This window comes from Anas acuta, chromosome 1, assembly GCF_963932015.1.
Source record: "Anas acuta chromosome 1, bAnaAcu1.1, whole genome shotgun sequence".
Taxonomy (NCBI): Eukaryota; Metazoa; Chordata; class Aves; order Anseriformes; family Anatidae; genus Anas; species Anas acuta.
The window spans coordinates 49,802,620-49,874,708 of record NC_088979.1 but is presented as its reverse complement, the minus strand read 5'-3'; positions in this window follow the sequence as shown (position 1 = coordinate 49,874,708).

The following is a 72,089-nucleotide window of genomic DNA, read 5'->3' as shown; positions in this document are numbered from 1 at the left end:
ATGGTGGTATCATTGTAAACAGAGTGTAGAGACTTTAAGTAGAACAACAGTACACTATTTGTATACTAAGAGTGTTTCTGCAGCTCTTGTTAAATTGCACAGACTATGTGGTCTGTTACTGTAGTAACAGATTGTGATTAGATGGATCTCTTAAGGTTGCTGACTGTATTGACTATATATCAATATCAACTATCTTGATTATGAAGCCATCTAGCTAACATATAGACACAAGTTAGTTGTATCAATCTGTAATTAAATGCCCTTAGCTTGTCCTTTAGTTGTGTTCAATAACCTATTGCCTGTACTGGGTTTCACTGTAGTTTTTTGTGTTAAAACCTGTAGCCCTTGAAGCATGGGACAAGACTCACCTTAAATTTGTGAGCATCTATAAATATTTCATCAAGATATCTCACTTGGTGTCCTATTTATCTTCAGGTCTCAAAGCAATTTTGGTTTTAGGCAGGTAATTATCTGTTTAGATGTCCACTTTTTCACATTAACTTGTGTTAAGGGTGACTAAAGGGCTAACTAGATGTTTCATTGTATAGCCTAAATTTAGATGGGTTAATATCAAGCCAGTAACAGTATATGTACATATTTGCTTTCCAATTAACATGTATCTTCTTATTTTAATTTGATATTGTATATGGTACTAGAGTGAATAAGATTGTTCTAATATTACCTGTGTGGACAAAACCTTGAGTTGAATTGAGAGTTGTTAATGTAACTTTACCATTACTTTCTAGGATTAATCCTCTGGTATAACACAAGCTAGTTATTAAATTGTACTCTATAAAGCAGTGGTGGATACAGTTTAAACATGCATTCATAGATTCAAATTTTACTGTAGTTCATTGTAGAAAATTGGTTCTGTCCTGGTTTTTAATTTAGAAATTTTAAAGCATGTAAGTTGCAGATTTACTTACAAAACAACCTTGCAAATATTTCCATGAAGAAAATCACTGAAACAAGCATGACAATTAACTACTCTGATTACCAGCCAGCACTTGGTCTGGCACACGCCACAGTACACGTGAAATTACTTTACACACTGGCAAAGACTCCATGTAAACTGCAGCTGTGCACACCACTGGTGATTATATAATAAAAGACAGAAAAGTTAATTCCACTGAAAAGCAAATAGATCAAAATAGTTGAAATTTTAGAAGAAATAATTAAATATTTCTTCATTAACTCAATGTTAATTTATGAATTAATTTTGATTAGACTAGGAGTTCCCAGAAGTGCCAAAACATAGAGACAATTCATTTTCTCCTTTTACAACTGGTGTCTATTTCATCAGATCATTAGTGCTCTATGTCTTGAAGAGTTTTTAGTAGAAATCAGTATATATGTTGAGTTCAGAAAGTAGACATTCGGTTTCTCATTTCCCTCCTTTTTAATACTATATATACATATATAACAGGTTGTGTAAGTTTAATGTGAGAATTGGAATTGCACAGAAATACTGTGCAATACATGCTTACTAACATTGTATGTAAAAAAGTTGTAGTACGGTACAAAAAAATTGATAAGAGTGAAACAACCCTCCTTTTTTTTTTTTTTTTTTTTTTTTATATCCATGGCATTTCTACAGTCTTGTTTTATGACCTCTGTATCATTCTGTCCCACTTTTCCTATCTGTACCATATGGATAATAATTCTAATATTTCCTTGTCTGTCAACATAATACATGAAGAATGACATGGGGGAGAAAGAGGGTTGGACAGCTGAACTAATTAAAACGTTTCAAATGCTGGCTGAGTGAAGTACTACAAATACATGCATCACCATCTGCTCGCTTATTGATCCTACTGGTATCACCACTATTGTGTTTTCTAAATCATTTGTTAACAAGTTATATTTATTTTTGTACATATTTGCACACATATGTCCCTACCATGACACAATACCTTTAACAAAACATGACAGTATTTCAGCAACTCTGCTGTGCTGGCATTTATCTAGGAAAACATTTCTGCAACTCCAAGTTTCATGCTGAAAATCATCAAAGGTTATTCTAAATATGAACTATATAAGGAAATTCCTATTTTCTTTTTCTGTTATTTTAGTCAACTGTATCTTCTTGATTGGCCCTTTTTACTTTTTATTTTGTTTTGTTTTGTTTTATTTATTTATTTTTTTAACCAGTGCTTGTTTGGTGGGCAGCTTTGCCCTTGGGCAAGGGTTTGATGAGCTACTTTATGGGCATGATGCCATCCAAACAGATGTGACAGAAACTAATCAGCCAACGGGACCTCTGTATTCATCAAATTTGTAAAATTTGTAAATGACAAGATTTTAACTTGGAAATATTCAAATATATGCTTAAACTATGCAATATTTGGACAAAGAATCTACCATTGCTGATATAGTTCTGAATGCTACTTAGACACAGCTTTCAGAGAAAATAAAAAATAGCGTTTGAAGTCATACCGAGATCAAATTTAATTTGTTAGTAACAAAAAGGGATTCACCTTCTTTGTTTCTGGATATGAAATTGCATACAATACACAAATCTGATTTTAAACCCTGGTTTCCAGTAATAATGAGTTACACGACTGTTTTAAGCGTAAAAATTGAATTGCATTTCACTTAAGTTTAGGCAACAAAAATCAATCTTTTTTTTTAGTTTAGTTATGCCTTTTTATATTAAGTAGGAAAAATAGATGTCTTCAGGTAGCCATTCTACCTGAATGTCTAATTCTACCTATATGTCTAATATGGAAATCGATACCTTCCTTTCTCTATTCAATGTTTAAATAGCCTTGATGAATAAAATGAGGCAAATCTTTGAGCCAACAGCACTCTCATTAAATAAATGCATATATAAATAAGTTTTGTTGGAACAATCATATGAAGTAAAACATGATATAATATGAAATGTCAATCAAATCTAAGTAATCTAATTAAAGGTATGAGGCAACACCAAGGATGGAGACTTCACAACTGCTCTGACCAACCTGATCCAGTGTTTGACCACCTTCACAGTACAAAAGTTATTTATTTTATGTTTAAGTTAAGTTCCTGTGTTTCATTTAATGCCTACTGCCTGCTGTCCTTTCATTGGGCACCAATGAGAAGAACCAGTTATCTGTTTATGTGTATTAATAAGATCCCCACAAGCCTTTTTCAGGCTAAAAAAACCCACAGCTCTCTCTGACTCTTCTCATATGTTCCAATCCCTTCATCATCCCTGTGGCACTTCTTTAGTCTCACTCCAATCTGCCCATGACTCTAAATGTATTTTCACCAGTGCTGAGCAGAGAGAGTCACATCCCTCAACCTGCTGAAGATTCTGTTTCTCGTGTAACCCAGGTTGTTGGTGGTCTTAATTGTCACAACAGAACATTGTTAAAAATGTTCAACTTTTTTGTCTACAGGCCCTTTCTTCACTGCAAAGTTGCTTTCTAGTCAGTCAGTCTAAAGCATGTCCTGGAACGTAGGGTTACTCCTTCCCAGTGGCAGGATTTTGCATTTACCTTTATTGGACTTCATGAGATTACTGTCATCTCATTTCCTTCATGTCAAGGTCCCTCTGAATAGCAGCACAAACATCCAACTACTCCCCCAAGTTTTGTATCAGCTGCTGACTTTCTGAGGATGCATTCTACCCCATTCTCCAGATCTTTAATGAAGCTATTGAACACTATTGGCCTAGTATTGACCCTTGGGGTATAGCATCATTGACTGATCTCCAGATGGATTTTCATGTTGCTGTTCTCTGTCAGTTTTCAAACAAGTTTCCACTCATACTGTATCTGTTTGTCAGTTAGAATGTTATGGGAGGTACTGCTGAAAGTTTTGCTAAAACTGAAAGTTAAAGTCTTTTTCCCTCCTTTCAGAATCCTGAACTTCACCATTTTAAATATATTTTTCATACAGGTGACTCACGGAATATACTGGGTTTCCATGGCAAGGGTTTGTTAGCAGTGGGGGCTGCAGGGTTGTCATTTGCAAAGAGTCCAAAAGCTGCCCCATGTCAGATAAGGGATAGTTTCAGCCAGCTCCAAAAATGGTTCCATTACTGGCCAGAGCTGAAACAATAAGCAAAACTAGTTGGTGCCTCTGTGAGAGCCAATTAAAGAAAGGGAAAACAAAACAAAACAAAACAACAACCAAAAAAAAAAACCAAAAACCTGCAGAACAGCAGTTGAGAGAGAGAGGAATAAGAAACAGCCCTGCAGACACCAAAATCAGTGAAAGAGGAAGTGCTCCAGGTGCCAGAGCAGAAGTTCCCCTGTGGCCTGGGGAGAGGCCCCTGGTGGAGCAGGCTATCCCCTTGCAGCCCATGGGTTCCACATGGAGCAGACCTCCATGCTGCAGCCCATGGAGGAGCCCCCAGTGGAGCAGGTGGATGTGGCTTGAAGTAGGCTGCAGTCCATAGAGAGCCCCCGCAGGAGCAGACTCTGGGCTGGAGCCGCAGCCTGTGGAGAAGAGCCCATACAGGAGCAGGTCATCTGGTGGGAGCTGCTGCCTGTGGTATAGACCCGTATTGGAGCAGTTCTTGAAGAGCTTTTGCCTGTGGGAAGCCCACTCAGGAGCAGTTTGGGAAGGATGGTATCCTGTGGGAGGGACCCCATGCTGGAGCAAGGGAAGAGAGCGATCATGAAGGAGTGGTGGAGATGAAGCATTAATTATTGACTGCAGACCCTATTCCCCATTCCCCTGTGCTTCTCAGGGAGAGGAGGTAGGAGAGGGTGAATGGGGAGGAAAGTGTTTTTTGCCTTTAGTTTCTCACTGTTAGTAATTAAAAATTAATTAAAAGTAATTAAATAAGTAAGACAATAAATTACATGTACGTTGATTTCCCTATGCTGAGTATGTTTTACCTGTGACAATAATTGTTGGGTGATTTCCCTGTCTTATCTTAATCCTTGAGCCCTTTTCATGATATTTTCTTCCTCTTTTCCTTTAAGGAGGGGGAATGAGAGAGCGGTTGTGGCAGAATTCAGCTGCTCATCAAGGTAAAGCTACCATACCCGGTCACTGCAGTCATGGCTGACTCTGAACCTTTGCATCCCAAACCAGGTTTTCTTTGTCTGTAAGTATAAGATCCCTCATCATCTCCTTGCTCACCTCTGCTGGGAAGTTGTCATCAACACATTTTAGTAACTCCTTGTATTGATTGTGCCATGCTTTGTGCACCTCCAGCAGAGTCTGGTCTGGTTCAAGTCTCTTCTGAGGATCAGAGCCTGTGAATCTGTGACTTCTTTCAGTTGTCTGAAAGCCTAATCATCCTTTTCTTCCCAATCAGGTGGTCTACATCAGAAACGCACACAGACTGTCTCACATATTGGTCTGCCTCCTAATCCTGATCGATATGCTCTCAGTTGGCTCATTGGCTATCTCTGAGCAGTGCTCCATGCATTCTCACTGCTTTCTCACAAATAGGTAGCTACTCCTCTTTGTTATCCTGACTATCATGGTATTCAAGTCATATGAATTATCCCTCCATTTATTAGTGATCTCAGTGAAACTGGGATCAACAGCTGTACGCAGCCCTATAACTCTAATTTGTTCCCTGTGTTGCATGTTACAGGCACTTCAGAGAAAAATTAAGTCATTATGATTTTCTAGAAAAAGTGTGAGAGCTTCCCCCTTAATACTGTCCTCTCATCTCAACACTTCCTTATTTTCATTCAGATGCTTAAGGTGGTCCCTCCTTCAGTCCTGTGTTTTTTTTTTTTTTTTTTTTTTTAATTCTCAGGATCTCTTTTGTCTATGCCATTCTGCAATCTCTGAATGCTAACCTGGTCCACTGCTTTATTACTTAACTGTGAGTCATCATCTGCCTTCCCTGATGTGCTTCATTCAAAGCTCTCATCACCAAATTGACCAGCCTTTTTTCTGCATGAGTAGACACAGCTGTACTGAAACATAATGATGGACTCATGTTCCAGACTACAGATATGTAAATGTAGACTCCCAAATTTACAAAACTACACAAAAGATTGTTGTTTAATCTCCTAGCAAATATCTACTTTGTATTAGAATGGGTAGTGTTCTAGCTTGATCTGTAACTGATTATTGAGTCACCATTAAATATAATAAGATTTGAGAGATCTAACTATCATATAATCATAGAACATCTTGGGTTGGAAGGGACCTTAAAGATCATCTAGTTCCAATCCTCCCTGCCATGGGATTCCCTACAGGGATGTCACCCACTAGATTAGACTGTAGAATCATGTAGAATCATGCAGAATCCTATACTCATTGTTCTCATTAAGTGTTCACTATGCATGCAGTGCCATCTGGAGTGTCCTCAATTATCCTCCTTGACCTCCAGCTACCGGCCCAGAAATACATTGTTTTCCTCTATATTCTGTGTTGAATCTTCTCTGATTTCTCAGATAGCCTTAATATATATTAGGTGTCTGCCTTAAGGTAACTGGTTTGAACTAGTTCTAGAGATCTAAATCCTATTCTAAAAATTTTCAAGTGTCAGAAAAATTAAACTGGAACATACAGATATTATTATTGCACTTAGAAAGGAATTAAGAGTAATTATTCTTTATATGTATATGTATATAATTTTTATTTTTACTTATATTTGCAAACAGAAGAATCAAAGTTCCAAAGCAGATACAGATCTGTAGTTGCTTGCTCAACCAGCTGAGAATCTTGAAAAAACTACGTGTATTCTGTAGCTAGAAGTGAGGGACATGGAAAAAAACAGCATTCTAGGTATAAGATCTTGTCATAGATTTGGCTGCAGCAGAACATGCAGGAAATAGAGAATGTAAATCCATAAGAAAATGGGCTTTATTAGTCATATGACATAGAGAACAATGTGTTTGCTCTTTCAATAGGGAAACTCTGCTAAAATATTATCAAACAATATAATAGTAACATATTCATACATTTTATTTTTGTTTTCTCAGTTAAAATATTAATATAATTCGTACCTCCATACTTTAACACCTGTCTAGCATTTTAAAACCTTAAATGTCTTTGCAGACGTATTTAAATATTTGACATTAAGTTATTAGCCAGTAAATCAGTAGCCGAACAGCTGTGATTATTCCCACCGTTGATGTTATATTAACACCTGAAGACATTTACTACTCTTAGCTTGCATTTTGCATGAAAAAGCAATAATGAAAAAATGCATTTACACTGATTCACAGATACTGCTGTCTGCTATTAATAAGGTAAATTAATTTAAAAAGTAAACCTTAATGGTCCATTCACTTTTTTGTGTGTGGAAGAAAAATGACCAGATAACTGTGGCTAATTATATTCTTAGCATCCCCAAAAATGTTATATGGAATGAGACATTTCCCCTATTGATATTTTACACAACATAAGTATTTCTGTAGTATTTCCACACTGCAATAATTAAGTGGACAGTGGTGTATGGATTCTGTTGACATTTTGTCAGTAAGAGGTTAACATATTTCATGTTTTTCTTCATTAAGCTTAATTGCAGAATCTTTTATTTATTTATTTATTTATTTTCCCCAAAATAGTTTGTCAAGGGTTGGATACTCAGAATAGGCTTCAATAAAAAGAAGGGAGTGAGAAACCTTACTTGAAACCGTCCCAAATGGGGCATTTCAGTGTAATGTTCTGTTTTTAGTAAAAACAGCTCCCAGTATGAAATATAAATCAGGTTTGAAACCTTAAATATTGTCATGAAGCTAAACTGTCATTCCTAAACTAAGTAGTGATGACTTCATCAAAAGTATTTCTTGTAAAAAAAAAAAAAAGTAAAAATCATAAAACAGTAACATTTATGAGAATATCCAGTTACAAAACAATTGTTTAATAGTCTATAAATGTTTTTAAGCCCATTTAGCCAATGAAGTTGTAATCCAGTTAAATTTTAGCCAGAAAAGAATTGTATAATTTCTGACAAACATAAATGGCTTAATCATATTTTATCATTTATTAACCCTTCTCAATTTTTTTTATATCCACATGCTTATCAACGGTCCTCACAACCTTTAACTACTTAAATACTGATAACGCTTAACTAGTTTTCCCTGTTTCAAAACTTTTACCTTTTTGACAAATCCCTTAGATGCTTTCTGTACGAAACATTTGTTTCAATTAATTCAATGATTCTATGATTCTATCATTTACTTTACCTGATTCTCTGCAAGCTTTTGTCCCTCAGAGGATTATCTTGTAAACCAAATGCAAAACAAAAAAAAAACAAAACAAAACAACAACAACAAAAAACTATCAAGGCCATTCAGTTATTATATTTCTTACTATAGATTTTAATACTTGACAAGAAGATAATCCTCCTTTAGCAAGAGATTCATGGCTGCTTAGACAGGTTTAGTATAAGCAGATGTATCTGCTATTTATTTTGTGTTACAACACAAAATCTACATGCATATTGCCTACATCTCACAGAGAACTCTTAAAATTGTTTTTTGTGCGTTTTAAGCCTATAGGTTTACAACTGTATATAATTCTGGCCAGGTTCACTGCAGGGTGCTGCTTCCTGTGTAGGTCTGCTATGATTAAAGTAGTCAGCCAAAATATAACCCTAGTCTGAAATGAATACAGGCATTGAAAAAGAAAGAGTAGAGAGGATATTGCAAAGAATACCAGCTTTTCCTTTCTCTTCTCAGTGACACTTCAGATTTCCAGGGTGGGGGCAAAAGTGCATTCCTAAAGTAAGTATGGAATGATGGACCCAGCACTTCACAAATATTTCTTTATCTCTCTCAGGTAAATGCCATTTTCTAAGCATCATCAGAAATGTTGGTCGGTATGATACTTCCAGTATAATATGAGAACAGCAGACCCCAAAGTGTCCCTTTCAACTATCCGTCACTGTCAATACAGTGAAAACGTTTAGAAGCACAGATCCTTTACTTCTTCATTATGTATGCTATCCATAGGGTTTCCCAGATTAAGTTGTGCCTCAGCAGAAGAAATGAAGGGAGAATGCGGGATTAACAGGGAAATAATGATCTGTAGAGGACCGAAAGATTCAAAATTAGAAATCAATCAAACAAAAAAATAACTATCAAATCTGAGGGCTGATGGTGTATCTGTTCTTTGCACTGTTCTTTCCAGTTTCTATTAATTCTGCAGTACTCTGTTTATCCCTGCTTTAGTGTCTTTTTGTTCCTTTTCACTCCAGAAGATCAGGTGGCATTCTCTTTCGAAAAGTGTCTACCTAGAATACATCAGCTAGCACGTGGATAGAAAGCAACCTTCTCTCTGCCACCCAGACGCATCCTTTGAGCAAGTATACATTAAATAGTAAATAAACAAAAGAATTATCATTTGTCAGCGTGGTAATTTCGTAAAAGAAGCAAGCAAACAAAAGCACTTATTTTAGTTAGCAAAAGTAAAAAGGAAAGTTGTGTTAAAATCATCACAGGTAGAATAGGATGGATATAAGACATCAACACTGCAGAGTACAATGTTCTTAAGAATGAAATTATAATGGAATGGAATAGGAATAAGATAGGATATTTGAAAGGACTTAAAAATATCCTATTTTTATGTTTAGTCCCAGCAACTTCAGGGCTAACCAAATGTTAAAGCATGTTATTATGGCATTATTATTTAGCATTATTAGCAAACATGCTGAAGATATATTCCACTCCTGCATCCAGATCATGGATAAAATGTTGAACAGGACTGGACCTAGAATTGAGCCCTGGCATATAACACTACTGACTGGCTGTCAGCCAGATGCAGCCCTATTCATCATGAACCTTTGAGCTCTACTGTTAAGTCAGTTCATCACTCAGTGTAGAACAAATTTGTTTATCTCACAGTTGGAAAATTAGTCCAGAAAGATGTTGTGAGGGACAGTATCAAAGGCCTTACTAAAATTCAAAAATATTATGTCCTCCTCCTTCCCTTCATCCACCAAGCAGGTGACCTTCATATAGGTGGAGATCAAATTACTGAGGCAGGATTTTCCCTTCGTGAACACATATGAAGTACAAGAAATATGAAGTCTTTGTAATTTAACTGCCTTTAAATATCTCCCAGGATAATCTTCTCAGTAAGTTTTCCAGGGCCTGAGGCAGATCTGTCATTTCCTGTGTCCTGTCTTGTGCCCTTCTTGTAGATTACTATAACATTAGCTAGCTTCCAGTCATCAGGAAACTCCACAGACTCCCAAGACCTTTGGTAGAGAGCGGGTCCAGCTATAACATCTGCTAAATCCTTCAGTATGCAGAGGCCCCTTATGAACATTCAACTGATACAACTGATCCCTTACAATTTTGGTGGCCATAAGTGGAAAGTCACTGCTCCTCCAGTAATGGTCTTCCAACTCTGACTGGGACTGGGTAGCCCAAGATCTCGTTACTATTAAAAACTAAGGCATTAAATGCCTCCATCTTTTTTCCACCTTTACTTGTTGGTTAACCATCTGTATCAAGCCTAATGTTTCCTTCGATCTCCTTCTGCTGTTGACATACTTAAAAAGCCTGTCAAAAATAAAATAAAATAAAATAAAATAAAATAAAATAAAAAATAAAATAAAATAAAATAAAATAAAATAAAATAAAATAAAATAAAATAAAATACTGTTTTATTGTCTGAGATACAAATGCTACAAATGTTGTAGACAGTAATAGAGCAGAGAGACACAGGGAAATCTGACTTATGTGTTTAGGGTTTGACATTTTTAAAAAGTGCTGACATCTTTAGAGGAGGGAAAAGATGAGGAAATAAAAGGAACATACATGAAATACCTATTTCAGTGATGTAAAATGCGTTATTCTGACATGAATCGTTTCAGAGTCAGGGGCCATGTCAGAACAATAGGTGAGCAACAGCCCTCATGTCTCATAATTAACAGCTTTTATCCAATGCTGGCAACCCACAAAGTGTGAAGGAGACACTGATTCTCTGATGACTGATTTAGCAGAATCACTTGATTCTGCTAAAATACTGCAGCTATTATACCAACTGTCCAAAAGACAATAAAAAGAAACAATGGAGTAAACAAAAACAACTTATAAAGCCTCCTTTATTTGTAAAGGCTGTGAAAGAACACTATCTCTTCAGTCTTTTTTTTATGTAGTCTCCAGAAAAGATGGGGACTTCCAAAGGAAACAACTCTGATTACATATCATTGACAGTGTAAAACATCAATTTATCTGAGCTCTAAAGGTACTTACAAAGTCTGCTGTGTTCTTGAGAGTTAAACTCTTTCTAAAACTGTTATTTCCTACTTTATGTTCGTGGCATGTTTTTCTGTTTTAAAATTGGCTGTGTTTTTCATGCCAAATGTAATTGAAAGTATAACAAAAGTACCTTCAAAAAATTTGTATTAACCATACAGGAAGTGTGAATTTTATATCTAAATAATCTAACATAAAAAGTTAGACAAAACTTTGCTCTTACATTTTTGCCATTGATATGGTCAAACAGAAGGTCTATTTGTATATGAAACATTAAAAGTTTAAAGGAATTATTTTATTTTTCTTCAACAAACTTGGTCATTTCAGATAGATAGTTCTTATTAACATTTAATTGCAAAAAAAAAAAAAAAAAAAGATACAAAGGGGAGAAAAAAAATGTTTTTAGTGCCAACATTTGGGCATATTGGAACTTATCAGAAGTCCTTGTCTCTTACATATTCAAGAAACGTAATGGAGATCTAATGGAGCATGCCCTGGCTTGTACACTTTTTTAGGTGTACTTTTGAAGTTATTCTCTATTCACTATGGATTGTTGAGACCTCTGGTTCATGCATCATGACCTTCAAAGCCGAAGTGCTTCTGAATCTCATAATAAAAACCTAGCTAATTGCTTTCATATCTATGCCTTTCCTTTTGGTAACTGGAAGGACCTCTTCCTCCTGTATATTCCACCACACATCTAACTTAGACTGGCTCAGCTCTTTTTAATTCATTGCTTTATCTTGTTTTCAAGTGATTTCTGCAAGGCTTTAATCAGTTTGTCTTGTCATTCTCTATAGATAGTTGTTGTATGAAGTCAGTATCATTTGTACATCTAAGGTTTCTCCTTTGATTGTCTCACTGACTTCTTAAATACTATGAATTTTCCTATTTTGTCTTCTGGCACAAAAGCTTTGTTGTTGTTGTTGCTTTCAGCTGAACCACTACAAAAAACACATCTGATAACATTTTTGTCTTTCTTCTCTGCTTGCCTCTAATCATTTAGTCAGCTTCTTATCTGCTCTTACTGCTTTCACTAATTCTCTGAAGACATTTTCTGTCAACAAGGATATCTTCTTGGAAGATTCCCATTCTTAAGATGTTAGGCACTCTATATTTTCTTTTTTTTGAAATGAATTCCAAAACCCGAGTCCTGTGGAATTACTGTAGTGGGTTATCTCAGGTATTAAGTGATATTTTCCAGAATCTGGGTTATCTCAATTCTGATCTATATTATGCTTCACTCCTCTGGAATTACTGCTTCCAGTTTTTTCTTCTTTCTCCTCTGCAGCAATCTAGTGAATGCCAGTAGAATTGTTAAGTTAATTTTCAACAGATCTTTTACTTGTTCTTCTCTCCTTTCTTGTAGATTGGTTTTCTCATTTGCTTATACTTGCTCTTGCCTGGAATTGGTATTGAAAATCTTTTGGATGTTGTATTCCTTTCTTGCATGATTGAAAGAGTCTTATTGTACTCTGCTTTTACACTTAGCTAAATGTCAAAGTCTTCTCTGAGGTGCATATTGAAAAGGCAATAGGCAACAGGCACAAGTTACAGCAAGACAATTCCAAACAGATACAATGAAAAAAAAACAACTTCACAGTGACAGTCATCAAACAGTGGAACAGACTGCCCAGACAGGTTGTAGAGTCTCTATCCTTTCCATTTGAGCCCTGATCAATCTGATGTAACTGATATAACTGATAAATCTACACTCCCAAAGAGCACTCCCAAAAATACAACCGCAGCAGAAAGTTTCTTGAAACTAATCCTTTTTCTGAAAAAAATCGCATGTACCATACATGGGAATAGTATATTCCAGCCTGGATTGCCACACATAACCTCCATTCTGTATCTATTTCTGTGCTATATTGTATAGTAAATCCCTGACTTCATCCTAATCCACTGGGTCATTCTCCTCATACCCTTTCACTAAACACAGAAGTCACAGAATCACACAGAATCACAGAATCACAGAATTTCTAGGCTGGAAGAGACCTCGGTTGGACATCGAGTCCAACCTCTGACCTAATGTTAACAGTCCCTACTAAACCATATCCCTAAGCTCTACATCCAAACGTCTTTTAAAGACCTCCAGGGATGGTGACTCCACCACTTTCCTGGGCAGCCTGTTCCAGTGTCTAACAACCCTTTCAGTAAAGAAGTTCTTCCTAACATCTAACCTAAAACTCCCCTAGCACAACTTAATCCCATTCCCCCTCATTCTGTCACCAGGCACGTGGGAGAACAGACCAATCCCCACCTCACTACAGCCTCCTTTAAGGTATCTGTAAGTCTGTGAGACCTTGTTGATAATCAAATAGAAGATGTTGACTACCTGAGTCTCATCTGTCATCCATACCTACTGTCACTAACTCAACTGCCCTGTTCAGCATGGGACTTTTTCTTTGTTCAGCTTTAATCAGATATTCCTCTCTTTTTTATTTTTATTTTTTTTAATAGACAAAGAGCAGTATCAGAGGTCCCTTCTGTGCTGTACTAGCCACATTATGTTATATCAAAGAACATCTATAGATATTAAGTGTGAAGAAATCAATGTATTATTTATCTTTCCTTTTTTTTTTTTCCTTCAATGTGATGATTATTGTCCACAGACTGATGCCCATCATTGACTTTTTATATTTACTCCAAAAAGAACAAATATATTAATAGGAAATCAATACAAAACAAATAAGGATGTTGTCATGGTTTAACCTGGCCGGCAGCTAAACACCACGCAGCCGTTCGCTCACCCTCCCTCCTCCCTCTCTGGGACGGGGGAGAGAAATGGAAAGTGAAGCCCGTGAGTTGAGATAAAGACAGTTTAATAAGACAGGAAAATAATAATAATAATAATAATAATAATAATAATAATAATAATAATAATAATAATAATAATAATACAATGATGACAATAGTACTACCACTAATAATATGTACAAACAAGTGATGCACAATGCAATTGCTCACCACCCGCTGACTGATGCTCAACCTAACCCCGAGCAGTCCGGCCCCCTCTCCCGGCTAGCCACCCCTATATATTGTTTAGCATGACGTCAGATGGTATGGAATACCCCTTTGGCTAGTTTGGGTCACCTGTCCCGGGTCTGTCCCCTCCCAGCTTTTACTGCACCCCCAGCCTGCCTGTTGGCAGGACAGAGCAAGAAACTGAGATGTCCTTGGCTTGGTGTAAGCACTGCTCTGCAACAATTAAAACATCGGGGTGTTATCAGCACTCTTCTCATCCTAAGCCAAAACACAGCATTCCACCAGCTACTAGGAAGAAAATTAATTCTGTTCTAACTGAAACCAGGACAGATGTGAAACGGAAGTTTCTTAGATTGTTCATAAAACTATATTTATTAATATGCTGAAAGTGTTATTTCTGACCCAAATTAACATTTGTGCATTTTACAAAATGATCATTTTAGGACAGCATTTAAAAGAAGAGGTTGGTTTACTGATACACTGAGATGACTAGGGAGTTCTAGGTAGCATAGAAATAGAAATACAAAGAGAAGGATGGTAGCAGAGATAACTATGAGATAACACAGATGAGTGAGCACAAAGGAATCAAGAAAAGAATTGCATGGTAGCAGATACATGAGCAAGATTTAGGCAGTGCTCTTCAGAATATGCAACATCATTTGTGCAGTTAGGTACCATATATTTTAAGCTAGGGTTTATTTTCATTTATATAAACCATCTGCACTGTTCAAAAATAAGAACTGACAAAAATATTCCAATTTGTTGAAGTAGTAGTTTGCTCCAAAGAATCCATTCATTGCTTATGTGTGTAAAATACCAACACTTCAGACTACACAGTCTTCTTAAGCAGTGATTCAGAGGAATTCAACTGAAAGACATGGAGTGAATCCTCCAATGAAAGGTACTGCCAAAATGGGTACATGTCCACCTGCATGAGCACCATATTTGTATTGTGTAAAAAATTAATGATAAAACATTGTTGTAATCAATTCAATAATAGATTTTTAGCTTCTTGGAAATGTTTACATGATAATGTACATAACATTTTTAAAGGATAATTTTATTCTGCTTTACATACTTTAGAAACAGCAACCAAGTTATATTATCTCAAGAATGCAAAAGGAGTTTTACTGTCATCACGTGATGCAAATATATGAGATGTTTGTAAAGCTTTGCATTTTTAACTTACTTTCAAGCATCTGCCTGTGATTATATTTAGGATACCGTGGCTCTATATGGTGATGTAATTACTGTATGTTTTTTTTTTTTTGTTTGTTTGTTTTTTGAGTTATACAGAATTTTGTAACATTATTTGCTAAAAAATAGTAACAAAAACATTAAGAACACAGACACTTCTAAAACTGAAAACTTTAGCATATTATTATTAAAAAGAGTAACTGTAGATGTAAGATGTATCTCAAAACACTTAACAGAGAGAAGATAAAGAACTACCTTCTTTGCATTGTACACAGGTCTGTTAAAATATTGCACTTCATGCACATATGAAAAAAATATTTGAGAAGTTCCTGGTGGCCTCTCTCAAAATGTGAAATTTCAGATTCCATAATGTTCTGTGCTTCTAAAAGAAGGTTGATTGTACCCTGGTGAAATTCCCTGTGGAATTAATGGAAATTAGCTTTAAAAAAATCTGTGAATGACCAATTACAGGACCCTCTATGTATTTTATTATTGTCCCATGTGAAAACAGAGAGTTAACAATAACTCTTACAGTAAGAACCAAAGAGTTTTTTCCCTTTCTCCCATCTTATTCTCTCATGGATGTGCCCATTATTTTTCTTAGTTAATTGTTAGCAGATAGCTGATCATTTATTTTGTCAAGTGTTAAATCAGCTTATTTAATGAATGTTGCATATGTTGTGTTAAGTATGTTTTAGGTTTCTGACGATTTTCTATTGTACACATCCAAAAATAAATTTCTGATAGACATTTTAATCCACCTTAGTATACATGGAAGTTTACCTGACAAGTGTTATGGCTGAGAATGACAAGAATGACTGATTACCCTGTATATAGGATGTAAGTTCAGACAGCAAAGGGACAAACGTACTCGACCCATGCACATTTTGCAAACATTTATCAAAAACTGACTTGCTCACTCATTTTGTCAAAAAATTTCCTTTATTATGTACTTCTTTTCCCTCTCCTGTAAGTGTATGCTTTTGCTGTGATCACTTGTTTGAAATCACAATACATGGGTTACATACAAAGGTGATACAGCTGAATTATAGCTGACTAATGTGCACAAATGCATATACTATTAGTGTTGATCTGTTCTGTTAAACTTGGTAGTATGGATTTTACTGTGTTCCCAAAGAGCATACAATGGCATGGCATCAATTTTGGAGCTCAGAATTTGCATACAATATTTATTTATTTATTTATTGGTCTTGAGATAGGGTAAGACTGCATTTTTTGTAATGCAATGCTTGAAACATCTGATGATGTACTAAGTTTCATCAGAGAAAGACTTTTTTCATCTTTCTGATGAAATAAGTCCAGTGATAGATATAGAGATTCTGAGTGATGTTTTGAAATATAGAGATTACAGAAGTTTAGAATGTTCTTAGGAGGTTATGAAAAAGTCCTCACTTGTTGGGAAATGATGGAGGAAGAGGAAAGGGGAAAAAAAAAGGAAGAGGGAAGGAAAAAAAATATTAAGTTAAATTCAACATACGATTATAAGCTATTTTTCTTAATGCATCATGACCTGTAATGGCTAATGAATCATAGAATCATAGAATATCCTGAGTGGGAAGGGACCCCTAAGGATCATCAAGTCCAACTCTTGGCACTGCACAGGTCTACCCAAAATTTAGGCCATGTGACTAAGTGCACAGTCCAATAGCTTCTTAAATTCAGACAGGCTTGGTGCAGTGACTGGGGACTTGGTGCAGTGACTTCACTGGGGAGCCTGTTCCAGAGTGCAATCACCCTCTCGGTGAAGAACCTCTTCCTGATGTCCATCCTAAACTTCCCCTGCTTCAGCTTAACACAGTTCCCGCAGGTCCTACCACTGGTGTTTATGGAATAGGTCACCTGCCTCTCTACTCCCCTCTGAGAGGAAGTTTTAGACTGTGATGAGGTCCCTTCTCATCCTCCTATTCTCCAGGCTGAACAGGCCCAGTGACCTCAGCTGCTCCTCATGTCTTCCCCTCTGAAGACTAGACCCGAAGAACACTTAATTGCCAGGCAAAGCAAATTTGGGATGTTATATATATCTGTAATAGGGGCAGAGAGAAAAAGGGAAAGAGAAGAGAAGGGTAGGGACAGGGAGGAAAGGAATGGTGTTGAAATGGTGTTTGTATATCTTGCAGTGTTCCCTCAAGATAAATTGAAGATGAACAAGAGAATAAATGAAAAGTAGTATGTTGTGGAATCACAGCAAAAGGTATAAGGAAAATAAAGAAGGCCATCCAAAAACAAGACAAAGTTAAAAACAGGAAGTTAAAAAGAAATATACCTAGGAAAAATGAAGTAGGTTTAAAAACACCAAGGGATAACATGATTTTATTTATTTATTTATTCATTCTACTTTGGAATTGAAAGCTACTAATTGAAAACTTTGACATGAGATAGTGAGAAAACATAGATAAGAACTATCATTCTATATTTTCTGCTGAAGGAAAGCCAGGAAAATATGATAAATTAAATGGATACGATTCCCATTGGCAGTAAGGACATTAGCTATGGATAATAAGGGTTCCGATTTATCACAAAGCATACGCTGGTCTTGTTTTACAGTAATAACCAGTATATATCTGATTCTGCCAATTGTATAGGAAACATGAGAACAAGGAAAGTTAGAATATTTTAGTGGATCATATAGGCAATGGCATTGAGTAGGTTTAAAGTAACAGATATTTTTGTGATATGAGTTGGCAGGATTTCTCTTCAGCTTTCAGAGTGGTCTAAAGGCTTAAGTCTTTAACTACGTATGCAAAAGACAATTGCACTGGACCTTTTCCTATAAGAGTGTGATTAGAACTGTGTGTGAACCATTTCAGATTTGTAAGAGTGAGCTTCCAGTCTTTCAAATGGGATGCTAATCTGAGAACTTCTGATTCCTGTCTGTAAAAGAGTCCTTGAAGCTGCAGGAAGTCAGCCCTGTTTTATTCTAATTTTCAACCACAGTTAATGTAACTGGTGTTTTCAAAAATATAAATTCATCAAGACTAGATGAAACCTCTTTTCAAAACTGCATTTCAGTCAAGTGAGTTCACCATTATTTTTTTGTTCATTTGTTTTGTTATTGTTGATTTATTAATAAATTATTTGGCTGTTGTAAATTTGTATATCAGTTTGATTACTCTGACATATAATAGATAAACATATATTTATTAAGCTTTTTCTTTATTATTATTATTATTATTATTATTATTATTATTATTATTATTATTATTATTATTATTATTATTATTATTATTATTATTATTATTATTATTAACATAAAAATAATATTTTTTCTTTTATACACACTAATGCAAATGAATTGACCAAAAAATATTTTCATGTTTCACATCTCCCAAATCATAATTCAATCTCTTGATTAACCTCTTTGCAGGAAGAGAACATTCTTTATTTCTTCACACCTTTTCACATGTATGTATAAGCTTGTCTGCATACTTCATCTATATACACATACACGTTTATTTCTATTTGTCAGGAATTCCAATATTTTTGTTTTGTTTTTGGAAGACTTTATTTTCCCAAATTTATGATTATTTGCTTTCTTTCATTGACAGTGATTAAGTGAATCCCTTTGTCATCAGCTTATTGCCTATGTAGCTGTAGGATCAGTGCACGTCTTGGCTCAGAAACTGAAATCAATAAAAAGAAGTCAAGTAAGATGACCACTCTAAGCTTCCTGGATGTTAAATATTTGGGAAATCAATAATATTAATTCCTATAAGCTGTCCAATGCTGTTGTATGTAAAACAAACAAAGAAAAAAGCATACATAAACAGAAAACAATCTTTCCTGAATGATATTAATATATATATGTATATATACATATAGAATTATAGCTTTAGCTGGTTGTTCCTGTTTCCTGAGTGGATGGGCAGAAATTACAAATAAGCATTTGTTATTGTTTGCAAATAATACTACATCATGAGTGTAGAAAGATGCTTCAGGAGCACTCGTTCTCTTATGAACCTGAAATTACTGTTCACATCTTAGGTATAGGACTGTTCTGCTTCAGCTGAAGACTGTTAAAAGACAAAAAGCAGTACTCTGCATACTTGTATAACATATTTTAGATGCCACTGTTGGGTGGGATTGTATTATTTGATCTAATTAATGTCATATCCTTTGTGATTTTCCTTTTCTTTCTCTCTCTCTCTTTTTTTTTTTTTTTCCCTTTTTATTTTTTTTTTCTTTCTGAGCTTAATGTACTCTTTTAGACTCATATATGTCATCCTTAGCTTCTGATTCTAGGAGGATTCTTCTTTATAGATAGTTGTGAAAAACGGTGATGAACACTCCTTGACCAATGTTACTGCTTCTTCTTCTTAACATTTAGCTTGCATCCGCATTTCATTCTCTAATGCTATTTCAAAGTTCACATTCAGCACACAAAACTGACTATAGCAAAGACTTCAGAAGTGGACTTCTACGATGAGGGAGGGAATGAATGTCTACTTTATGTTTACCAATTACATGTCTAACTACAAAGAAAAATGCTCAGTGTATGCAAACTGAAAACCTTTAAGATGATTCATTAGTTTAGACAGCTCCAGTATTCCAAGTCAATAAATTCAGAAAAGGTAAATGATGTACATGTACAGTGTAACAACAGAAAATATTATGAACCCTGACATTGTCTATAACCATTCACTTTCTAAAAGTGTCAGGTAAATAAAAAGAAAGGAAAGTATGCAGAAGTATGCAGTCTTGCCATAAAACATGAGAAGGAAATTCTGAACTATATATTTTGAAGTCTGTGTTTAGTTCTTTAAAATGTCAAAGTTACATTGGTTTAATCATATAGAGAACTTTTTACCTTTCCCCATTATACTCATATTTGTTTAAGGTAGGACCATACCACCTAGTTTAGGCACTTAAACTGTGCACCTACTTAACAAGCCTAGTAAATTCTATGGCAGAATTCATCTGTCAGCTACACTTGAGTATCTTAATAAAAATGAAGACCATCCCATTGCAAATCTTCTGTCTCCCCTTCACTATCTATTGAGATTAACTGCAAAGACAAAAGAAAGTCTCTGTGTTTCATGTACATTTGGTAGAAATTTCTAGAGAAATACCATTATGGGATTTTTCTCACCTTTTTTCCCTAGATTTTCCCCATTGGTTAGTCTGTGAAGACTGAACTAGACAAACCTTTCCATTTAATCAGCATGGCTTTAGAAAGCTAATTTCAACAAGCATAATATTCTTCTGTCTTTAATTAATTTAGGTTGGGTATGCACAATACTACTTCCAGTAACAACAATATTCAGGAACAGCTGGAAGGACATCAACTGCTTATCTAAAAATGCAAATAAGTGGAAGTGAAGCATGAAATTACTTTCTGCATACTATACACCAGATTTGTAATAGATAAGTATGACAATGTTATTTATTTAGATATGTGTTCATTAGCCTTGATTCTTGTTTAACTTTTAATTCTTTTTAGAAAACATTACTTTGAGGTAAATCCATGATTATATTGAACATGTATTAATTAGGTTGTATCATTTATTGTTGCTAATAAAAGCCTTCTTCCACCCATCTGACATGAGCCAAACCCAATGGAAATCTCTTTAACTTATTGTTCTCCAAACTATTTTAGGAAGTCTCGTTCTCATGGTTCCTGCCTACTTTAGATTTTGGACAAAAGCATACATGTCTCACTGAAATCAGTGAGGTACTGTACAAATGCTTTTTTTTTTTTTTAAATCTCTTTTTTTTCCTCATATACTTTTTCAGAGTAACTGATTACTGTGATGAACAGAGATACATTCTTATCCCTAGAGTGATTTATATATCTTTGTGCCTCCCTATTTGTCAGAATTTCAGAACCTATAAATTGGATGTTTAAAAAATCTAAATTGATCCGTCATAGTACAGTGGACTTAGGCAAATGTCTAGTAAAACACAAATACAATAAAAATTGTGTTCATATAAAATATAAAGTTTACATTTAACATTAATGTATCCATTTTTATTCTAAGACATTCATATAACTACTGGATGTTTAGCAATGTTCCTGTTAAAATCTGATCAGTATGAAAGAAAACTGTCAAACAATTTATTTATTTATTTTTAAGTACATTTGCACATCTGCTAATACGACGCATTATGTAACATCTGTAACTAAAATGAGGTTTGAGACAGAAATTAAGTTCGTTATGCCATTTCATCATCTCAGCAGCTGGAAATTTTAACCTCAGGGTGTAAATAAGATGCTTAAAAATGTTCTATCTCTCATTCTTGAACTCTTGCTTCTTCCATGGGGCTCTGCTAAGTCATATCCTCTGTGACAATATTATATATTTAGGTTTGAAATAATGGCTCTAGATACTCAAGCATAGGCAATATAAATATTCTGTTATCTTCATAGTACCTTGAACTGTTTCAAGTGACTTCCAGTGTCTATAAAATATTTTTTATAAAATAAAATATTTTTTCTTTCTGCTGAGCCTTAGTAACAATGAAAACAAGAAAGGATAAAAAAAAGAAAAAAAATATTTCATATATATGGGACCAGTGCTTCTTACTATCTCTGTCAATGACATAGACAGCAGGACTGAGTGCACTCTCATCAAGTTTGCAGATGACACCAAGCTGAGTGGTGAAGTTGATACAGAAGAAGGAAGGGATGCCATCCAAAGGGACCTGGACAAGCTTGAGAAATGGGCCCATGTGAACATAATGAGGTTCAACAAGACTGCATGCAGGGTGCTGCACCTGTGTCGGGGCAATCCCAGATGTGAGTACAGAACAGGAGAACTCATTGATAGCAGCCCTGCAGGGAAGGACTTGGATGTTCTGGTGGACAAAAAGCTTGACATGAGCCAGCAGTGTACACTTGCAGTCCAGAAGGCCAACTGCATCCTGGGCTGCATCAAAAGAGATGTGACCAGCAGGTTGAAGGAGTTTATTGTCCCCCTCTGTTCTGCCCTGTGAGGCCCCAACTGGAGTACTGCATCCAGGTCTGGGGCACCCAGCACAAGAAGGATGTGGACCTGTTAGAATGGGTGCAGAGGAGGGCCACAAAGATGATCAGAAGGCTGGAACACTTCTGTGAAGAAAGGCTGAGAAAACTGGGGATGTTCAGCTGTACTGGTTTCAGTTAGAACAGAATTATTTTTCTTCCTAGTAGCTGGTGGAATGCTGTGTTTTGGCTTAGGATGAGAAGAGTGCTGATAACACCCCGATGTTTTAATTGTTGCAGAGCAGTGCTTATACCAAGCCAAGGACATTTCAGTTTCTTGCTCTGTCCTGCCAACGGGCAGGCTGGGGGTGCAGTAAGAGCTGGGAGGGGACAGACCCAGGACAGGTGACCCAAACTAGCCAAAGGGGTATTCCATACCATCTGACGTCATGCTAAACAATATATAGGGGTGGCTAGCCGGGGGAGGGGGCCGGACTGCTCGGGGTTAGGCTGAGCATCAGTCAGCGGGTGGTGAGCAATTGCATTGTGCATCACTTGTTTGTACATACTATTATTAGTAGTACTATTATCACCATTGTATTATTATTATTATTATTATTATTATTATTATTATTATTATTATTGTTGTTGTTGTTGTTGTTGTTGTTGTTGTTGTTGTTGTTGTTGTTGTTGTTGTTGTTATTATTTTCCCGTCTTATTAAACTGTCTTTATCTCAACTCACGGGCTTCACTTTCCATTTCTCTCCCCCGTCCCAGAGAGGGAGGGGGAGGGTGAATGAACGGCTGCGTGGTGTTTAGCTGCCGGCCGGGTTAAACCACGGCATCAGCCTACAGAAAAGAAGGCTCCATGGTGACCTCATTGTTATCTTTCAGTAGTTAAAGAGGAAAAAAGATGAAGAGCGACTCTTTGCTGAATCAGATAATGACAGGACAAGGGAGAACCGTTTTAAACTAAAAGAGGGGAGATTTAGAATAGATGGTAGGAGGAAATTCATCACTCAGAGGGGCGTGAGGCACTGGAACAGGTTACCTGTCGATGCCCCATCCCTAGAGGTGTTCAAGACCAGGTTAGATGAGGCTTTGGACAAGCTGATTTAGTGTGTGGCAACCCTGCCTGTGGCAGGGGGTTGGAACTAGATGATCTTTAAGGTCCCTTCCAAACTGAGTTATTCTTAATTCTATGATATCAGATTTGTTTATGTGTTTATGTATGTCTTCCTTGCATTCTTATAATTGCTATTACGTGTTTTCTATAAATATATTAAAATGCCAGAAGATTAAGTTGGATTTCCTCTCAGTGCCAATAAATGGGTACCTACTTCTCATTTATTCTCAGTATTTTCTACTTTGATATAAGCTTCTATATACTTGACAAGATGATTTCATTTGTAAGAAAACAGACATTCAAACCTCTTGTGAGAGAATAAAAATCTTTCTGAAAAATGTGGAGGGAGGATAAAAAATACAACACAAAAACAGACAAACAAAAACCACCAAAATTGGCAGAAGTCATATTCAAGCCTGTTTCTGTTTTTCTTAATCACTTTTCTTTCACTTTTCAAGGAAAATATTCTTGAAATGCAAAGTAGAAGAAATCAGAGAAACAAACAATAGTAAATGATTTAAGTAAAGGCTGAAACAAGTTCCAAAATTTAAGTGTGATTCATCACCTTGCTCATCAAACAGAATTAGCACCTGGAAGTGTGATGAAAGACATTACCAGTCTTTGATCAATAAATTTGACAGCTTTAAGAGAAACTACATAAAGTGTCCACAGTCAATCAGTAGCAAAATGAAAGGGAGCTGCATGAACGTGTATGTGAAGCATCATCAGAGCTGCTTTCACATCAGCACAACTTTCATTGTGTGATGAGCAACCAGGATTGCTTAGAGGACTGAATAATCCTTATTGAGGACAAGCAGTTCTGAACAGTACATTTCATGTCTGCCTCAGCATTCTCTTACACTATAGATAAATCAATTCTGATGTGATTGCAATTGGAAAGAATTGTGTGTGTTATTTTTAAAATGATTATTCTTGGTTTACGTCAAACTTATTTTAAAAAAAATGCTCTATGAAACACTGAATTTTGTTTTGGGCTTCTCTCTTCTGTAAGAAATATTGCAAAATAATCTTTTCAGCAAACTAAGGGAAAATCCATCTTGATTCAAGAGATAGGTTTGCTTAAGTGCTCTATTTTTCTACTCTACTAAAATCCATGTGCCAATGGCTATTGAATGGCACTCCTGAAACTTCTAATGTCACATTTACACATATACACTATTAACTGAAGCAATTATTTTTTTTCTGATCTTTTTGTGAGATAGATTTGAAAAATAGTAATATTATTCTTCTTTGACTTGTCTTTAACCTTTGTAACTATTAACTATCAGTCACATTCACCGGATTATGACAGTAGAGAAGTATTCAGAGTTTTTATGTTGGAAAAGACACTAATTCAGAAACGCTGAAAGAGCTCTTCGACAGTCACAGAAATTAAAAATTGTTAGCGCTGTATCTTTATAAAAGGGTGCAGTCTTGCCTATCATTCTCAGAAACAAACAGGAAGAAGAACAATAGCACTGTGGGCTTTAGTTGGAATAAATAAGCCTGTTGTTTTATTATTTTGCTCATTGTTAATATATATCCATACCAACTCTGAATCAAATATTTATTATGAGCTATTTTTAAAATTCTATCCTTGTAGACATTTAAAATGATAAAGTTCAAGACCTGATTTCAGCACGTTTTCCATTAGAATATTTAGATTTCAGGACATACTTTGATGACGATGATGAAGTTGCTTCTAGAATACAGAATAAATGGCAAAAAAAAGAAATAAGTATTTAAATATATAGAAGGATGTTGATGATTTTTGTATAGATGCATTGCATTCACTTATGTAATTATTATATATATAGTTATAATAGTTAAATATTAGTTATATAATATAATATATATTATATACTATATTATACAAAATATAATAGTTATATAATATAATTATTACTATTCAATAAATAAAATATAAAAGATGGCTGTTTGATTGTCTCTATCATTTCAGCAGGCCTGGATTACTTAATTATTTTAGACTAGTTTCCTTTAATTTTCTTCAACATAGAGGAACTTCTTTATGTCACAGATGAACCATGATTTATCTTGTTGCATTTGGTTATTACTGATATATTTTTTCCCTTTGAAGTATGAGAAATCCTCCTATTGTAAGACTTTTCTGCTTTGAATGTCATTTCCTATCTTTTTGTTAACATAATTTTATGATCATTTAATAGAAGACTAATAAAATGGCATCAGTCCACCTTAAATTTGCCCGTGGCAGGTTACTTCATTATCAAGGAAAGAAATAGATGTCTTTGTGGGTGCAATTCATAGAGTCTATTTTGATATCTGTATGAAGTCAAATTCTACATGTGCTCTAAAAAGATTATACTACAGACCACTGCAACAAACAAATAACCCATAAAACTTTTTCAAGACAATCAATTTCTTATAAAAGAAGACCAAAAATATAGATTCTATTAAGCATGATGCATGGTTACACACAAAAAAAAAAAAAAAAATCAGGTCGAGAAACAGTTGTTTTTAGCTCTGTTATGAAGCATCACATAATCACAGAATGGTTGAGGTTGGAAAGGACCTCTGGAGGATCTTGTCCAACTTCCCTGCTCAAGCAGGGTTATCTACAGAAGGATGCCTAGGCCTACATCCAGATGGCTTAAAGGATAGAGTCTCCACAACCTCTCTGGGAAACCTGTAGCAAACAGTTTTCCTCACTGTTAAGTAAGGTAAAGAACAATATGTGTGTCTGCCTCTTCCAGCCACTCTAGCCCAGGACCACTGCTGACTGGTTGCTGGGGCCTGGGACAACTGTCCACCCAGCACTCTCCAGCCAGATCCCAGGCCATCGTGCCTGCTTCATGGGTTGCCTACTTGCCAGCTAGTCCAGCTTCAAGTTCACTGGAAACATGCACACATTCATGCACACCACATCTGCAATTCTCTCTGGGTGTACTGACATGAACCCACCACCCACCTGGTATCTCAGATCAGACCTGAAGCCCTTGCTGTTTACCATTTAATCCAGTTTAAACTTTGCTAGTAAATATACACATACACCCAATACACACCAGGTCTGGGGAACATACAGACACCTGGTCCCTCCAGCAGCCAGCATCAGGCACATTGGCTGTGTCCTGCAGCCCCAGTCCATCTTCTAGTGCAGAGCCCTTCACTCATCTTACTCACACCAGTTTCCTTCCTTCCTTGTAGCAGCTTTGGGAACACATATGACTTGACACCAGTGTCTGGGAATAGAAGACCCCCTACTTGCTTCAGTAGGTGATGCTAAGACTCACTTGCTCCAGGAGCTAGCATCACAGTCTATGGGCCCACACCCCCAGTGTCACTCCTGTACCTGGCACCCAGTTCTCTCACACCAAATCTCCCAGCAGCTGGCACTCTGGAGCCCTCCCCTAAGTCCAGAGAGGAACCCTTCCAACTACTGGTACTAAGACCCTGACTTGCACCCCAGTCTGCAGGGCCTACACTGCTGGTCTGGTTCCAGCAGCTGGAACCAAGTTAACTCACTCTCGTCCCCTAGCAGGTGTTTTTCTGGATACAAAGTCTGTGGGACTGTACTAGATCCAGAGAGCTATGGCCCACCCAAGTACTGACACTAGAATCCTGACTCGCTCTAGTACCTGGCACCACAGTCCACGGGCCCATGCCTGACTTCAGGAGCTGGCACTAAATAAAATGCTCTCTCCCTCCCCTCCCCCTTACCATCGCTAGCATTTAATCCTTTCAAGTCACATATATGCATACATACAAACCCACAGTCACACCAGTCCTCCCCAAAATATCTGGTTTGGAAGCATAAACCAATCCCGCCCCAGTGTCTAGGAATAGCATACCCTATTCACTCCAGTAGCAAGCATTAAGGCCCCTCACTCACTCCAGCAGCTGTCACCAGAGATAGAGAGGCGTACACCCTCAGTCTGACTCTAGTAGCTGGCACTAAATTCCACTCACACCATTGCCCCAGTAGCTGGCACTCTGGGCAAAAAGTCTGTAGGACCCTTTCACATCTAGAGAACTATGACCTCTCCTACGACTGATGGGTGTGGTGCTTAGGGATGTGGTCAAGTGGGTAATATTGGTGGTAGGGGGGTGGTTGGACCAGGTGATCTTCAAGGTCTTTTCCAGCTTTAAAGATTCTATGATTCTATGGTTCTAGGATCCACACTCACTCCAGTAGCTGGCAGCACAATTCGTGGGCCTACACTCCTAGCCTAACTCCAATAGCTGGCACCATGGGCCAGGCATGCCTTCTTTCTGACCTCACTCCAGTAGCTGTCACCAGCCATGCACACAGACACAGGCCTTGCCAGAAACTGCCATGTATCCCTTTGTCGTGGTTTAACCCGGCTGGCAGCTAAACACCACACAGCCGTTTGCTCACCCTCCCCCCTCCCTCTCTGGGATGGGGGAAAGAAATGGGAAAGTGAAGACCATGAGTTGAGATAAAGACAGTTTATTAAGACAGGAAAATAATAATAATAATAACAATAATACTAATAATAACAATAATGTTGATAATACTACTACTACTAATAACGTGTACAAAACAAGTGATGCACAATGCAATTGCTCACCACCCACTGACCGATGCCCAACCTAACCCCAAGCAGTCCGGCCCTCCTCCGTCAGCTAGCCACCCCTGTATATTTAGCATGATGTCAGATGATACAGAATACCCCTTTGGCTAGTTTGGGTCAGCTGTCCTGGGTCTGTCCCCTCCCAGCTCTTGCTGCACCCCCAGCCTGCCTGTTGGCAGGACAGAGCAAAAGGCTGAGATGTCCTTGGCTTGATGTAAGCACTGCTCTGCAACAATTAAAACATCAGCGTATTATCAGTACTCTTCTTATCCTAAGCCAAAACATAGCATTCTACCAGTTGGTGACAGGACGAGGGGGAATGGGATTAAGTTGCACCAGGGGAGTTTTAGGTTGGATCTTAGGAAGAACTTCTTTACCGAAAGGGTTGTTAGACATTGGAACAGGCTGCCCAGGGAAGTGGTGGAGTCACCATCCCTGGAAGTCTTTAAAAGATGTTTAGATGTAGAGCTTAGGGATATTGTTTAGTGGGGACTGTTAGAGTTAGGTCAGAGGTTGGACTCGATGATCTTGAGGTCTCTTCCAACCTAGAAATTCTGTGATTCTGTGATTCTACTAGGAACAAAATTAACTCTGTCCTAACTGAAACCAGGACACCCTTGCAGCATGCATGTACATGGGAGAGGGAGTGTGAATACCCAGAAGGAGAGAAAGAGAGAGAATTAAGAAAATATTTAATGAGAGAAGTAAGAAGATTGGGCAGATTGCAGTGATCAGGTTCAGACTACAGAAGAGTACTGACTGACCCAGTATTACTTAAGACCAGAATTTTTATACCGTTTTCAACTTATTCCCCGCCTCAGTTCTTCCTGCTCCCCCTTTCCCTTCACACCCCCCAAGGGATCTGCAGAGTTCTGTAGTTTCTACACTCTCCCAGTCCTGTCCCTGCCCTGGTTCATAATCTTATCAGCTGCAACATCCAGGTTGCTCTTCCTGAAAGTGGTTCTGAAGCTTGATAACTCTTCAACTAGTGTGACAGGGAGGTTTGTCTCTTGTCACTGTCTCCATTTTTGCTTTGTCAGCTCTGTGTTGAAGCTTATTGGTACCACTTCTTTATTTCTTATTATCTTGATCCAGAGAACCTCACTCAGACAACTTTTCTAGAGTAAACATTCCATGATCATTTCCTTTCTCAGTTCCTTTCCTTATAAATTAGTACATCTGACTAGTGTTTTTTTTTTTGTTTTGTTTTTTTTTTGTTTGGTTTTTTTTTTTTTTTTTTTTTTGTTTTTTGTTTTTTGTTTTTTCTGGTCATTGACTCCCAATTTAGAAGTCCTCAATCAGATAACCTTGTTGGCATAAATATTCCCACATTCTCACATGCCCTTATCCAGCAGTGTGAATGACCAGACCTGGTTCCTACCACTTCCTCCTTTTTTTTCATATTATCCCTTGATGCATTTGAAAAGGTCCTTGACCAGACACCATTAAAGGAGCAGACGCTCTCTATCTACATACCCTAACACTCACAATAACGAACTTAATGTTTAGATAGATCCACTGAAAGATTACAGGTTATTACCTTGCAATATTTTTCACTTTAAGTAAATGCTTAAAAGTGGTTGCCTATAAAAATAAATAAACAAATAAAAGTATTTTAAAGTATTTCAAAAAGACAGAAAATTATATTATATATAATATAATATTCATTGACTTGTTGAACATTTTGAAAAACCCACACATCTTTCAGTGTATACATATATATATATAATTGTATACAATATACTATTTCTACTAGTATATATACTATAAATATACTTTAATTTACATAGTTTGTATACTTATATATTATATTTTATACTATATACTAGAAAATATATTATTTTCAACATTTTTTATACTTTTTTTTTTAATTTATCCTGACTTAATGTATTTAAGCATCTATTTAAAGCATGATGTATGGTTGAAGTAAAACACATACTTCAGGGATTTTCTGAACTTTTACCTTAATTTATAAAGAGAGTTGTGAAAGAGTACTTTAATACAGCTAGTTAAGAGTGTTAATTTTATTGTGTATTACTATTGAGTAATCTCCTTTACATATTATCCTCACTAATCTTTTCTTTGTTTAATGAATACAATTTTTTCATGTTATTAAAATTCAAAGCCTTCTTTATCACAAATTTTCCAAAATACAACAGCAGTCTTACATTTATAGATACTGATATGTACAGGTTTGTAATAAACTGAAAATGTATCCTAATATCATATTAGGAACAGTCTCTTTTAAGCCAATTAAGCTTTTCAAATGGGCACATAAAATAATAAAATTATTATTATTATTATTATTATTAGTATTAGTAGTAGTAGTAGTAGTATATATATATATAATATATATTATATATTATATATATAAATAATATAATTTATATTATTTATTAATAATAATAATAATAATAATAATAATAATAATAATAATAATAATAATAAAACATTGGGAGAGAAGAGCTCTGAAATATTTCAGATTTGTTTTTATGATTGTATAACCAAACATCACTGAAAATTAGCTTTGAAATTATTAATTTATTTGAAAGAAATTGAGAGAAATTCTGTCTAAAAAGTACATTTAACTAAATTTTCTTGGATTTGTAGCAGAGGCACCTGAGGCTTTGATTTATTTTCAGATATTCTTATATGAAAATTTATTCTCTGATTACCAAATAATGCAAATACAACATTACTTGATTAGTCTAGATTAATGATGAACTTAAGGAAAAAAACACAGTATCATATTCACAGTATATTACTATCAGCTGGAGACTCCACCAGAGGTCAGTGCTTTGTATTTTCTTGTTTAGGTGAAAAATAATTAAAAAAATAAATCAGTATCTATCTTAAAAAAAAATGTTTGTCTCGAGTCCTCTTCTGCACCAAATTAATGGGTTGTTGTTTGATTATTTGTTTGTTTAATTTTGAGGGACAAACAACAAAATGAGATGAGGAAGACATTATGAATTATTATGCTGAATCAATGCTGTCTCAAAAATGGGGAAGAAAATAAAGAAATCTAATTTTCTTAGGACCAGACTTTATTAATGTCTCATCCAGTGACGGCAATTACTTACTTATTTTGACTCAGAAGTTTTAATGGGAAGTTTGTGATGGTTTCTCTATGATAGAGGACTGTTGCTAGCGTACTTGATGGTTGATTGCCAGTCAATTGCCAGTAACCCAGTGACTTCCTTTTGTGAAGGGCTGATATTAAAAAAACCCTAGGGCTGTCTCCAGATATTATCAATGAGAGTCATCTGAACAAATAAAGGAGCCTATACTCCTTTAGGATTTCTACCTCTGAATTAGTCTCCTAGACTTCCTTTGCAGATGGTGAGGAAAAGCTTGTAGAGAACAAAACTAACTGAAGAGAATATGCATATGTAGGGAAGACAATTCCAATGTGTATTAGCCCAGTGATCAGAGGTATTTTATTTTATTTTATTTTATTTTATTTTATTTTATTTTATTTTATTTTATTTTATTTTATTTTATTTTATTTTATTTTATTTTGTTTTTTAGTTTTAGTTTTAGTTTTAGTTTTAGTTTTAGTTTGCTTTGCTTTTCTGTTTTCATATAGAAGGAAGGAAAAAAGCACTGTAGGATAAGGAAATAATCTGCTTCTTTTGAAAGTAATTTGACCACAGATTTACTAAAAACAACCATGAAGATAAAGCCTAAGTTAGAGGAAGTGATTTTTCAAGTTGTTTCCTACCTTCATCTTTTACATTTACAGTTGATCCATTTATTTCTTTGCAACACCACTTGCTGGAGATATAGTTCAAGGAATTCTATAAAGCAGGGTTCATAGATGATAATAGTAATGGAGGGCATGGATACACCTATTTTGTAGCAGCCTGCTTAACAAAACTAATGCAAACTTTAAAACTTTAATAAATTAACTCCCTCTGCTTCTGCAGTTTTACCTCTTGGCTTTTCTGCTATGTCTATCAAGAATCACTTCTCTTATTAGCTAGATAAAACAGAGAGCTAGTATTTTAATTAGAAATAGGAATAGTAAAATAATCTGTAAAAACATTAAAGATATTTTTGAAGTATTCGATAATTAAGCATCATTGTCAATGCTTTTTTTGATTTATTTATTTATTTATTTATTTTAATTCACTTGGAAATACAGTAATTGATTTGACAGAACTGTGACATGTTACAGTGTATGAAAACCACGTATTACTTTTTGCTCATCAGAGATATTTTTCTTGACAATAAGTTTACTTAAAATAGAAAGTATATTCACCAGACTTGAAACGAAAGTTGCATTTTTTTATACTTCCATCATCTGGGTACCATTATGGCATTCTGGGTTTCCCAACACAAGAGAGCAATGGATCTATTGGAGCGGATCCAGAGGAAGGCCACAAAAATGATTAGAGGATTGGAACACCTCTAATATGAAGAGAGGCTGAGAGAATTGGGTGTTGTTTAGCCTTGAGAAGATAAGGCTTCAGGAAGACCTTATTGTGGCCTTCCAATACATAAAGGGGGCCTACAAGAAAGATAAGGAAGGGCTCTTTGCCCAGATGTGTATTGATAAGACAAGAGGTAAGAGTTTTAAACAAAAAGTTCTGATTTAGATCAGACATAAGGAAAAAAATATTTACTATGAGGGTGGTGAGGAACTGGAACAGGCTGCCCAGAGAGGTTGTGGATGCCCACTCTATGGAATTGTTCAAACTCAGGTTGGATGAACAACCTGATCTACTGGCAGGGTGTTGGCAGGTGGGTTGCAACTCAATGGTCTTTAAAGATCCCATCCAACTCAAACCATTCTATGATTCTGTGATTCTATATACAATCTTTTACTTCCTTCTAGAAGAATTTTTAACCCTCAGACTTCAAAAATGTAATGACTTTTTGTTTGTTTGTTTGTTTGTTTTGTTTTGTGAGAGGGACTTTAAACATAATGTTCTGACCAGAAAGATAAAGGATCTTTTGGGGGTGTTACTGGAAACAATAATTTATTTCTTGAAAATTCTAGAGTTCATAATGAGGGGTGAATATGTTTTAAACCATACACAAAACCTCAAAATCTGTCTCTTTTCTCAAATTACTTTGAATATTTCTGAAAGTCAGTCTTCTAATCTGTTTAGGAAGGGTTCATCTCTTTCCTTTCTTCATCTCTTTGGTCATCTACTGTATAGGTAGCCACTAATTTTCTTGCAGTGGTCAATAAAGATAATTATTTCTATAATTAATCCATAGTAAGATATGAATGCTACATAGGTAAAAGCCTTGTCACCTGAAATCACCTATATTGTACTTTACTCTGCAAGTGTCCAGACAACTAAAAGCTTTGGTAGTAGTAGAAAAGGTTAATGTGTCCTTCATCCCCTCAAAAAGAAGGATCAGTAGGAATAGAAATGAATAGAAATGAATAGAATAGAAATGAATAGAATAGAAATGAATAGAAATGAATAGAAATGAATAGAAATGAATAGAAATGAATAGAAATGAATAGAAATGAATAGAATAGAATAGAATAGAATAGAATAGAATAGAATAGAATAGAATAGAATAGAATAGAATAGAATAGAATAGAATAGAATAGAATAGAATAGGAGTTATAGAATGGCTTAGGTTGAAAGGGAACTTAAAGGTTTAACTCCAGCCACCCTGCCATAGACAGGCATGCCACCCACTAGATCAGGTTGGCCAAGGCCCCATCCACCATTGGCCCTGAACACCTCCAGGGATGGGGCACCCACAACTTCTCTGGGCAACCTGTTCCAGTGTCTCACTACCCTTACAATGAAGAATTTCATCCTAATGTCTAGTCTAAATCTATCCTCTTTTAGTTTGAGACTATTCCCCCTTGTTCTGCCATTATCAACTTGTATAAAGAGTTTCTTTCTCTTATTTATAAGACACCTTTAGGTACTGAAAAGTTGCAATGAGGTCTCCCCGGAGCTTTCTCTTCTGTAGGCTGAACATCCCCAGCTCTCTCAGCCTTTCTTCATAGGAGAAATGCTCCAGCCCTCTGACCATCTTTGAGGCCTTCTTCTGGACTCGCTCTAAAAAGTCCACATCTTTCTTGTACTGGGGGCTCCAGACCTCGATGCAGTAGTTCAGGTGAGTCCTCATGAGGGCAGAGAAGAAAGGGACAATCAGTAGAGAGTGTAGAGCAGAGTGGAGACACTGTGGCTAGGCTCTGTGGCAAGAGGGGGACTTGATTTTTCCTGTGCATACCGAGATGAATAAGCTGCACTTTTGCTATCCTTAGTCAAAGATTTGTCATGTTTTTGACAAAATGCTGTACTCTAGTGAACTTTTGCTCATTATAATATCATTATAATATCATTATAATACCAAAACACATCTCTATCCCAAAAGCTACCCATCTCTAAGGTGTGACCACCCCTCACTGAGGGGCTTTTCTGTTTCAAAAATCCCAATGCAACCAAATTGTTTAAGTAAATGATCACTTAACACCTTTGTACCCCAATGTGTTTGTGCATGCAAACGTCCCAATATTTGCTATATTTGCTTCGCATAAGCTTTTGGCAGTATCTCTCACCTGTCTGGCAGTGTCCATTTTCCTTGTTCTAATTTAGCCCCTATTTTCTCCAGTTTCATTTGTTTTGTTTTGTTTTCCATTGCATTTCAAAGTCGGTCCAAAAATTCCATTGGGGTTTCTTTTGGATCTTGTTGGAACAGATTCTCATTTCCCAATTTAACCAGATTTTGGTATTTACTGTTCATTATTTCCAGGGTGACTATAGTCTCAGTGTGGGGTCGGTCAGGCGAATGCAATTGTCAACAGTTCCCTGAGCGGTCCCATTGGCAATCTGAGCTCACTCATACACTCGGGTTGTTTTAAGAGTTAACTGCTTTTCTGTTTCCGTGACAACTCTCTGGGACCCATCATGGTCCCTCTGACCCAAAGGGCTCACATCAGTTATTTTGAGATCACAGCCTCCTGTTGAGGCAAAACTATTAACATTCCTACATCCTCTTTACCTGCTCATTCAACTTCAAACAGCTCTGTTAAATACTGCATGCCACACCTTTAACACCTTCAACAATTCTTTTAACCCTTCCTTTATCTTTCTCCAGCCTTTACTTTTCTCAAGCCAACACCAAAGGCTCAGTCAGGGGCCAACTTAATTCCACTCCTTTTCCCTCTAAGATGTTGAAACAGCATATCAGTATAATACATTTCATCCTATTTTCCTTCTCTCCTCAAAAACAGCATTAATTGAAAGATAGTGTTATAGTCTATTGATCCATAAAGTGTCCATTTAGTTTATATAGTGGCCACCATTTATTGCAATACTTAGTGAAAGTCTTGCTTTCTAAGCCCCCAGTTCTAACAATACCCTTCGAATGTGCCAATATGCACCCACGGAGGTGTTATAAAGGAGGTCTCAACTCAATCTGAATTTTGTAATATTTATAAAACAAATATTTCTAAAAGATATAAAAGGCAAGTAAACAGTGCTAGGTATGTGGGGAGTCTATGCTCCACCAACACGCACACACAAACATCAAACATTCTAAATATACAGAACATTGCTTTACATACTAAACCCTAGTATGCCTATACATACGTACAATCAGGAAAGGTAACAAACAATCCTTTAAGTTCCATGGCTTAACAGTCTCCATTTTCCATTCCTTTTCTTGATTACTAACAAGTCTCCATTTTCCATTCCTTTTGAACAATATGTCTCACTTTAAGTTGTCAAGCAACTCGGTCTTCAGGCCTTATGTATCCCATTCTTCCCAGATCGAAGAAAAGCATATCCATCTCCTTTTCAAGGCCAAGCAGCCTGGGTCAAAAGGCACATCCAAGTCAGCAGGGGGCATAACGGCTGTCGTGGTTCCGCTCGAGTGGGCAGCCGAGCTCCACCACAGCCGCTCTCTCACTCCCCCTCCTCAAAGAGGAATGGGGAGAAAATATGTGAAAAGGGCTCAAGGGTTGAGATAAGGACGAGAAAAATCACACAATAATTATTGTAAAGGGCAAAACAGACTCAGCATAAGAAGATAGATAGTAAGATTTATTGCTCATTACTAACCAGCTAGAGAAGTGAGAAACAAAGGAAAGAAACCAAAAGCACCTTCCCCCTCATCCACCCTCTTCCACCTCCTCCCCCCGAGCGGCGCAGGGGAATGGGGGAAATGGGGGTTATGGTCAGTCTACAGCACCTCTTCTCTGCTGCTCCTTCTCGGTCACTCTCGTCCCCTGTGCTGTGGGGTCCCACCCACGGGATGCAGTCCTTGATGAACTGATCCGGCGTGGGCTTCCCACAGGCAGCAGCTCTTCCAGAACTGCTCCAGATATGGGTCCGTACCACGGGGTCCATCCCTCAGGAGAAAACTGCTCCAACCTGGCTCCCCCATGGGCAGCAGCTCCTGCCAGGTCACCTACTCCTGCATGGTCTCCTCTCCACAGGCTACAGGTCCAGCCCGGAATCTGCTCCGGCAGGGGTCTTCCACAGGTGGCAGCCTCCGTCGGTGCAGGGCCACCTGCTCCACTGTGGTCTCCTCCACGGGCTGCAGCGTGGAACCCTGCTCCACCGTGGTCCTCCATGGGCTGCAGGGGGACATCCTGCTTCACCATGGTCCTCACCACAGGCCGCTTGGGACTTCTGCTCCAGCGCCTGGAGCACCTCTCCCCCTCCTTCTACACTGACTTTGGTGCCGTTCCTCACTCCCTTCACTCCCCCAGCTGCTGTGTGGTGCAGTGTTTTTTTCCCTGTCTTAAATATGCTCTCACAGAGGCGCAAAACAACATCGCTTATTGGCTCAGCTCTGGAAAACAATGGGGCCGTTCCCAAACATGGGGCAGCTTCTAAATCTTTCTCACAGAAACCACCCCTATGGCCCCCTGCTACCAAAACCTTGCCACGTACACCACTACAACAGCAAAAACCTTTGATGGCTGTAGCAGCAGAGGGGTGGATGGCGTAGCACTTGGATCAGTAAATGAGCCCACAGCTCCCTCACTATCTGGCAAACCACATGTTTCTGACTGTGGTCCCACATGGCTCTTTAAGGCCTCAGAGATTGCTCGCCAGGTGCCGAGCAATCCCACTGTAACCTTGTCATTTTTAGTTGCAGAGTTCCACACCTTGACCTCAGTTTGGTCCCATATTTCAGGCTTACGAACTGTCCAGTTGTTAATAAGGAGAATAAGCTGTAAGGTTACCAGGACAGTCTTTGTTCCTAAGGACGTATGATTCCCCATAATCTGCAACTGCTTACCAGTGAGAGGCAGTTGTGTGCACAGGTCCGCTTCTCTCAGCTTGAGCTTCTCTCCAGCTCCAGGGCGCCTATTTCCAGTGACCTTCTGTACGAGCTTCTCTGAGCAGTTTGCTGAGTTTGGCTGAACCTATTTTCATGAGGCAATCAAAGTTCCAGTCCTGGTCTCCATTCTGCCAGCCTGTTCCTCTTCACTTCTTTTTCCTGCTTCTTTATTGATGACATAACTTCATCTCGTTGCCTTTTTTTATCTTGAAGGCAGGCTCCCCTCTTATACTCTTCTCTCCACAGCAGTTCTTTTCAAAACAACTTTTCATTGGTTAAACAACTTTGAATGCAACAACAACAGCAAACACCCAGAAACATCCATGCCTTAATGGCTGGAGAACAAGAAACCATCTGGAGTACAAGAAACCGGAGACTGCATGGAGTCTCCTGAATCACCCTTCTTTGTTCCCTCTAAACTCTTTTACATTCCTGACTGCCTCATCGTTAAGAGTCTGATGTTATCTCAACTACGGGGTTTTCCAACCCCCATGGCCACATTCCCAAATCTCCCCCTTCTTTATTAATATCAACCATTTTCTCGACACCAATTACCACTCCGTATATAACAGAAGCTTTCTTTAAAACGTCTTTATTTTGGATATTACTTGTTTCCTTGATTTTCCATTCCCTTTTATTTATTTATTTATTTATTTATTTATTTATTATTATTCCTTACTCATTACTGTCCTTTGTTTCAATTTCCACACAAACCTTTTTACTGCAGGTTTTTACTATCTTTTCCTAATCTTCTTCCACAATGTACCAATTCTCTAGGATTGAACACTTCTTCCCACATACAAATTTTACTATTTCAGATTATTAATGAGCCCCGTTCCAATCATAAATGCACAGAATTTCAGGAAAACAGCTGAAGCACTCAGCCTTCTGTCTTCCAGACAAACATTACCACCTTTTCCACAAAAATTTACATTTCAACAGGACTGAATTTGAAGCTGAATGCCAATTTTTCTCATGCACTTTTTTTAGTAAGCCCATACAAAACAAGGAATCACTCCTTTATATCCGTCAATATGTGAGTTTAAAAAGGTATTGAGGCCTAAATAAATTCGCTCTCTCCAAATTCCCAGGACTCAAGCCTGAACCACCAAAGAAATGACTCTCTCCTTTCTACTGCTTTGATAATCAGTCAGCCCTCTCCCCCCCAGTACTTGGGAAACTGACCAAACACCACAGCTAATACACCAACACTTCTCAACTGTTAGTTACTTAGATAATGCTCCTGCCTTTTTTCTTGTCACACTCAAAGCATTTAAGAGCAAAAATAGGACCACAAGATACACTGCCAGGCCCATATATTAGGCACCACCAATCAAAACTAGGATAAAACAGCCCTTCTTTTTTGTCTGTCACGCACTTTGTTCATCTCTGCCCACTCCCCTTGTGGAGAATACAGAACCACGGATCGGAACTCCGCACTCACTTCACAGCAACGCTGCATCTCACTCACACAGCACAGTCATGCAATCACACAAAGAGGCCTCTAGCACATCTCATTCATACCACAAGAATATTATTTAGAATAATATCCAATCCAAATAAGTATTGTCTCTGACTGTGTTCTTCGTGGAGTGACTAGTTCCACTTTGTTTTAAAACCTTACACTTACACAAATACTTTCAACACAAAATACCTGGACATTTAAGAATAAGACATACAATTATTAACACTCCAGTTAGTATCCCTCCAGTAGCTGAAAACATACTGTTTGTCTGTAGCTTCAGAAGGTCTTTGTCTGCTCCTGTGGTGAGTGGCTGAGAGTGGAGTCCCTTCAGAGCAAAACACTCAGGGTGCACCTAGGGGCATCCATGCTGCAGCCGATCCCACAGCCAAGCAGAGTGCCTCCTGCCTGGCTCACCAAAATGACTCACAGAATGCGGACTCCGCAATCAGTAAGATTGTAAAGTAGGTATGTTTACTCAGTGCTGGGCGGCACAGGGAGGGGGTAGTCCCACCAAAGTCATGCATGTCTAACGTGGCAGCTTGCTCTGGTTATATTTAGTAAAGAGTTACAGATACATGAAGTTTCCCAACACTCCTATACATATGCATAACCTGTCCCTTTGTGAACAGTCCTCCTTATTTCAGAACCCTTGATAAAAGTCAGAACCATGAGGTTGTTTTGATCTGGTTCTTGGCGTCCGAGAGGCTCCTGTTATCTGGAGGTATAAGCGCAGCACAGGCACAGTACATCGCAAATGTAGCACATATTCATTCTTAATCAATCACTCTCTAATTTCTAATTCCATATTTCAGCTGCAGCATACTTGCTCTCTTCCGGATCCACGGGTATTCTACTCTTAACATTAATGTTCAAAGCCTGACAGACCCAGTCGTCCGTGGACCCAAATATTGGCCAAAATACATGGGGTCTTGAAGAGTTCTTTTGGTCATTCTATCATATAATACTGGACCATTTTTAATTTACTCTTTCATTTTCTGGGGCCCCTATTGTTCCAATTTCTAATTATTATTCCTAATGGACTTTCTGGTGGTATGTCTGATAATTTGCTCCCTTTCTCCTGGTCCTTGGTCTTCAATTCTGTCTGATCCATCTAGGAATTTTACTATGGCAATTCCCACAGCCCTTGGTTACCTTAGTAAGAGTGTCTTGCAGGGGGTTTAGGACCTATAAGCCACCCACGAATCCTATAGGAATCGCTTCGGTCCTTCACTGGCCAAGTACCTTGCGGGAGATTTGAACTGCTGTTAGAAGAGCTCCACACTCGCTTTGGAACTAAGTTCCATCTCAGTCACACTCTTACACACACAGGCAACCGAATCCCACCCAAACAAACAGTATACTCCTTAAACACTTATGACTCCATCGTCTTCATTCGGATCTTTGCGCACAGAATTACGGTCAGAAATACGGTATTATTTTCCTGTCTTAATAAACTGTCTTTATCTCAACTCACAGGCTTCACTTTCCCATTTCTCTCCCCCATCACAGAGAGGGAGGGTGAGAGAATGACTGTGTGGTGGTTAGCTGCCGACTGGGATAAGCTACAGCAACCTGATGCTAAATAAATTGCACTTAACTACATTTTTCCTCGCCGTGATAGTTCTCATTGAATGCAACTAGAGTGAGGGCTTCTTACATTGTTGGTGAATCCGTGACCATGATAATTCAGTACCCTGAATCTGACCAGATGCATATCAGTTAATACAGTATTGGTGAACCTGTGACCGTGATAGTTCAGTGCCCTGAATCCAACCAGACACGTGACAGTTACACCCCTCAATGCAACACTTTCTGGGCTGCAAGTGCGCACTGCTGGATCATGTTGAGCCATTTGTCTACCAGAACGCCTAAGTCCATCTCTGCAGGGTTGCTCTCAATGAGTTCTTGTCATATAGTATGTTTGTATAATCAAAATCCATCTTTTGGAAGAAATTGAGAGAGTAACTTGTAAAAAGGAATAAAATATGTTTCGTTTGAATAATAGTAAATCTCTCTCTCTATATATATATAAACTAAATAATAAATTAAAACCAGGTTTACATTTTCATATCTTTATATTTTGAGTAACACATTGTATTAATAATACTTTAAGACATTATTTCTGATGCTAACTGACCTACAGAAATAATTGGAACTCTGGAAAACAAGTGTTGTCTCTTTAAGAATATTTGTAGACTTTTCACAGTCAGACTTTAGTTCCTCCTGGACTAAACAGTTTCCCTTCTATAAAGTCCCTTTTCTTTCTGAAATGCATTTTTTACAGAAATGAAAAGTGGTGTCATCTCTGAGTAGCTTCTATTATTCCTTGATAATACATGAATAAAAATATCCATGAAATTGTAATTTTGTTAACTTTCTTTAAAGGAAGATGGATATTAATACAGAATTTTGTTATAAGAATTCATTTTTCTAATGATAAGCATATAGAAACCTTATTCAGCTTAGGAAAAGCATCATTACAGATAAGAGGGACAGCTGTGATGTAAAAATAACCTTTTTATGTAACAAGTCTTTAAAATAACAAAAATCTGCACATCAAAGTCAGAAAGACAGAATAGGGAGCAAGATTAACATCATGATGCCTGTATCCTAAAATATCTATTTTATTTAAATATTTTTGTATTGCTATTTTTTTCTATGCCTTAAAAAACATAGAATTCATCAGGATTTGTATAAACTAATGTCAAAACATGTCTGAAATGTATTTAATTATTTATTAAATATTTCTAAGTCAGAAGCTAAGAAACAAGGAGGAAAAATTGACAAAAGCATAGAATATGTATGTTTTTGGTTTCCATAAAATTTCCTAAAGCCCAGAAATTTACGTTATTTACAAACTAAATATTTTTTATTCCATTCATTTATCTTTAAACATGTGTTAATTTCATGTGTGATGCTATATATGTTAAAATGTTGTATTTATAAGATGTTGTTTGTATTATGACATTGTTATATGAAATACAGATGTGTTTATGGACATATTTTCTCTTCTGTTGAAAGATCATTGCATGAGTAGCAAAACAACCAAACTGGAAACCAAAACTGTCAGAATGAAGGAGGACAGAATTATACACCCTGTAAGTAAGATCTTGCAAAATTCCAAGTATATTTTATTTCCAGCACTCTTGGTTAGATGATCGTATGATTCTTGATTGCAATCAAATGCACCCAGCCAGGAGTTTGAGTGTTCATGATTTTCAACTCTGATTGGTACGTCTCAGCTTAATAGCTTGCAGATTGAACATTCATACAGGATAAGTAAAGTTGGAATATCAACCTTTTGACTCATGCTTAATGCTAATGGCAAATTTTTGGCTTGATGGAAACACATTTGAGCTGCAGGGAAATTAATGAGCTAATATCAGTGTTCAGAATCAAGTAGCCTGATTAATGGTTTCTGTAGTTTCTATATCATACCTCCACAATATTCCAAGTAAATATTTGAAAATGTACATCATGTTTGAGCTATGTGCCAGACCCACATAAAGTGATGTATGCTGCATTTTTTTATATATATTTATATTAATATTATTCAACACATTAAAGCATTACAGAAATCTCTTAAGTTTTTGATTAAACGCTTTTGTTCATCATTCCAATTTACATCTTATTAAAAGAAAGTTGTAGTAGAAATGTAGGCATTTTCCTGCCACATTTCTGTCCTACAAAAAAAAAAAAAAAAAAATAATGCTTATTTCAGAGTTATCAATCAAACTAAATATTATTAATTAAGCAGTTTGTTGGGTGGGGGGGGGGGGGGGTGCGGTCACTGTAGTGAAGTCACCGTTCCTGAGGGTGTTTAAGGAAAGGTTAGACTTGGTGCTTAAGGACATGATTTAGTGGGTGATATTGGTAGTAGGGTGATGGTTAGACCAGATGATCTTGGAGGTCTTTTCCAACCTTAATGATTCTATGATTCTGTGTTTGATGGTACTAAACTATGTGATGAGATTTTCAAGCAGAGATCCTATCAAAGAAAGAGGCTACAAAATCAAGAAGTTAAAGAATTCCTGTCTAAATCAAATTCCCAATTCCATCAGTTTGGCCTCTACATGTAGGTTTTTTTTTTGAAGTGTCTTAAATAATAATGTTAATTACAAATATCGAAATAAGTTTGTAGAATCCCTCATTTTCATCCTATGTTGCATTAATTTTTAACAACATGCAGTTAGTCTGTAATAGAAACTGTCTGCCTTATCATGCTTTATGAACACCATAACACTGGAAATAGGGAAATATTTTTTTTTAGCATGCAGAAAAAAAAAATATATTTGTATATATATACACATGTATATATGTAAAAGAATTCCAGCTTAAGGTAGAAACAAAAAGTGCATCCTTTTGCTGTATGTTAGTACCATATTCTTAGTGATGATTATGGTCAGAAGAGACAAAAGATGTCTTTATCAAAGAAGCTGCAATGTAATGACACTGAGGCATTCCAGGAAGTCAGGGCTGACATCTAGCTATCACTCCAGAAGGGCATGATTGTTTTGTTATACCTGCCTCTACTGTGTAGACATGGTTTAAGCTCAAAGTCTTATTCAATGTTACTAGACATCTCTGTGTTAATACAAGTTGATTTAGATCAGATTTCTGCTAACCTGTGTGAGTTTACGTATCCTAATTCACATTCTATAGGCTATAGGCTGGAGCTGGATTCCAGATGGAAATTTTGGCTTAATCTAAGAGAAATGTAGAGACACAGAAGAACCCCAAAATGAACTTTTAAAAACATTTTCAGTCGTGCTGTTGTTGTTTTACCTTTAGGTGTTTTCTTCCATTACTGCAAACTGATGATCCATTCCTCTGAAATTTAACTAAGGGTAATCTGACACATAAGGAGGCATATTTGTCACACACAGTATGTAACATCCTAGAAGGTATTTGGATTAATGTGAGTTTTAGTATCAAGGAAATAAATTTAAAAAAAAAATATCTTCCTTTGACCACTGTAACTGATAACAAGTCTATGAGACATGGCCACTTACTGACAGCACATCTGAACCTAAGGAACCACACCAACTGTGATGCACTAATTAACCTTAGAGGTTACGTGTTCTGTTTATATACAGACTCCTTTCATACAATTTAATACTGATAGCATTTATTTATTTATTTATTAACTCAAGCTTTATAATGCATGGGAATATTACAAGGGGTTACATTTTATTCCTAGAAAACATAGACATATGAGGAACAGCTGAGGGAACTAAGGTTGTTTAGGCTGAAGAAAAGGAGGGTGAGGGAAGACCTCAATGCTCTCTACAACTACCTGAAAGGAGGCTGTAGTCAGGTGGGAGTCATGCCCTTTTGTTAAGTGACAAGTGATAGAACTGTAAAAAATAACCTGTTTGCATCAGGGGAATTTTAGATTGGATGTCAGGAAAAATTTATTCATGGAAAAAGTTGTTAGTCATTGGAACAGGTTGTGCAGAGAAGTGGTGGTCTTCATCACCGAAGGTATTCAAGAGAGGTGTGGATGTTGCACGCAGTGACATGGTTTTGTAGTGCACTTGGTAGTGTTATGTGATGGTTGGAAATAATGATCTTATGGGTTTTTTTCAACCTTAATGATTCTATGGGACTGTCGTGGTTCCACTCGAGTGGGCAGCCGAGCTCCACCACAGCCACTCTCTCACTCCCCCTCCTCAAAGAGGAATGAGGAGAAAATATGTGAAAAGGGCTCAAAGGTTGAGATAAGGACAAGAAAATCACACAGTAATTATTGTAACGGTCAAAACAGACTCGGCATAAGGAGATAGTAAGATTTATTGCTCATTACTAACCAGCTAGAGAAGTGAGAAACAAAGGAAAGAAACCAAAAGCACCTTCCCCCTCATCCACCCTCTTCCACCTCCTCCCCCCGAGCGGCGCAGGGGAACGAGGGAATGGGGGTTATGGTCAGTCTACAGCACTTCTTCTCTGCCGCTCCTTCTCGGTCACTCTCGTCCCCTGTGCTGTGGGGTCCCACCCACGGGATGCAGTCCTTGATGAACTGATCCGGCGTGGGCTTCCCACAGGCAGCTGCTCTTCCAGAACTGCTCCAGATATGGGTCCGTACCACGGGGTCCATCCCTCAGGAGAAAACTGTTCCAACCTGGGTCCCCCACGGGCAGCAGCTCCTGCCAGGTCACCTGCTCCTGCATGGTCTCCTCTCCACAGGCTACAGGTCCAGCCCGGAATCTGCTCCGGCAGGGGTCTTCCACAGGTGGCAGCCTCCATCGGTGCAGGGCCACCTGCTCCACCGTGGTCTCCTCCACGGGCTGCAGCGTGAAACCCTGCTCCACCCTGGTACTCCATGGGCTGCAGGGGGACATCCTGCTTCACCATGGTCCTCACCACAGGCCGCCTGGGACTTCTGCTCTGGCACCTGGAGCACCTCTCCCCCTCCTTCTACACTGACCTTGGTGCCGTTCCTCACTCCCTTCACTCCCCCAGCTGCTGTGTGGTGCAGCGTTTTTTTCCCTGTCTTAAATATGCTCTCACAGAGGCGCAAAACAACATCACTTATTGGCTCAGCTCTGGTCAGCAGTGGGGCCCTTACCAAACATGGGGCAGCTTCTAGATCCTTCTCACAGAAACCACCCCTACGCCCCCCTGCTACCAAAACCTTGCCACGTAAACCCACTACAGAGTCTATGATCCTTCATGCTTTTTCCTGCTCTTCTGTGGCAACAGTCTAATATAATGGGCATGTGTGAAGAGTTTAAGCGGGTTATTATAAGTGATAAATTATGGTCAAAGATGGAAGAAGTAACCAGTTGTGAATAAATGAGATAGTTTCTATCTGTACCTTGTCAACAATACTAAATTATTTACCAACTTGCAGCACAGAAACATGCTTATTTCAGAATTACTGAGTTATTTGAAAGAAAATGTAAGGAAGTAATTAGCTGATTAGCTTCTCTTGAGAAACATTTTAATCATATCTAAGTGGGTCATGATCTATTTTTTTCTAATAAAAAATATTTAGTTATAAACTATCAGACAAATTCAAGAGCTTTCTGTATGTAACATGGGATGTCTGAAGGTTGTTTAAAATGTCTGCATCTACAACGTCCATTTGTGGTGGTTTTACTCAGATGGGCAGCCAAGCTCCACCACAACCACTCTCTCACTCTCCCCGCTCCTGAAAGAGGAAGAGGGAGAAAATATAACACAAAGAGCTTGAGGTTTGAGAAGAGAATAATTTAATTAAAGGGAAAGGGAAGGGGGGAGAAAAAGAAACAAAACAAACAATCAGGCCACATGGAAGCACAGAGAGAAAGAAAAAAAAGTTATTCTCTACTTCCCATCAACAAGCGAGGTTTGGCCATGTGGTGGGAAGCAGGGCCTCAAAACATTTGGCGGTTGTTCAGGAGGACAGCTCCCCCCCCCCACAACTCTCTCTCTTATTTTATTGCTTTTATTGCTGAGTGTGACATCAGGTGTTATGGAATATTGCTTTGGTTGGTTCAGCTGCCCTGTCGATGTCCACTCCCCATCACTTGCCCACCCCCAGCCTGCTGGCGCTTGGGGGCTTGGAGGGAGTGCCTCCAAGAGGCACTCATAGTACAATACATAGTACTGTGTCAGCACTATGTAGCAATAGGCACAACACTGGACTGCTGTTCCAGTTATGAGTGCAGCGCAACAGCGCTGTGTGGGCTGTTGCAGGGAAAGTTGACTCCATCCCAGACAGACTCAACACACATTGGGTCATTACTTTTATATTCTGAAAGGTAACAGTTAAAGGTATGCAATAAAACAGCATTTTTGTCCTTAAAATCAGTCTAGTTTGACTTCATTCACTTCAGTAATCTCTCTGAAATTCCAGACACAATTCAATAAACGAAAAAAAGTCTGAGTAAAGAAATGTTTGTGAAATTATAAATGTTTTTGATGGCTGAAATCAAATAAAATCAGAATACAAGTGATAATTTTTTAACCAAGACCAAAAAATAATAATAATAATAATAATAAAATCAACTACTGTTGAGATCCACAGTTTTGTTGGAATCAAGTATGCTAGGTTATTTCTGCTACTTGAGAACTTTTTGCACATATTCTTAAAGGTAAAGAAATTACTAAAGTACTGTGGTGAGAGAGAGGACAGAGGCATTATACAGAAACATTCAATTTATTTATTATCGTAATCATGTGAAGACCTTAGCAGCAACTTTTTCACAAAGTAGTATTTCACTTTTTTTCTAGTGATGAGTATCAGTTCTCTTTTCCCTCCACTGGGAGAGAATTGTGGCACTGTCTGAAGCACAAGTAGATATTTACATCAGTTTGAAGGCTTGTTTAGTTTTGGATATGCTCTCATTTAATCCTACCCCTACTGAAAAATACTGAAATATTTATAGTCCAAAAAAAACCCTTCCATATTTTTTATTATCAAATAAAATTTGCTGAAATATGATCTCTCTTCACAGCAACCTTTTTTCTCCTACTGCAGAAATAGCCTAAAAGGTTTGATTATTGGTTATATATCTGTTGGTTTTAATAAAGGAGCACTAGGGTACTTTTGAAACTCAGCAACTAAGAAATTATTTTCTGTTTACTTAAGGGGGGAAATATAAAATCCATAACTACTAAAAATATGTTATCTTTTCCTTAGTTTGGTATCTACACAGATAATATGAGAAAAATATGTACTTTTAAGAGATTCTGGTTTTCAGCTTTGTCATGCATTTGTTTTATACTTGAACCAGCAATGACTCACTTCACTGATAAGTGTGATTCTCCTGTGATTTCCATCTTGCATCAAGTTACACATATTGACCGTGGGTGTTTAAAGAATAGTCATACTCTTTTCAGTTTTCAACTGATACCCACACAGTGTTCCTGATTTTTTTTTACATGCCACAGCTTGTTTACTGAGGAGGTGCTGCATTTTTCTACTCAAAAATACTTTGAAAAACAGTGATAAATACATTTTCATAATTTGCAGTGTCTTTCAAAAGGTTTGTCCTGGTTCCTTAATTTCTAGGGGTAGCTGTTGTAAAAGTTATTAGACTGTGTAAATGCTATTGATGTCAAAATATAGATCAAACATATATGTCTATCAGATATCATAAAACTTATCTGCAAGATGTCTAGAAGAGAAAAAGATATGAGTATAGTATTTTTTTATTTACTTATTTTATTTACTTACTTTTATATTTTTAAGCAAAAATTCATTTCAATCTGTTTCAATCTTTTATCTTCAATTTATTTCAATTTGAGTCTGTGCTTATGATTTTCAAACATATAACTATACAGTCTGAACACAGCAACCATATCATAACCAAAGAATATTCCATTACCAACATTTTTATTTTATTAATTTGCCTGCAAAATTTATAACAAAAAGTTCTTTCTCTCTCTCTCTTTGTTGTTGTTGTTGTTGTTTTTGTTTTGATCTTTTTTTGTTCTCATCAAGTTTTAAAATGCTTGGAACTCCCCAAAATGTCTGTGCATGCACAAACACATCCACAATTCATGAATATCTCTTCCATCCATCTCTATGCTGCAGTGAATGTCTTGAGGACATTGCAGGTCAGTAGCCTTTTCCATAGTCTCTACATGGTAAATGAAGAATACTTAGAATCCCTTTGACTTAAAACGTCTCAGAAGAAATGTGGAACAAATTTCTTAGCTCTGAAAAATAATATTAAAAAAGAATGATTTTGACAAAATCAAAGATTTTTTTTTTTTTTTTTTTAATATTCCTATATATATCCGAATTGGAAATGTGAAACTTCAAAGGAAACAAATAGAAATATTCAAATTCTTTGTTTCTGTACATCTTTGTAAAAAGACAGTTGATCACTTTTCAAAGGTGTTACAACAACAAAAAACAAAAAGATGGTTTCTGCTCCTCGGATGAGCTAAGAAACAATTTTGAAAATAAGTAGCTTGTGGAATAATTGACTGAGGTCACTTGGAAATTAAACTGATATTCACATTTTAAAGAAAAGGTACAGCACTGAAGAAGCTTCCAGCGTAGCTGCACTACATAGAATTTCTCTAGGCCTCCAATCTTAGATGTTGATCATACTGGGGGAACTTGGTGTGCTCACTCTAAGAGGAAGAGTACAGTGTAGAACAGAGTGGAGACACTGCATCCAGGCTCTGTGATAAGATGGGAACTTTATTGTTCTTGTGGACACCAAAACTGATAAGCTGCATGTATGCTACCCTGATCCAATGAATAGTCTGTCATGTATTTAACAAAATGCTGTGAACTTTGCACATTATATTATTATAATACACAAATACACCTCCATCCCAAAGGCTACCCACCACCAAGGTGTAACCATGCCTCACTGAGCTTGTGCTTAAATTTTTTTCTAGTCTATACTTTTAAAGCAAAATGAGAAAATTTCACACCAATCATAATCAAGATATGCGAGAGTCACTCAACCTAAAAGACAGAAAATAATACACATTGACTTAAGAGAGAGGGGATGTTAGGAAAGATACCATTACAAAAGATGCCTTCTGACTTCTGGGATCAGTCAACGGGCTAAGCCTCCCTTCCTTCCCCATTGGGATGTCTTTGGGTAAGATTTGAACACTTGGTGATGCCAAGTGCCTCTCCAAGAAACTTAGAAACCTCTATAGAGTCACTTCATACCTTTTAATGCATCTATAGCCAGGCTGAGTTACTCATACTTTTGATATTTGTATGTACTTTTCAGACTGTGAATTTATCACCAGCAATCCGAAGAACCTGTGTACCTGATGCTTTAATAAATTGCACTACTCATTAAATCTAGCCATGGTAGTTCTCACTGAACGCAACCAAACTCTTTAATTGTGGCCATTGTAGTTCATGGAATATGACTAGATAGAGGGTGTGTTGCATTATTTGTGAATCCATAATCATGATAGTTCATTACCCTGAACGCAACTGGACTTATAATGGTTAATTGGGCATCACTCCCAATTACTTTAACCTTTAATGCGATACAGTTCTGAAAAAAATAAGCAGCAAGGAATAAGACATTATTTTAAAATAGTTGGAGGGGGAAAAAATATAGAAATAATCACTTGAAAGTGATTAGAAATTCATCACATGCAATAAAATAAGTTAGAAGAACTTAATGTGATCTACAAGGCTCATTATTTTTTTTTAAAGTAAAACAATTTAAAATAATCAAAAAAAAAATGCCGAGAAATTTTATAAAATATTCTTAAGATATAACAGTATAGCCCTCCCAGTATCAAGTTAAGTATCTTGTCTTATCTTTTCCATACAGAATGACAGTTCACTGTTAAAGATTTCTGATATAATTATAAAACTAGAAACAGATTGGTGATACTAGTCCTCTGTGATGGGAATTCTAGCCACAGCAAATATGATGAGTTTCTTTTAAAATGTTAATTGAAAACACAGCTTGATGCCATTTGCAGTTTAAACACAGAATCTCACTGCATTAAAATATGGAAAAAAATATGTTCACATATTCAAATTGTGTTGCAAATTGTCAAAGAAAGGACAAGTGGAGTATGTCTATAAATAGAGAAATATACAAACAAATCCTCTCATCTCACCAGGGAACAAAAGAATAATGTATTTTCATTTTTATTCCATTTAGATAGTTGTAACTCGTCATTTCACATGTAGGTTGAAAACTGCTTCTATTAAGACACCAATACTGTGGTATCCCATTTCTTGGGAGACACATTTAAATATCTGTCACACAAAAGAAGGAGATGAGGCCCACAGGATGCCTTATTTTTTGGACATTCCAATGCCTCCTTTGTGTGGTTAGATTGTTCTTGTCACACATTATCAGGAGTTCCTCAGGAGACGTTACGTTGTTCTACAACCTACACAGCCTTCAGCAGGAGACCTACTCTGCTGCAATGCATTATGCAGTGTTACTTTCACAGAAGAAAAGGAAAAAAAGAAAAAGAAAAAAAGAAAAAAGAAAAAAAGAACATAAGCAATGGCCTTTCAAAATCCTTAAAAATGGAAATGTTATTAATACACTGAGTTAAACCAACTAATGCATTTAACCCTTTGTATCCCAACTCCACTTGATCTAAACAGGATGTGTTAGTAGCTAAAAAGGAGGTCTGCACAACTGAAATCTCTTGCACAAATTCTTTTACTTTTCAATCCACTAATGCATCTGAGTAACAGACACATTTATAACCTCATTAAGAGGTTGAAAGTCAAATTAAGTGTAGTGATAGAAATTTATCAGAAATGTGCATTTTATTTTATTTTTTAATTTGGTAGAGATAATAGAAAGCTATTCTCACATTCTAATGCTATACAACGGTTTGTTGTAGAAATTCACTTGGGTTTTTATCTTTCTTCAGCTTTACAGAGGATGAGTTTACATTCAGTACCATTATATTTTCATGCATTTTCTGGGAAAAATAGTGTAATCTATTTCACTAGTAAATGAAAATGAGAAATCTCTGAAAAATGTAAAAAGATAATTGGGAAGTTAAAACAAAAGGAATAAATAGAGGAAACAAATTATTTTCCTGTATGGCAATCCATTAATAGATGCACCTAGTTTAAAACCATTCCCTGTTGTCCTGCCATTATCTAACTGAGCAAAGAGTCTCTCTCCATCTTCTTTATAAGCCCTCTTTAGGTAATGAAAAGCTGTAATGAGGTCACCCTGGAGCTTTCTCTTCTATAGGTTGAACATCCCCAACTCTCTCAGCTTTTCTTAGTAGAAGTTCTTGATCAACTTCGTGGTCCTCCTCTGGAACCATTCTAACAGATCAACATCCTTCTTGTGCTGAGGACCCCTAACCTGGACACAAGTGAGGCCTCACGTGGGCAGAGTAGAGAGGGAAAATCTGCTCCCTCGACTTGTTGGCCACTCTTCTTTTGATGCAGTCAAAATGCAGGATTCAGTTGGTCTTCTGGGCTGCAAATACCCACTGCTGGCTCAAGTAAAGCTTTTTGTTCACCAGAACCCTCAAGACTTTCTCTGTAGGGCTGTTCTCAATAAGTTTTTCTCCTAGTCTGTCTTCTTGTCTGGGACTGCCCTGACCCAGGTGCAGCACCTTGCACTTGGACTTGCTGAACCTCATTTGGTTCAAGCGGGACAAATTCTCAAGCTTGTCCAGGTCCCTTTGGATAGCATACCTTCCTTTTGTTGCTCACTGCACTATTCAGCTTGGAGTCATTTGCAAGCTTGCTGAGGATGCACTCAATCCCATTGTCTATGTCACTGATAAAAATATTAAACAATACCAGTCGCAATACAGACCCCTGAGGTACACCACTTGTCACCAGCTTCCACCTGGGCATAAAGTTATTGACTACCACTCTCTGGGTGTGACCTTCAAGTCAACTCCTTACCCATGGTCACCTTACAAATGGTCCACTCATCGACTCCAATTTGGAGACCAGGATGTCACATGGGACGGTGTCAAAGCTGTTGTGGTTCTGCTCGAGTGGGCAGCTGAGCTCCACCACAGCCACTTTCTCACTCCCCCTCCTCAAAGAGGAACGGGGAGAAAATATGATAAAAAAAGCTCTCAAAGGTTGAGATAAGGACAAGAAGATCACACAGTGATTATTGTAACAGGCAAAACAGACTCAGCATAAGAAGATAGATAGTAAGATTTATTGCTCATTACTAACCAGCTAGAGAAGTGAGAAACAAAGGAAAGAAACCAAAAGCACCTTCCCCCCCATCCACCCTCTTCCACCTCCTCCCCCCGAGCAGCGCAGGGGAACGAGGGAATGGGGCTTATGGTCAGTCTACAGTGCTTCTTCACTGCCGCTCCTTCTCGATCACTCTCATCCCCTGCGCTGTGGTATGCAGTCCTTGATGAACTGATCCGGCATGGGCTTCCCATAGACAGCAGCTCTTCCAGAACTGCTCCAGATATGGGTCCGTACCACGGGGTCCATCCCTCAGGAGAAAACTACTCCAACCTGGCTCCCCCACGGGCAGCAGCTCCTGCCAGGTCACCTGCTCCTGCATGGTCTCCTCTCCACAGGCTACAGGTCCAGCCCGGACTCTGCTCCGGCAGGGGTCTTCCACAGGTGGCAGCCTCCATCGGTGCAGGGCCACCTGCTCCACTGTGGTCTCCTCCACGGGCTGCAGCGTGAAACCCTGCTCCACCCTGGTACTCCATGGGCTGCAGGGGGACATCCTGCTTCACCATGGTCCTCACCACAGGCCGCAGGGGACTTCTGCTCCGGCGCCTGGAGCACCTCTCCCCCTCCTTCTACACTGACCTTGGTGCCTGCAAGGCTGTTCCTCACTCCTCTCACTCTCCCAGCTGCTGTGTGACACAGAGAATTTTTTTCCCTGTCTTAAATATGCTCTCACAGAGGCGCAAAACAACATCGCTTATTGGCTCAGCTCTGGTCAGCAGTGGGGCCCTTACCAAACATGGGGCAGCTTCTAGATCCTTCTCACAGAAACCACCCCTATGGCCCCCTGCTACCAAAACCTTGCCATGTAAACCCACTACAAAAGCTGTTGCAGAAGTCCAGATAGATGACATCAGTCAGTCTTCCCTTGTCAAGTGATGCAGTCACTCCAGAATAAAAGGCTACCTGCTTGGTCAGGCATGATTTGCCCTTGGTGAAGCCATACTGCCTGTATCAGACACGTGTTTTGTATAATTGATAAATGTAATTTCTGTTCATAACTATTTGCCATAAAAATCATCTCTTTGAACAATGTTTCTTCAATGTCATTACCAAATGACTGCCAAGGGACAACTGTGCTAGCTGATGGAAAGCCTAAATTTGTTTGTTCAATGTGTTTTAGGTGCATTCAACATACTTTCCACTAAGCACAGAATTAGAACTCCTTTCAATAAAACTCTTACTGATTTTTCTGTTAATATCTTATAGAGAATATCATTTACTTATTTTCTTAGTGTTAAAATTAAAATAATACATTGATTTGTTCAGAAAAAAATGTATGTATATATGCCATAAACCAATAAGCATACATAAAGTAAGTTTATTTCAAGCATAAATCAGAAATCCCAAAGGTTTTCTGGATATGAAGTGTAAGAGTAACCTAAGGTAAGGTAAATAAAATATTTTTCTGGATCAAGGACTTCAGTGAACATACATCAAATGTGATACTAATTGAACAGAGTAAATGAGTTTGAATGCATGGAATATGCATGGAACTGAAGCACATTTTTAGTCCACTTAACATGTCATTTATAATATGCATGGCTCATTAATATTCAAACATATGGAATAAAAATGTTCCTATAATTCTCATCAAGCTTTTGGACCTTATTCAAAGCTCACTGAACTCATTGAGAATATACCCATTATCTTTACACAATGCATTTTGCATCTATTTCCATACTAGCAGTAGAAGCATTTTGCTTCCACTTCCACTTTCCTTACTAGCAGTGGAAGCAATCTGCTTCTCTGATGTGGATGCCAAATTCCCCCACAAGGGCTGGATTGAGATAGAAGAGAAGAAGCAGTTGCTGTTGGGTGGGCTTGCTGCTGTGACCATTATACAAGCAAAGAAAAAATTTAAAAGGGTAGGAAGCATGGCTTTGAAGGGCAGGTAAAATGAAAATAACTTGTATATCTGAATATTTTGTTCCTGCTCTTATCAGTTCAAAATGGGATTTTTTTCAGGATGTTATGTGTAATGACACAACTGATCAGTGTGTGTAACTTGATGAGTAGGCACTTAATCTGAAAGCTAACAGCAAATCTATAACAAGAGAAGATGACTGTGCTTGATTGCTTGGTACTAGTAATAGCTAGTACCCTAGATTTAGCTTCCAAGACTTTTCTGTTGTTGTTATTGGTTGGTTGCTGCTTGTGTGATCATTTTAATGATAATCCACTTTATTCTTCTATGAACTGAACCCATCCATGATTAGCGATTGAACTTCCTAAGTAATGAAGAAGAAACAAAGAAGTCAGTAGGTTCCACAAAATATGAATAATAAATAAATTTGGTCTTAGTATGAGTTCATATTATCATCAAAAGCAAACAAACAAACAAACAAACAAAAAGCCCCAAATTAATATTTGGCTCAGTGGAAAGAATATCTTGAAAAATGTAACAAAGGGAAAAATAATCCACCTCATTACTTTATTGTAGCAACTTGTGCAACAGTCACAGAATTTTGCCTGCCCACCCCAATAAGGAAGATGTTACGTGGAATGTTTTGCAGATGTATCAATAACATATTTTTTTTCCTATGGTATCCCAAAAATTCTGGCAACTATCAACAAGATTTCTTTTAATGAAATTCTTACTGAAGTGTCTGTTGTTAATATCCCATGGAGAAATATTAACTATTTTCCTTTTATTACAAAGACACATAGCATAAGAAAAGCATACATGTATATCATTCAGATTTCCACTATTCAGGCTATTCAGTGATAATGTATTTTTTTCATGCTTGTTAGATCTGTCTGGACATCAAACCAGAAGAACCAGACACAACTTCAAGACTGCTGATCCCACTCATCCCAGGACTGGAGTGTTCGGAGTTGTACTGTTAACAGGACACTGAAATCGACAGCTTTTGAATCCATTCTCTTACTTTTCAACACAGAACATCATATGTACTAAATACCTTACAGGTGATGTTTTAGAATCAAGAATCATGATTTTTTTTTTTTTTTTTTTTGACCTAACTCATTTAGATATAAATATATACACGCAGAAACCTACATTTTGTCTTGATCTTTTATGCAGTCTTGGTATGGAGACTAATACCACACACCATATCTTTATTTCCTTCAGATAAGAAAATAAATGTTCAAGTGAGAGAGATGGTTCATCACTATGCATTATGCCTGCATATAGTATTTGGCCCTTGACTGTCCTTGGATATTCATGAACATTCCACATTAATGTTATGGAAGCCCTAGAGAACAGATGAGAATCAGACCAAGCTCTCACACTCTCGGTAAAATAAATGTATGTATGTAGGAACCTACATTAAAGGAGAGAACATGACTACTTTTTGGATGACTAATGACCATATGGACAAAATAACTGGTTGCATGAAGATAATTCTTATATCTGGGGCACTTCAAAGATTTACCTACTGTTCAGCAACTCTCCTGTGCAATTACTGTATGGCTGTAATAGGGTGCATGGTTTCAAAAAAGATACATAATCTGAAAGTCCTTGGTTGATTACCTACATGTTCCCCTGAGATCTGTGGTACAGTGGAGGCAATAGAAAGATCAGAGGACAAAGTAAAATTCTGAGGCCTCCCTGCTAGTAATCTCTAGCCTATTCTAAATGTTACCTGAAAATATTTCTTGATCTTCCTTTATGAATTGCCAGCAGTTTCAAGGGAGGTGATCCTTCTTCTCTACTCAGCACTGCTGAGGCCATATATGGAACACATGAGACCATGTGTTCATTTTGGGGCTCCCTTGTGCAAGAGAAGGAAGACTCAGGGAGTTGTGACTCTTCAGCCTAGAAGAAGTGAATGCTCAGCAGGGGGCTCAGCAATGTCTATAAATACCTGAAGGGACAGTGCAAAGAGGATGGAGCCAGACTTTTACCTGTGATGCCCAGTGACCAATAGGCAATGGGCACAAGCTGAAATACAGGAGGTTCTGTCTGAACATGAGGACACACTTCTTTACTGTGCAGGTGACTGAGCACTGGCACAGGTTTGCTTGACGAAATTCAAAAGCTGTCTGGATATGGTGCTGGGCAAACTGCTACAGGTGGCCCTCCTTGAACAGGGGGTTTGGTCCACGTGACCTCTAGAGGTCTCTTCCAATTTCAATCAGTCTGTGATTATATAATTACTTTCCCTGTGTTTCTTCTGTTACAGGATATTCTGCCAATAATCTGTCATTGTGGCTACTAGCAGTGGGTAGAACTTACTGTGTTTGATTTATATATATATAACAGACTTTCCAATAATTATGTGTTTCATCACCTCTACATCCAGACCATACACCAGGCTTCTTTCTCGTAGGTAAAGATTCTAACTCTTTGTAGTGGGTCTCAAGGATACAAGTCTCTCAGGATGTGAACTTTGGAGAAAAGAAAGAAAGAAGACAAAGATGGTGAAGTTTTCCATTTTGGGAATGGGAACAAATGAATTTTCAGAAATAGGCTGTCAGCTCTTGTAAACAATTAGAGATTAAAATGGTACTAATAAATTGTGGGGGAAAAAAAAAAAAAAAAAAAAAAAGAAATTCAGTCTTTCACATTCTTTTGCCCGAACTGCAGAAATACGAAAATTTTGAATGAAAAAATTGTTTGTTCTTATGATAAAACTAAACAAAATAAACCTTGATTTGTCAGCTTTATTTTGAGTAGGACACATAGCACCATAAAAACATATGTCAGTCACCAAGGAGGAAAAATGTTCCAACTTCCACCATTCAGACTCTAAATGACAGGAAAAGAGAGAAGGACCAAGGTTTAATTTGCTGTGATTCACTGCAGTTCTACACATTCACATCCACATGCCAACTTTACCAGCAACGGAACTCACATCAGTTGTTTGACTGAGGAGTGATCCCCATATGCAGACAGATAAGTGCTAAATGACTGAAGGTCCCCATTGCAAGGTCCCCCACATTTCTAAAGGTCCCCCAGTGCATAGCTTCAGCCCTGGAAATACATGTGGGGAAACCATTGTAAGTGCACTAGTAACACACTTGAGTGCATAGAAAATATACAGCAAAGGAAATTAATACCACAATGAAGACTTCCCGTTGTACTGGTATAGATGTACTCTATGAGGAACTAGAGGAAACGGACTGCATAAAGAAAAGAGTACTACTATTTAAGGGGTTAGTAGAGAAGGAGGAAACCTAGCTGCTAGCTAAAACCACTCCCTGTTAGCACTTCTATAATTCTGTCTCCCCTTTTATTTGAAATCTGAACTTAAAATGTTTCTGCTAATATTTTGCTACTCTGTGTCCTTGTTTTCCTTTGGCTTGCTTTAGTTTTTTTGTTTGTTTGTTTTTTTTGTTTTGTTTTGTTTTATTTTGCTTTGTTTTTTTTTTTTTTTTTTTGTTTGTTTGTTTGTTTTGTTTTGTTTTTTATACAACTAACTCCTTTTCCCAGCCTCAAATCTACATCTTTCTAATAGGGCCATTCAATTCAACAGTGTTATGCCTGCTCTGTGGAGATCTATGCACAAGGTCAGCTGGAGAAATGTTAAATTATCATCAAGATCTATTTTCTTCAGGAGCCTCCTGGGATCAGAGACTGACAATGCACCTCAGGGAAAAAAAAAAAAAAAAAAATATATATATATATATATATATATATATATATATTCTACAACTTTTTCTTCGTTGTGCTTCATTTTTTCTGGAAACTGTTCACTCTAGCTTTCCCTTGGGCAAAGAATCTTTAAGGACCTTTCATGCCAACTATAAAGTAAAAGAATATCAAAATAAGACACTCATACAAGTTTTGGTAATGGTATAATTCCAACATTGTTTGCTATGTTTTATCCATTTTAGTCTTGTATGGCCTTGTTTCCCAAAATATCGAATCAAGTAGGTTTATATACATTAATACACATCATCATCCTGTTAGGAAGTGGGATTCAATCAGAGGTTTTCTTTGAATTAATTTAAAACTAGAATAATAGAATGGTTTGGGCTGAAAGGGACCTTAAAGATTATCTAGTTCCACCCCTACATGCAAAACTAAGACAAAAACTGTGCTTTTTACTGAGACACATTATGTCCTCTGCTGCATACATTACTGACCTCATGCCATCCATTTATTGTGACAAACAACACAATTTGATGGTAGCTAAGATCAAACTTTCAGTGATGAAACTAAAGGAGTTCAAGATAAAAGGCACTACATGGCAACTTCTTTTCGGCAGTAAAAATAGTAATTGTTAATCTCTTCGCTTATAATGTTTTCTTCTTACAAGAATATTTTATTGTTCTTAAGTAGTCAATATTCATTTAAATGTTTGATCTTAACAGCAACTTGTTTTCTCTAGTAAGGAGAATTTAATTTAAGTAAGTAGAATTTAAGTAAGGAGAATTTAATACTTAAATTTTCTGTCTATTTCTAGAATGAAAGACAGTTATGAAAGACAGAAAGAAAGTTATGGATTCTAAAGCAAAGCAATGACATGTCTGTATACTTTTGTTTTTTTCCTTCCTTATTCCTGTAGTGTTTGTAAAATGTTCCTTTTTGATTGGCAAAAAAAGATTTTCCAATCTTCTATATAACATCAGACACAGGTTTTCTGTGCAAGATTTTAAAGTCATTTATATTCAACACAAGTGTTTTTGCCTACAATGCAAGTCTGTTTCTTTGTGAGCTTCATAAATGCAGGGCTGTCAATGTTTATTTATTGATTCAGATTATTTTCCCTAAGACTCTTAAATATAAACTACACACATTGAATGCATTTTTGTTTTGGTTTGTGCTTAGCATATTCACTATCACACATTTCAGGATCAGTGACATACCACTTGTATGATACAGTGTTTCTTACAAATCATATCAATTTATTAAAGATGATTAAGTAACATATAAGTTATATAACATATATATACACATCATATAAATATAATATATATATTAAGATCTTTTAAAGCAAATAATTGTTTTTTGTTTCTATTACATCTTATGTAATGTCTGCTTTCTTTTTAATGGATTTGGAGACAATTCTAACTGTATAACTTTATTTATTTATTTGTTTATGGATTATTATTTTTTTAACTTCAGTCAATAAATATATAAGAAGTGATATTACCAGGAGACATGTAAAACTCCTGGGATAACCATGATCAGTTTGGAAACAGTATTGATATATATATACATAAATATATATACATAAATATATATATATATATAAACAGATTTCAGATTTGAAACTGACAGAAATTTGAAGTATTTACCAAAGAATTTGGTTTCAGGCCATTTTAGAACTAAATGCATTTGCACAACCTGGATTGTGCATACTTGCACAGTTGATTAGTTTGGGGTGGTTTGGCTCTATGAACATAGTTCAGATTTAACTTTATTCAAAATAAATGTGCTTGAGCTCTTCCATGAATGCCTTCTGAGATTACACAATTTCATTTCACTTCTTTCAAAACAAAGCTTTTACATTACAAGCTAGTGTAATTGGTTTTCCTTCATGAGATGTTCTATATTTCAAAGTTAATTAGTACTACTACTGTACATGCTCTTTCACTTGTTTTATTTTCTGATTTGCATGGGAGGGTGCATCATATATGTTGATGTAACTACTCTAAACAGCTTCCAGAGAGTCTTCTTCCTATGTGATGTAGTTCTCATAGCATTATAAATGCTAATGTAATCACATGCATCTTCATTAGGATGGGGTGTCAGTCAAAAAATGTTGTTGGGATAAACAGATGCATCCTATGAGAATCTATTAAATATGAAAAACAAAACAAAACAAAAATCAAAACAGCTATGCTAATGATGTGATGCTAATTTAATACAGACTGTGGAGTTTGTCTTTTCATTAAATATTAAAAAATTGAGTTGTCAACTCACTCAGTACTCAAGGTACTAACCTTGTATCCCATCCTTTCCAAAATGAAAGGTAAGTATAGTATCTGAAATGAAGTTTCAGAATATCTTTGTAACTATATGAGAAAATATATTTTAACTAAAAGTACAGGGTAATATTTTATTATTATTTTTTATTAATAAAAGCATATATATATATCTTTATTTTCTGTTAGAAAGTCTTTGAAGTCTGTTTTTAATAGTTTATTCCTTCTGGATTACTCCTCTAAACTCCATTTAATTTAAGGGATATTATTTAAACATGTCTTTAAATATTACACAACTGAGTGCAGACTTCTGATTATATGTTTATTATTTACTACATTATTCCTTTTCCAAAATTTTCTTTTATACATTAATGAAATCACTTTTTAATTTTGTATTGCTATAAGATTTAATATAAGCATGTCTTTAAAAATCTTGACCATGACTTGGACCCTGCACTGAATTATTTTTTCTTCCACTCAAGATTTCTTTCTTTTCAATTAGAATTTTGAAGGCTTTTCCTTAGAAAAAAAAAAAAAGAAAAAAAAGAAAAAAAAGTGTATTCTATTTGGACAAAGTAGTAGTAGTAGTAGTAGTAGTAGTAGTAGTAGTAGTAGTAGTAGTAATAGTAGTAGTAGTAATAGTAGTAGTAGTAGTAATTTAGTGGCTCTTTTCAGGTGTTTAAATTTCATCTTTGGAAAACTGGAAATTTTTGGAAATTTGGAAAATAAATCCATATGTTGTATTGATGCAGATATTGTAGCAATTTCCTTTAGAAAATTCAGTGTTGTCATGGAATCACAGAATCATGGAATCATTGAATTGGAAAGACCTCTGGATGTCATCTTGTCCAGCTCCCCAGCTGAAGCAGGATGCCCATGACCATAATTCTGTGACTATGACTCTATGACACTAAGACTCTATGACTCTATGACTCTATGACGCTATTATTCTATGATTCTGTGATTCTATGTCCAGATGGCTTTTGAATATTAGACTCCCCTACCTCCCCATTTTGAATTAGACTCTCCTACCTCTCTGTTCAATCTGAGTCAATGTACTTCATGAACTTCCTGGATCGCTTCTGTCTTGCAGAACAATTGCAATTCTGTTGTCCCTACAACAGATATGGAGTTGTTTGAAGTCCCCCATGAGAACCAGAGTCTGCTTGAGACCGCTTGTTTCTGTCTATAGAGGCCTCATTTGTGTGTTATTCCTGGTCAGGTGGCCTGCAGCAGGCACCTGCTATAATATGATCTTTACCTGTTCTCTCTTTAATCCTAACCCATCAGTTTTCAGTTGGCTCCTCATCTATTCCCAGACCGAGCTCCATGCAGTCTAATGTCTCTCTCACATGAGGGGCAACTTCCCCTCCTCATCTTCTAGTCTTTGCTTCCTGAAAAGCCTGTATCCTTCTGTTGCAACGCTCCAGTCATGGTCCAGTCATGGTCACATAATAAATAACTTTAGCCACCTATTATTTAAAATGTAAAGAACATATAGAAATGAAATTAAGAATACATTTTTGTAGAATGTTTAAGATTCCTCTTGTAAAAAAAAATACTGAAAATATTCAGAAATATGGAAAGCATATGGTCTTAACCTCATTTCACCCACATTTATTGTCAGTCTTATGCTTGTTTGGGTAACTGTACATTGCAAGATACTTCAGCTTAATGTCCTAAAATGTAAGTGAAGGAATGTTTCAGCAATTCGTATCAATAGAGGGCTTGAAGGGTAAACCTTGAGTCTCTGATATCTGGGGGGTTTCAGAATAACTGCTAACTAGTGTGACTATTGCATTGGACACTACGCAAGTCTCTGATATCTGTCCAAGAGGTTAAGGAGAAGAGGAAAGATGAAAGATGACTAAAAGACAAAGCTTGCATGGGAAGCTGCACAAGTCTCTGATATCCGACCAAGATGGACAAAGGAGAACAAGGAAAAAAAGCCTGGGAGGAAGACTACAACCCTTCAGCACAAGAGACCCCCAGAGGGACCACCAGAGACTGATACGCATGTGCCAGTGGGAGGGTTCGGATTCTGGGAACTAATTATAATAACCCTGCCTTTCTAGAAGTAGTAATGAATATGTATTAGCCTAGGAGCACAAAAACCAGCTGCCTGATGTAACGTGTGTGCATGTTGGAGAAGCCCAGACTCCCTGTGCACCCAGCACTGTTTACTTGCCTTTTATTGAACCCATAAATAAATATTATAAAGCTAAATTGACTCAGAATTTCACAGAATCACAGAATTATCTAGGTTGGAAGAAAATTCAAGATCGAGTCCAACCTCTGACCTAACACTAAGTCCTCCACTAAACCATATCACTAAGCTCTACATCTAAACATCTTTTAAAGACCTCCAGGGATGGTGACTCCACCACTTCCCTGGGCAGCCCATTCCAATGCCTCACAACCTTCTCAGTAAAGAAGTTCTTCCTAATATTTAACCTAAAACACCCCTGGAGCAACTTTAGCCCATTTCCCCTCATCCTGTCACCAGGCATGTGGGAGAATAGACCAACCCTCACCTTGCTACAGCTTCCTTTAATGTACTTACAAAGAGTGATAAGGTCGCCCCTGAGTCTCATTTTCACTAGGCTGAAATTTATAACATAAACCAAAAAAATATTATTTTATTTTTTAGAACCTGAACTTTCATTAATACAATGTTATACTTTTATTTTCAACTTTCATTAATGAATTGATCGATACATGAGTCTCTATTAATTTCTCCCTTCTCCCAGATCCCCTAAACATGCAAATTTATCCTTCTTGCCAGACAAGCCTATTAAATGCCTCCGGCTTTCTGGAACTGTAAGGCATTTGATCATAAAATGAAAACACTGGCATGCGACTGGCATTGTTCTCTCTAGTTTAGCTGGCTTTTGTACAACATTCACATTAACTCTGTGCCCATAACCTCAAAATGAATAGTATTCAAAATGCATGATGTATGAAGGAAGTTTGAGAGAAAACTGCCAAATGAATATTGGCCTTTCATGTCCTCTGTTGAGTATATGTGCAAGTTGGATTCAGGATAAAGAACAGCTAGATGAATATTAAATATTGTCAATGTACAATAAACTGTAGTTTTTAAATCCATTTCTTTAGAGCAAATCCAAGATGTTGCTACAGTTCAATCCTATTTTGAACATCTTGGCCTAGGTATTATACCAGTTACTGTAATAGGCAGTCATTTCCAATACTAATGGGAAACATAAAGAATAATTATGGGATGTAAACACACACACACACACACTAACAATAATCCAGAAGGACGTAAATGATTTACATACTATTTAATTTCCTGCATCTCTCAAGCCTTGCCTCCCCTATCTCACGCATAAATAAGGATGGACAGTTTTATTCTATTTATTATTTATAAACATATACAATATATATTCATATTATTCACAGTTATAAATATACATTTTTGTTTGTTCATTTGTTTAACACGGTCAGTCTTAGTAAGAAACAATCTTTGGCCATTAATTTGTAATGGAACGTTTAGATGCTGTGCAACAGTTTGGTGCAGTTGGTTAGTTCATTGATTTCTGTAAAGGTCATTGACTCATATCCTCTAAGTAATGTTTAGAAATTTATACCTTGATTGATTCAGTCTCTGAAAAGGATACACATCAATGTATTGCCTGAAACATTCATGTTTTCCTTGTCTTTTTCCACAATGATCCAACTGCTATTATTATATATGGTCCATACTTATGGACCATACTTATATGGTCCACATAAAAGTAAAAAACAAACAAACAAAACAAAATTAAAAACACACATACAAACACACACACATAAATAAAACAAAAACAAAACAAAACAAAAAAACACAGAGTGATGCAAAAAGTGTGAAAAATCAACTTTACTTTCAGGGAGAGTTCTGCTTTCACCAAGATCTGAGATGCCAGACGCTGCCCCATGTTGGACACAGCTGGTTCCAGAGAGTTCCAAAAGCCCCACCACAGGTGTACTGGGTCTGAGAGTCATGAAGGGAAAATGTTTTAGTTTTTGTCTTTGCTTCTTATCATCCTACTTTATTACCAATGAGCAATAAATAAAATTAATCTTTCCCAAATAAAGTCTATTTTGCCTATTATGGTAATTGGCAAGTAATATTCCTGTCTTTATTTTGAAACATGAGCTTTTCCATCTTATTTCCCCACCCTGTGCTGTTGAGAAGCAACAGAGAGAAAGCTGAATGGGTGGGCTTCTGGCAGCCAGACAGGGTCAATCTACTAGAAATATACTCCTAACACACAACAAAAGTATTGCCCCAATGTCAAATGGAACTTCTATGAAATAGTAATGCTACTGAAAAATCAGCTACATTAATAAAGGTGGTATGTGTGTCAGACATAGTGCCCTACAATGATGTTAACAGGTAAAAGCCCAGATCTAGGGTGCTTTAAAATATGTACAGAAATACAACAGTAAAAATAAAATATTGGTCAAAGTCCTGATGACTATGCGCACATTATTTTTTTCCATTGTGCTTGTTCATGTCCTACTGGATATTAACACTTGTGTGTACTTTTCAACAACTGCTTTGAAACACTCAGGAAGAACAAATCATCATAAGATATATTTTAACAAGATTGGAGATATAGAAGTTGTAAATGGATGAAGAACATGGGATAATGTTAATTTTTACCTCCTTGTGCCGTTTTCAGCTTCTTGGCCACTAAGATTAACGAACATGATGGAATAAGGAATTGCAAGTAGCTATAAAGAGCATCTGTGTTTCTGTCAGGTCATCATCTAGGCTACACTTCTCTGCTCATAGGTTTTGGTTTTGTCCCGATGTATAGATACCTATTTTCAGTCTAACACCACCAACATTTTCCTGAATTTTTGAAGTGCCATATATTTAAATGTGTTTTTAGCCACATGATTTTCCATCTGCTTCAAAACTCATCTAAAAATACTTTTCTCTGCTTCTCATTTTTTGCCTCCTTTTCCAATATTTTATTATAACTATAAAATAACTGTTATAATTTATTTGTGTTAAGCAAAATAAATCAACAGGAGGAGGGGGCTTATCTGATTTATTTATTTATTTATTTATTATTATTTTTGTGATTTTAGCAGTAGGCAGATGAGCACCACACAGCTGCTCATTCACTTTCACTAGTGGGATGTCAGAGAGAATCAGGGAGTTAAATTATGAAAACTCATGGGTTGAGATAAAAACAGTTTAGAAGGTAAAGAAAAGCTGCACACACATGGAAAGCAGATGTTTAACCATTTCCAGGAAAGTAGGGCTCATCAGGCTCATGTGACAGTTACTTGGGAAAACAAATGCCATGACTCCAAAAATCCTCTTCTCCTTCTTTCTCCCAGTTTTAATCATGGAGCGTTACATCCTATAGTACAAGATATCCCTTTGGTCAGTTGTGGTCAGCTGTCCTGGCTGTGTTCCCCCTGGATTCTTGTCTACCCCCAGTCTAGTTACTCATGAAGTAGTGTGAGAGACAGAGAAGTCTTGCTCTGTGTAAGCGATGTTCAGCAATAGCTAAAACATTGGTGGGTTATCTACATTGTTTTGGTCACAAATGTAAAACATAACATGGTATGACCAACTATGAAGAAAATTATCCCAGCCAAAATGATTAGACTTTATTATTATTATTTTTATTATTATTATCCTGAGTATTAATATATAAATTATTTTTCATATCTCTTTGTTTTAAACTGTTCTGGATTAGATTTTGGTTATTATTAAAATTATTTTAATTTCTGCTTTCATTTTTTCTGTAATATAGATAAGGCAGAATTCTTCTTCTTCAAGGTCTTACACAGAATCAAGAATTATCTAGTGCAAACATCTTTCTTATTTATTCAAATTCTACTATTGCTTCTTTGGGCTTAATGAATCAAAAGTGCTCTTGACAATAGTAAGCATTATGTCAGAGCACTTTAGAGTTAGGTCTGGTTTTCAACAATGGAAGTGCTTAGTCAGAGATATTCTGTGTTATGGATTACTGTACTTTTAATGTATATTTAAAGTAGTTTTTGATGCAAGGGTATTCATCTTTATGTAAGTACTCAGAAAGCATTTTCCAATGTCTTTATGACTGTAGAGATTCATTTCTGTATTCTCTTCTTTACTGAAGCTTCAACTTCTATTAGCTCTGCAGAGTTTATGGGCTATGCAGACACTCCTGGATAGGTCAGTATAGTCTCATTTGAAGGTAGTCATGCACAGACAGAAAAGGCAACACCTCTCATACAGTCAAAAGATAATATAACACTAGTTACAGTCTCAGCCAGAATAAATGAGGAAATTAGAATTCATATAAGAGTCTAATTTGCACACAAAATAGATTTTAAATGTGACTATGCACCAATGCCCAAATGCCAGGTTAGCAACAACATCAACAAAAAATAGGTGTGTGTTTGTGTAGACTATCTGCATGAGCAATTACTATTACTGTAGACTCAGACCAGTAAGACATGATTTATGTAACACCTATTTTTCTTACAATTGTGAAATCAGTTCTAGCATTGAATTGCAAATTTTTTTATGGTAAACATTTTCATGAGAAACTGCACTTTAAAAAGTTGGAGCACAAAAATAATAGTATGAATGTCTACCTCTTACTAGATGATGATGATAAAATGAGGGTCAATGTGTTAAAATGCAAGTATATGTAAAGAATTTTGGAAAGTCAATGAAAACATGACAAAAGGGAAGAGGGAAGATGTGAACAACTGAAGGGCAAAGTACAAAAACAGGACATTTATTTTACCTCCTAGAGGGACAGGAAATATTACAGTTATTATACAAGTCTGTCATTATAATTCCAGAGCATTTTAGATCTTATATTAAGACTCGATTCAAAATATGGAGTGCATTTTTTTTTTCTTAATTATACTCTGATAAGTTTGATTTGATATGTTTGGAAAAGGTAGGAGGGCTCTTTTAAGGAGTTGGAAAAGCTATTGTTCCAGAGAAGATTGGAACATGTAGCTGAAAACTGAAAAATACTGTAGTGAGTTTGAGAAAATCCTGTTGCCCTAGATATAGCTACACATTATTTGTGGAAACTATCATTTATTGGCTTACTAGCAAAACATCCTAGTTCTTTTTGAAAGAGAGAAAGAAAGATAGAGACTGAGAATTAACTGGTGAATATTCTATTTCTCCATAAATACAGGAATGGATCTTCAGTATGGTAAATAACAGCCCCAGAAGATCATCTTGATTGTACTGAAATCTCCAGTGAAGACTGCCTGAGTTTAAGAATTTATATGGTATTTATATTTCATTGCAGTCAGGGGTTGATTTCTGTGGTAAAAAAACACCTTCAGGAAACATATTTCTATAGTCTTTGAAGGTACAGTGATTACTCTATTGAAAAATCACTCATAACCAACAAGACTAAAGGACTTTTAATATGTTTGAGAACTGTGAATTGTTCACAGATACCAGTTATTCACTTCTAATATAAATCTCTCAGTTCTACAGAAGAATTATAACTCTCTCTCATGGACGTATATTAAACCTGAGAAATATCTTCTGTAGTTACTTGATGAGTTAGGAAAGAAGGAAAGGGAAACAATGTATTCCCTGTTATACCCTGCCAGCAAGTCAAATTTGCTTCATTTATAACTCCCTCAACATTGCTATTAAGCAATTTAAGTCATGTAATCTCATTGCGTGTGTAATTTAGATTCCTGCTTTTAGTCTCAACTGAGCCTAGAAGAGTAAGTTTAACAGAAGAATTCTAGAAATTAAAATATGGCTTCTCAGGTGGGAAAATTCCAACTTGCTTGACCAAGATAATGGATTCTGCAAAGGAAAATAAATTGGTTTAACCTGTAAAGGATAAGAGTATCTTCATATAGCTATTTATAATCCCAATGAAAATATATTTGGACTAGCATGAAAAAGATGACAAAAACCTACAAGTTAGTAATGCTGGTAGAATCGTAGAATCATAGAATATCCTTAGAATATCCTGAGTTGGAAGGTATGCACAAGGGTCATCAAGTCCAACTCTTGGCTCCACACAAGAAAATCCCCAAATCAAATCATATGTCTGAGAGCGTTGTACAAATATTTCTTGAACTTTGACAGGCTTGGTGCTATGACCCTGACTCCCATGAGAGCTAATTCCAGTGCCTGATCACCCTCTCAGTGAAGAACCATCTTCCTAATACCCATTCTGAATCTCCCGTGATGCAACTTCATTCCCTTGAGTCCTGTCACTGTTCACCAGATAGAAGAGATCAGTGCCTTCCCCTTCTGAGGAAGCTGTGGGCTACCATGAGGTCACCCTTCTCCGCGGTCAGCCTTCTCTATACTGAATGAACCAAGTGACTTCAGATGGTCCTCATATGTCTTCTCTTCCAGACCCTTGACCTTGTTGCCTGGTAATATCAGTCATTATGGAAAACAGAACAAATCATTAAAAATACAGTTGTATATAAATGAGATGAATAGTGTAGATTTACATGAACATTTGGAACATTAATACACAAATGAAGAGACATTAAGATTATTTGCAGAAAAACACAGTTCATAATCAAAATAACAACATAATTTGCATCATAAAGATTTGGTTGGACGCAAATAGAAAACCTTACTGAAGAAGAACTGAAAGTGAAAAAAAAAAAAAAAAAAAGCTTTACATTAAATTCTGATAGTTCTGATACAAGTTTGATGAGAAGTTCTGGGTAAAATTAAAAGGCAAAAAAAATAAGTAAATAGCCTTTAAAGGGTGGCTAATTTTTGAACCTCCTAACAAGAAGAGAAAGTAAATGAGTCTTGTAATTAATAATATATGCAACAGATAGGACTTGCTAATAACAGGAATTTGAAATAGCAGAGTATCCACTGGAAACCAACTCAAAAAATATCACAATTGAATTCTCTGTCAGATTTCAACTCGAATGGGTAGAAATACTTATTTCATAAGAATGAAGTAGTGAGGAAGGCAACTATTTTCATTTTTGTTTTAAGAAAAAATTCAGTGAAAACCCAAAACCCACAAATAACTTATTTAGGTGGATGTGCTCATAATGCGACAGAATTAAGTACTGCCAGACCAAAAAAAAAAAAAAAAAGACATAAGGCAAAAATTAATACAATGAATTTAAAAATAATTAAACTTCACCAAACTGGAAAAATTGTTCAATAAAGTCTTTCAGAAATGTTGTGAAACATTATTAAGCAGTGATACAGAACATACAACAATTAAAGTCTGTGATATTCTTTCTTTCTTTGTTTTGTCTTCACTAAACAGAGAGTAATTGTGATTGGGTCTTTAAGCATACTGAGTAGGAAACAGGAATGCTGCTTGATTAGGAAAATAGTTTTGTTATTATTATTTATTTTTATGGCATGAAATAGATATATGCAATAGGTATGTTCATCAGTATGACCTGAAGAAACTGACCCTTTAGTTCTTAAGAAAAAATAGTCATAGATGTAATTATTAGTAACCATCTTCCTTAACTTTTAGCATAAAAAAAGCAATTTCAGAGCAGTACTAAAAGAAAGAAAAAGTAAAAGGGAAGGGAAAGGGAGCATGATAATAAATTTCCAATGTATTACAGACTGTTATAGATTAATTATGGCTTCTAGGAAATCAGCTTGAAGAAGTCAGTTAAAATTGAAATAAGGACAGTAGATTTGTAGATGTTGACACTATATCATTTCACTGAGAAGGACAGCTTATAGGCAGTTTGGATTTTTTTTTTTTTATTTATTTTTAAACACAGAAGGCAGTATCTGGTAGTATCATCCAAGTGTTCCTGACCTTGTTACAATGCAAGGACTGAACTAAAACACCCTTTTCAGATCTACAGTTCTCTAACTTTGTGCACTTTTGCCACCACCACCTTGTCTTTTGTACTACACAAACAAACAAACACAAGTAGACAACAATAACAACAAAGATTACACAACAAAGATGAAGACAAAAAGAAGATTTAATGGTAAGTGCTCAAAAGGAGAAGATATTGATGAAGGGATCAAAAATCCCTGCATATGATTTTTTTTTCCTACTTTTTTAAAAATTATTATTATTTTTTAAATTTATTCTTTTAACAAAATATTGTTTAACAAAAATGATTCATATTTATAGGTGGGATAAATTATTTAGCTGAACATTAGAAGATTTAGTTTTATTTTTCTAAATATCTATGTAGAATGCCATTGTTTTAAATTTGAATCCAGAACTTGTTAATGGCAGTTAGACAATAGCAGAAGACTTAACAGTAGTTACTAAAATATGTTCTACTAGTGGTGCAATGCTGTAAATAAAAGATGAATACTTCAAGAGAGACTGTAAAGCCTTTTTAAACTTCCTGCATCCTTTTTTTTTTTTTTTTTTGGCAGACAATAGAAATGTAATGTGCTTCTAGAGAGACATAATTTTCCCAGTCTTGCAAAATGGTTTTAATTTCCCAAATGCTTTTAATGTTGGCCAGAAAGCAGGGATAAATGCATTGCTGATGGGTTTTCTTACTGACCAATATGACAATAATGAGGGAACATTCAATTTTATTTATTTTTTTTAAAGAAAAAAAAATATATGTAAATAAAGTGGAGAACTAACTCTGAGGCAGTTAAGCACCATCTGCCTCTGGTTTTATGCAGGGTTTACAATACTCATATTTAATGTGGAGTAACGTGCTGAAAACATTTTTTTCTAATTAATAATTCAATATTTATATAAAGTAGAAGAGTTCAAGAGTAATTGAGAATCAAGTATTCCAAAACAGCCAGGTGTTGGCTTGAAGCAGATTTAACTCAGTAGAACAAAGGCAAAGTGAAGCTGAATATCCTAATTGCATTGCTGCTGGTGACACTGGTGCAAACCATTTTCCAGTCAGGCCAACCTTCTTGTGAATGAGTGTCTAATAAGAACCTGCTTGTTAGGTGCTCTCAGAATATATTGAGAAATTGAGTTTATTACAAAGGTAGGATAAACTGTGGTCATCAGGCACAAGGGTCAGTTGTTGTATACTGGTATCTAGTATCAAATATGATCCAAAATCTATGAGAGAGATACACAAACCTGAAACATCACCTGGAAAACAGTTAAAATTGCCAACAGCTGAATCAAGCTCCAGAAGTAAAACAGAAGTCTCAAACGTCCTGTCTTACACCCGACAGTCTCCTTAGGACTTTCAGGTATCTCAGAGCTTCTCAACATATAGGTAACATATAGGAACTATAGGTGGAAAAAGAATTGCAAATCTCAAATGGGCAACTGAATCAAGCTTCTGAAATTGAATTCTGAAATTCTGAAATCTGTGACTTCTGAATCTCAAATTGAATATCACCAATAATAACTGAACTCCTCCAAATAACTTTCTAATATCAACTATAAAATACTTAAATTTAAAAATCTATATAATTCAAATGAACTATGAACATCAGCAGCAAAAACACATGAAAAGAAAATAAACGTGTAGGTAGCAGAATCTGAAAATACCACCATGAAAAGATGGGGTTTAGTGGGTGGAAAGCCAGCTTCCATCAAGTTGGTATATTTATAGAACAATCCTCTGACAAGATGTCAAAACATTAGAGGAATTCCTGAAAATGAACCCAGTTACAATGTAGAAGTTAAAATTAACTTTCAAATTGTAAAAACAGCAAATTCTAGACTTTTTTTTTTTTTTAATGCATAGACTTTTTTTTTTTAATGGAAATAAAAAATGCTGAAAATAAAGCTGTTCATATTCATCCTTATCTTACTGTGTAAGTGAATATTTTACCTAAAATAAATAAATAATGAAGTGATATTGCATCTCTTATGTCAGACATTGGTCATTATTAACAGTCTGAATGATAGAATCATAGACTATTCTGAATTGGAAGGGATCCATGATAATTATGGAGTTGAATTCCTGATTCTGCACAGGGCAACCTAAGAGTTAAACCATATATCTGAGAGCATCACCCAAATACTTCTTGAATACTGA